This window comes from Panicum virgatum, chromosome 5N (assembly GCF_016808335.1).
Source record: "Panicum virgatum strain AP13 chromosome 5N, P.virgatum_v5, whole genome shotgun sequence".
Lineage (NCBI taxonomy): Eukaryota > Viridiplantae > Streptophyta > Magnoliopsida > Poales > Poaceae > Panicum > Panicum virgatum.
In genome coordinates, this window is record NC_053149.1 from 53,439,266 (window position 1) to 53,505,190 (window position 65,925).

General features: G+C 48.3%; 2 protein-coding genes across 2 annotated transcripts; one reads left to right on the forward strand and one right to left on the reverse strand.

Moving 5' to 3' along the window:
- The first annotated feature begins 23,345 nt into the window (after positions 1-23,345).
- On the forward strand, positions 23,346-28,336 carry LOC120675401 (vesicle transport v-SNARE 13-like). Its single transcript, XM_039956618.1, has 5 exons — positions 23,346-23,709; positions 23,812-23,870; positions 24,136-24,324; positions 25,710-25,880; positions 27,897-28,336. The coding sequence occupies exons 1-5, from the start codon at positions 23,616-23,618 to the stop codon at positions 28,047-28,049; spliced, it is 666 nt and encodes a 221-aa protein (XP_039812552.1). The 5' UTR covers positions 23,346-23,615; the 3' UTR covers positions 28,050-28,336.
- Positions 28,337-35,080: 6,744 nt separating this feature from the next.
- On the reverse strand, positions 35,081-37,462 carry LOC120675349 (transcription factor LATE FLOWERING-like). The gene is made up of 3 exons (XM_039956549.1): positions 37,242-37,462; positions 36,902-37,144; positions 35,081-36,429 (listed from the first exon to the last, which is right to left on the reverse strand). The coding sequence occupies exon 3, from the start codon at positions 36,350-36,352 to the stop codon at positions 35,162-35,164; it is 1,191 nt and encodes a 396-aa protein (XP_039812483.1). The 5' UTR covers positions 36,353-36,429; positions 36,902-37,144; positions 37,242-37,462; the 3' UTR covers positions 35,081-35,161.
- Positions 37,463-65,925: the final 28,463 nt, after the last annotated feature.

Consider the following 65,925-nt stretch of genomic DNA (forward strand, 5'->3'; position numbering starts at 1 on the left):
CTGAAAGGAACACACCTATATGAGTCTGACTACTGGTCATGGTCTATGAGAACTGGGTATTCTCTAGAAACTCATGAAGGGTCTGGAGTATGACTTATAAGCTCCAAACCGCGTGGATGCTTTTGCAGCCTAGTACCAGTGTAGGGCTCTGGTCAAACTTGTTTGCACAAGACTGTCAATTCATGGATAGTCCATTGTACAGTTGTGAATAAGTGTAGCCTTTGTCCTAGATGGAAGTTCAACTTAACAGTCTCTGTCAAATACTGGTATATCAATGAGGGAATGAGGGCATTTCTAGTGTGGCTTGAATTTCTTGGTGGGGATTGTTGGAATTATGGGCTTGGCCCATTTATTCTAATCAATACAATAAAATAATTTAAAGCCCACTATTAAATGCTAGGGAATCAATTGCTTAATTCCGTACCGGGATTTGAGGAGGATCTCAACCGACTTAAAGGGTGGACTTCGTGTACACCACTTGTGAAGCCGGTAAGAGGAGGTCGGTGAACCACACGCGTGCGCGCGCTCGCTGGCCTCGCCGAGCCGGGGCGTGGCCGTGGCCGTGGCTGTGTTTGAGGCGAGGCGAGGCGCGGCACGGCGCAGCCGGCCGGACGGGCGGTGCGGTGCGCGTGCGAGTGCACGGCCGGACGTGACGTGACGTGCAGGTGTGGTGCGGTGCGGTGTGACGTGATGTGCTGAGATGAGAAGAACATTTTGCTGTTAAGAACATTAAAACAGAGAATAAACGTTGACAGTAATGACTGGAGAATCACATCAGTAACTGCCGCTCATCAAAGCTCTTTACGACGTCCAGGTTCGTTGAACCTGAGGCACCTCCACGCCTATATAAACCACCCATTCCTCCTCTCATCTACACACACTTCATCACTTGATCTAGGTACTCCTGCTTAGGAGACCTCTCCCTTCTCCCTCTGCTGCTTTCTGTCGTTCCCATCGCTAGTGCTGCGCGCACAGCTCTAGCGAGAGCAGGCCTCCGGAACCTCTGCTCGCTGAAGGTCCTGCACGGGACATGGGCAATCAGGTTTTTAGGGAGCGTCTTGACGCGACTGCTCGCTCCCTGATCGACTACTTCGTCTACTTCCCGGTGTGAACGAATGACTACTTCGTCTGCTTCCTGGTGACCGTTCGTGGGACTGCACTGCGAACCTCTTCCTGCATCGACATCGTTCGGCTACTTCAGGCAAGGCCAGTTGAATAGCATGTCTATTCCAGCTGGTAACGGCGCAACCGGTGCCTCCGGCACTGGTCCCGCCTTGGGGTACACTCTAAACCTATTCTGGTTTAACTTTTTGTTCATGCTTATTAGTAAGAATAACATGAACACATGCACATATCTTATTCACACATTATCACTCATTTATGCCATGAAATTGCTAGTAATATTTGGAATTAAAATATACCGAAAATTGCCTAGTTATCTAACAACGTCGGCTTCCTATTCCTTGCTTGTTGGCGTCTCATCCATCAATTGAGCACCACTACACCAGGAGAAGGACGAGCAACTTGATCCTTTATTACCTATGCGCTGGCCCGAACAATGGAGTGTGGCCCGAGCAACCGATTTTGTAGGCTCGATTTTGATAAGATTCTCGATTCAATGAGTTATTTTAACATTTGGATTTTCTAAAATCGAATCTTCAAAATCAACCTGAAGTTGAAACAAATAGACAAGTTTGTTAAGAAAAACAAGCAAGTGATATCATTGTTTGCAGCTAGCTGTTATGGTTTACTAGTCCATTAAACCATGGAAACATAGTTAGAAATTTCTTTGTTGGAATTGGACAAACCGAAACCGAGGAGAATAGGCGAAGTGGGGGCCAAAGGTAAATGTAATGACCTTAAAGTGAGAGGAGGAGCAAGCCGAATGAGCAAGAGAGCAAATTGCTGAAACACCTCTCTTTCAAGCCCTAGAGCTTATTTATAGGAAGGAGGAGGCGGTTGTTTAGTGGGGTTGAGTATTACAAAAAAGGTCCCCGAAATTTATAAAGGAGTCCCCTAGAACTTACAAACAAATCTCTAAATGCTGCAAACTAAGTCTCTAGACCTCACAAACAAGTCTTAGGGCAACTCCAACCGAACTGTCAAATTTGAGTCCCTATTGTTCTATATGAGGATCTCTCATCTAGATTTCAGCCCCCTACTTTGCTTTGTACTCCAACCGAACTCTCATATATCTTCCTACATCTTATCTTCTTCTTTCTTTATTGTATCATGTAACTAACAATCTAAGCATTATTTATGCACGTTACTACCGATAATGATTTTCTTAATAACTATGTTTTGTAGTAATAATTATTGAGCGGATGTATTTGTAACCATTAATTATTTATAACCATTAATTTTTGATCGATTAATAGACTAAATCGTTGACAGACCAAATCGGTAAATGGTGACAATTAACCGACTAAATCGGTCAATTAACAGACTAAATAGGTTAATTGACAGACTAAATCGGTCAATGCACTTCCGCCATCAAATTCACCAATCATCATGCCAAACCAATTCAATTCCTCGCACCACCAGCATTGCAGCAACCTCAACTATCCATTTGAGCCCCTCCCAAATTTAATCCATCACCGGAGCTATGAAATCGGGCTACCGGACCATGGCACCCAGCAAGCGGCAGTGGGGGTGAGCAGGCAGCCGGCGAGCAAGCGGCGGCAGCCACGTGCATGTGTGGTGGTACGTGGACCTGCAGGCGACCACGCTGGGGTGCAACGGCCGTCGGCGGAGCTGTGGGCTGCCAGCCGCAGCGGTGTGTGCGAGTTGCCGGCTCAGGGTAGCGACAAGCTGGCTAGCCGGAAATGTCCATGGACGCGCGGGAGCAGCAGCTGTTGGCGCCGTAGGCCGGATGAGGTGTCCCGACAGAGCCCCCACAAGTGAGAGTCGAGAAGGGAGAAAAGAGGATTTCTCATCTGTTGGGTGCCGGATACGAGCTCGGCTGGAGAACGTTTTTCACTGATGAACTCTCAAAATCAATATGAGAGATCAGATGAGGCATCGGTTAGAATTGCCCTCAGACCTTTTATTTCGGGCATTTTTTGTACAGAAAGGAGATCCTTAGCCTTAGGAAGCCTAAGGATGTCTTTGGTTGGGCTGTGACTTTTGAGAAAGCAACTGTGGGCTGTAGCTTTCTAGAAAGTAGCTTCAGAAAAGTAGCTGTGATGGAGTCAAAAGCTCCTTTGGTTCAGCAGCTGTGACTTCTCAAAAGCTATCTCACAGACAAGTGGACCCGTTGGTCAGCCTCTTCTATCTTCTCCAATGTGTGCAGGGGAGGATCTCGCAGCCACGCACGGGACGGGCTCCGCCGCCTCCTTCTCCCTATCCTCCATCGTCTGCCCACGCAGTGGCGCGCCTCCGTTCGGCGCCAATCGAGCAGAAGCCCCGTGCTCCGGCAGCTCCAAGGCCCGATTGGCGGCGAGGGTAGCTTCTGGGCATTGAGACGAAGCTCCTCAAGCCCCCTTCAGGTGTGGGGAGGCGCCGCCCTGGCCGGCCGGCGTGGCCATGGCGGGCCGCCGCCGCCGCCAGTGGTGTTCCACACCGGGGGAGCGCTGGAAATTGGAGATTCTGGGTGCAGGGGCGAGCGGGTTAGGAGGAGCAGGGGTGCGCGCGCCTGGGCCAGCCGCCAATCCCCGACGAGTAGAGGATGGCGGTCATGTCGTCCTGCCCCACCTGCGGGGCCGCTGGCGCGCTGGGATCGTGCAGCAGCAGTGCGCGGAAGGGCGCAAACTCGGGGCACCACCACGGGCGACGCGAAAGGTCTCAGGCACGAGGACCGGGCTGGTGTCCCTCGCCCTGGCAGCGATCTCGGTGGGGGCGCTGCCCGGGTTCATGGTGGTGGCGACGCCGCCTGTGGCGAGGATGGAGAGGAACGCGACGGGGAAGGCGACGGAGGGGCACCGAAGCGAAGAGGAGAGAGCGATGGAAAGGAAAGGACGCGAACTATTATCTACATAACCAATGGCAGGTGGGTAATTTTTTTTGACCCAAAAGCCAGTGAAAACAGGGTGTTCAGATGCTTTCTATTTTGAACTAGATGAAAGCTGCTTTTGGCTATGGCTTTGGGTGACAGCCAACCCTTTTGGTTGGGTTGTTGGCTTTTGGGGTTAAAAGCCACATCCAAAAGCCCAACCAAACACAGCCTAAGGCGCTCGCCCTAACATTTTTTTTGTGTGTGCACTTTTGTTTTCTTTAGAGGTGCTCGGAAGTGCTAGTCTGCATTGTTTTGTAGCTGTAGCCACTTGGGCTCTGTGCACAGCCAGCACAAACGATATATCCGAGGAGTGCTTGGCTTTCTCATTGGAAAAAGGTTGGATCAAGACAACAAATCAATATCAGGACTTCCATCACTACTTCCTCAATATAAACTTGAGCAATAAACTTAAGCATTCTATTTGGATGTGCAACTATGATTTAACAAATGTGTTTGGGTGCAGCCACCGTCGCATACGGAGCCTTTCCATAGATTTGGCCACAAACTGCACGAGACAGCAAAAGCCCTATGCAAATGGAGCAATTCATTAATCTCCGACGCCAAGCTCAAGCTACACATGGGCCAAGAAGTCATTCTGAGGCTCGACATCGCTCAAGAATCCAGAGAGTTAACAGACGCAGAGCACCACCTGCGATGCAAGCTCAAGAAGCGCATCCTCGGCTGGGCGATAATTGAGAAGGCTAGGAAACGACAAAGTTCGCGTGTCACCTACCTTAGGGAAGGCGACGCAAATACCAAAATTTTCCACCTTAAGGCGAACTCAAGAAGGCGAAAGAATTTCATCCAACGTCTGCGGAATGGTCAGGGGCGGGCATTTTCACACCAAGAGAAACAACATGTCGTTTATGACTACTTTTCCTCCATCATGGCGGACCCTCCAGCACGTACACGGGACTTCAACTGGGACGCCCTTGACTTGTCTGTGGTCAACCTCGCCGACCTAGATGGCCCTTTTTCCGAGCACGAGGTTCTAACGGCTATAAAACAACTCCCGCTCGACTAAGCTCTGGGGCCAGATGGGTTCACTGATTGTTTCTTCAAAGAATGCTGGAACATCATCAAACGGGACCTTTTAGCGGCTATCAATTACTTCTACATGGGACATTGTGCAAACCTAAACCTTCTAAACAAAGCAAACATCGTCCTAATCCCAAAAAAGGAGGAGGCAGATTGGACCTCGGACTTCAGGCCGATCAGTCTGTAGGGTCGAGATGGCGGACTAGACGGGGGTGAATAGTTCTTTTTTAAAACTAATTGCGCCGGCTAACCGAAACAAGGGCGGAATTAAATTAAACGGTCTAGCAAAGACTACACCCCTCTATCTAAAACTTACACCTTACAAAAGGATCCTAATTGAGCAACTAAGGTGAGGGCTAGGTAGAGCTCACCTACACAATTCTAGTTAGCAAGGTCATACAAGCCTATGCAACTAGTACTCTAGTTTTCAAAAGCAAGGCTACACAAGCCAAACTAAAGAGCTCAAAACTACTTAGCTACACAAACTAAGCAAGACAACTAATTAGCTACACAAGATAATTAGTTACACTAAGATCTTTACTTCTATGCTACACAAGCAAGAAGATGATTAGCAAGCTACACAAGCTAACTAATCACTAGAGCAACTAAACAAAGCACAAGATATGAGTAAGTAAATACAATGCTTGTGATTTGGAGAATGCAAACCACCGAGAAGAGTAGACAAAGTTGACACGATGATTTTTATCTCGAGGTTCACTTGATTGCCACCAAGCTAGTCCCCGTTGAGACAAGCTCCAAGGTTGCCGTCGATCCTCTTGCTAGTGGTGACTCTCAAGTCACACTCTCCCACGTGGAGTGCTCACATCGAGCTCTAGCACATGATCCGGCCGGACCACTTGTTGCTCTTCACATCTCGCTCAACTAGAGTTGCTCTTCGCGTCTCCCGCGGGGTGAGCACAATACACCTCACAATTACTTCTCCGGAGCACCGCACAATCTTCTTGCGGGCTTCACGATGGAGACACGCCACCAAGCCATCTAGGAGGTGGCAACCTCCAAGAGTAACAAGCACCACCATATAACATCCCAGTTTTCATCACGATTAAGGGGGGATGTTGAATGCAAACTCCTAGAGGGTTCTATAAAAATAAGGATAAACCATGGCATAATTTTGTTCACCATGACAAGGTTTTAATGTTCCACAAGAATCATAAGAAGACATGAAGCTTGGATATTTTCTTGTCATGGTATAATTTAGAATTTTCTAGAAATAGATATTTGTAGGGAACTTAGATATTTGTAGGGAACTTAGATATTTATAGGGAACTTCCTAGAGTGTGACATGTGTCACTCATCCAAGAGAGTATGGGTGCCTATATAAGGAGGGTGCCATCCCTTGCCATGCCATACTACTCCACTCCATCCTACACACATCCAAGGGCATGGTAGAAGTGAGCATAGGTAGAGTGTGCTAGGTGTGTGTTCCTTTGTTGCTCCAATAAGAAAAGCGTCTTTATAAGTGTTAGTCTCCCGGTTAAGCTTAGCACTTAGTGTATAAGTCGTGATCCATCGAAGGTTGGCTCTGCCACCCGGGATCACAAAAGGGTCTGGGCTTCATCTAAGGTTGGCTCTGCCACCCGGAAGCCAGCTTCATCTGTTGGTAGGCTCTGCCTCCCGGAAGGAAAAGGCGGCCCTGCCGTCAAAAGGACCGGTACTGTAAGTAACTAGAAGTTGACCGACTCTGAAGTGAGTTGGTGTAGATCCTCAACTTAGTAGGGCCACCTCAATTTCCAACAATCACTAAAATAAAACTTATGTTGCAATTAAACTAGTAACGTAAAATAATACTAACGTTATACGAGGTATTACATAACTACTAGGTAAACTATTTTATACTCTTGTCTTGCGTTAGTACATTCGTTCCCTCCAGTAACCAGCATACGCATGCTTGCACCTACGACAAAAATCATCTCGTCTCTTTCCATAAAAGCCTCTCGAGTCACCGTATCATGCCATAATTCCCAGACAATCATGACAGCGCCTACCTCCTTTGCCATAACTTTGTCATTCCCTGAAAGCCACAGAGTACCCACACCATTGACCTTGAAATTAGCCGTCATGGCAGCACCCACCTCGCTATAAATCGGGGTCGCGACGCACAGTACCGGCCGAGATTTTTCCGCCGAACCGCCTCACCCGCTCGCTCTCGCTCGCGCACGCGCGACACGCCGGCCTTACGATGGGACCGCGCACTGCAGCCGGAACCACGCCGTGCCACCCACCTCCGCATCCCTACCTCGTCCACGCTGCTGCAGCGTCCTCGCCGGCTTTGCCGCCTCGGCGCTCGTGCCTTCAGTGCTGCCACTATTCGCGTTGACGACGAGCTACCGCAGCCCACGCCGTCGCCATCCCTGCGCACCGCCGCCGCTGCTCTCCTCGCCTATAAAAGGAGCGAGGCCGTGACGAGCCCCGTCACCAGCCCAAGCACACCGAGCCGCTTCGCTCTGCTAGATGAACCACTCCTCCCGAGCCCAGCTCACTCACGAGACGAAGCTCCAACAGTTGGCCCTCTTCCTCGAGCTGTTCCGCGCCAAGGTGAGATGGCAGGCAGATCCCCCGACCATTAACTCCACAACACTAATAAAGGCCCAAAACACCCACCAGGCCGTGAGCACCTAATCCAAATCATTCTTCCAATCAATACTGTAAACTCAATATCTCCTTCATATCAACTCTTTTTCACGTAACTCTTTTTCCTTAACTATCCTCAAATCATATATTATCTATTCCTCCTATTTTCATCTCCATTTAAGCTTATTTTATTGCTTGCTTGTGTTTGTTTGCCGGTTGTGCCGTTTTCGCCCGTAGATCACGGAGTGACCGAGGAGGAGCCTAAAGACCCGTACCACGAGCAGGAAGCCGCCGCCGCCGCGTACGCAAGCGAAGACAAGTTTCATCGACCCATACGTGAGCGATTGCATTCATGTGAGGACGTTTAGCTGTAGCCTGGGTCTAGGATCGATTACATATACCAGTACTTGAGTGATTGAGTGTGCTCATGCATGCACCTGAGTAGTCATGCATATCCAGAGCTGAGACTAGGATACGAAGGGATCTGGCTGAGACCAGGGCAGCTAGGTGTGCTGGAGCCGGCGCTACCGTGGTGGTAGACTGGCAGGTGAGTGCTACCGTGGTGGTAGGCTCGAGTTAACATGTTGAGAGATGGTTGCTGCCCTGGTGAACCATAAGGACCGAGTTGTTTTGACATCTCACCTAGCTTACTTTAGTACGACCACAGGTTCCGATGTGGGCCGGACTTAGCCTAATCCCACTGGTTAGCCTGACGGTCGCAGGGATGGTTTACGGGTATGGACCATTGGGGTCAGGGCCCGAGGGTTTGTGCGGCCGGGCTAGGGCGTGACCACGGCTAGGTGTCGGCTATGTCGGTTGTCCGTTCGGGCAGTCGAGCGTGTGGGTACAGTGTACGACCTCTGCAGAGTGTATAATCCATTCGAATGGTCCGTGCCCACGGTATGGGCAGGCTACGGTGTGGTCCTGACAACTAGTAAGCTACCTATTGTGGGTTGTGTCGGGAAGAGTTGCATACCATTAGTTGCATTGCTAATGCATTGTGCTCAATATGCGTCGTGCATGTCATTTCCCCTCCCGTAGGGCGAGGTGGAGCTTGCTGAGTACTTTTGTACTCACCCCTGTTGATTTTTCTCTAGAGGATCCTGACTTTGTGCCAGAAGACTACGAGTAGATCGTGTCCGCACCCAAGCTGATCGAGTGGAGCCGTGATGGATGAAGAGCTAGTCCTGCATGTCGCTATGCTAGTTGTTATCCTATGGTTGTTCTGTGTAGCTTTGTGTTGTCACTTACTCCTCGTGTACGTGTTAAATAAAGCTCTGTATGACCCTGGACTCCACTTGATATAACATGTATTATATCGGAGACCTTATTCGGTAATTAATACTGGTTTAGCATTGATCTACGGGTTGGGGCGCTTCAGGTGGTATCAGAGCCATGCTTGGCTGTAGGACACAAACCGGTAGTGAACGATGACCGTAGGAGCCCTAGGATGGTCAATCCTTGAAAACCTATTACTCCTTAAAACTTTATCCTTATTATGCTATCCCTAGCTTTGTAAGTCAGATGGCGGATGACTGGACCACCACCTACTGCATCAACGAAGATGGATTTCCCAGGGTGCTTTATGCTACCACGGTGCGACTTGGTATTCCAGAACGACAGGAGTACGTGGGTCGTGAGTTCATGGAACATGGCACCGAAAGCTGTGAGGTCACCATCCATATTGGCGCCAATGATAAGTACTTAGAGATGCAACCCTGGAGCGTCACCGCCACTGGAGCCCGTATGCCTGACACCACTCAACTTGCAGCTCGCAAGGCACTGCGGTACCTGTGCCAGATGTTTGAATGGCACTTGGGTTCCACTCCCATTAAGTACTTTCCCCACTGGATCGAAACCGTCCTGCTTGGGTGGCGAGGATCCGCAACCTGGAAAGCCCCGCAGGGACAGAGAAGAACCCCACAGTTGTCGCTATGTCTGGCTATTTGCTTAGCCTCGACGATTTGTGCGACCAACTGCATCAGCGTGTGAGAGATTTAATCCTGCGTGCTGAGGGAGCGGAGTCCCGTTGGCGTAGGGCTAAACTGGCCGTAGCCCAGGCATAAGCCCGAGCAGCTGAAGCTAAAAGCCGCCTTGCCATGGCCGAAGAGAACCTTAGGGAGCAGGCAGATCGCCACAGTCAGCTCCTTAGGGGTGTCTACCTAGTGGACCGTGCCAAGCGCAAGGAACGCCATCCCAGGACTGCCGCGGAGCCGCCAATCCTTGAGGGATTCCGTTATGTTCCTCGTCCCAACCACGCAGGAGGATTTGTGAATCAGTGCCGCCCACGCCTCCCGCGTCTCCCCGAGATCCCGGAAATAGTGACCCCGAAGACCGTGTTGTAAGGTTCAGTAGTCGAGTCGTCCCGGCCGACCCTTAAAAGTCGAGCCATGTTATGGTAATCCGTCGTGTCATGTATCCCTGCTTGTTTGAATGAATGCTTGTGTGGTGCTTGAATGATTCGTGTGTGTTGTGTGCTATTATATATATACATATCTACCCCAGCACTATACTAGGGGAGTCACCTAATCTTGCCCTCCTTGACCGTAGATGTCTCGCCGTTCGAGCCGAGTCCAGGGACTCCATGCTCAGGAAGACGGTGACGAGGTCAACCCGAGAAACCAAGCCCCTCTGAATGTAGCCCCAGAAGCGCCAGAAAATGGACACCTACCGCTGCCACCTCCTCGTGTCCCAGCACCCATTGACTTGGCAGCCATGTTGCAACAGCAGAACCAACTCCTTCAAGTTCTTGTGACCACTCTCACAGCTCAAGCTCAAGGCAATCTTGGCAACAATAGACCTGCAATGCATCATAATGGCAATGGCAGCAGAATTGCAGATTTCAACCGCTTGCAGCCACCTAAGTTTGGAGGATCTGATAACCCTATTGAGGCAGATGATTGGCTGCGAGAGATTGAAATGAAGCTCGAAGTGGTCCATGCAGATGACAGAGACAAGGTTTTGCTCGCAGTACAGCAGTTAAGGGGACCAGCCCTTGCTTGGTGGCAGAGTTACTGGGAAATAAATGAAAACGCTAATGAGATGGTATGGGCTGACTTTGTCAAGATCTTCAGAGAACATCACATTCCCAGTAGTGTTATGAAGCTCAAGAGGGATGAGTTCAGAAAGCTTCGTCAAGGCGGTATGACTGTGACAGAGTATCTTCATAAGTTCACAGAGTTGTCTCGTTATGCACCAGAGGATATCAATGATGATGAGAAGAAGCAAGAAGCTTTTCTTGGTGGGCTTAACCCTGAAATCAGGACATTAGTTGAAGTCACCACCCACAATGATTTTAATGCTATGGTCAACAGGGCTATCACCACTGAGAGAAACAGGAAGGCAGAACTCAGTGAGCGCAAATGTCGGTTTGAAAGCAAGAAACCCCAGCAGTTGGAGAAGTTTCAGAGGACTCAGTATCCGGTTCACTCAGGCCCGAGGAGCCAGAGTGCCTTTTCATTCAAAGCGCACCCCGGTTCTTTCCAGAAGCCAGCCCAATCAGCTCCTGTTATGAAGACCCAGAATACCTTACGAATCCAACCGTCGAGTGGAAGTCAAGTGACCAATGTGAAGACCTGTTTCCACTGCCACGAAGCCGAACACTACAAGGCCAACTGTCCGTATCTCAATCAGCCTGCCCCTTCTATTTTCTCCAACTCTGTTCAAGGACCAAAGCAGCCGACTGGAGCCAACCGTGCAACACCAGCTAAGAGCCAGCAACAGTCCTTCGGCAAGGCAAAAGTGAATCATGTGAATGCTGAAGAAGCAGAGGATGCACCAGGAGTGATTCTCGGTGAGTTTCTGGTCCAATCAGCTCTAGCCTCAGTGATTTTTGATTCTGGAGCATCGCATTCCTTTATATCCTCCCACTTTGTGAAAAAGCATGATATACCTACTATAGCCCTTAAGAGGCCACTAATGTCCCGTTCCCCTGGAGGTCATATACTCTTCTACTTAGGCATCTTAGATATCCCTATAAACCTAAGTGGGGTAGTATTCCTTGCCGACCTAGTAGTCCTTACTTCCAAAGGGATAGATGTCATACTCAGTATGGACTGGCTCACCAAGCACCGTGGAAACATAGCCTGTGCTGAGAGAGCAGTGACAATCACCAACCGCCAAGGGTTAACAGTCACATGCCAAATCCAGCCTAGCCTGTCAGACTCCATGGTGAACCACATCCAAGTAGAATCCCCCGAAGATGTGCCAGTAGTTCGGGAATTCGCAGATGTGTTTCCAGATGAATTACCCGGTATGCCTCCGGAAAGAGATGTATAGTTCACTATTGACTTAGTCCCTGGAACCAAGCCTATAGCAAAGAATGCCTATCGGTTAGCAGCCCCAGAGCTTGCCGAGTTGAAGAAGCAGCTTGAAGAGCTTCAACAAAAGGGATTTATTAGACCTGCTGCTTCTCCGTGGGGAGCTCCAGTGCTCTTTGTGAAGAAGAAAGATGGAAGCATGAGACTTTGTGTGGACCACCGTGATCTGAATGTAGTCACCATCAAGAACAAGTACCCTCTGCCTCGAATTGATGACCTGTTTGATCAGCTGAAGGGAGCTAAGTTCTTCTCCAAGATAGATCTAAGGTCAGGTTATCATCAGCTCAGAGTGCGACAAGAGGAAATCTCCAAGACAGCCTTGAGGACCCGTTATGGCTAGTATGAGTTCACAGTGATGCCTTTTGGGCTGACTAATGCCCCTGCCTTTTTCATGACCCTCATGAATAAGGTATTTATGGAGGAGTTAGATCGGTTTGTCGTGGTATTCATAGATGACATACTGGTCTACTCTAAGAATCCTGAGGAGCATGGACAACATCTCAGAGTTGTGCTGGGAAAGCTCAGAAAACACCAGTTGTATGTCAAGTTTAGTAAGTGTGAATTCTGGTTGCAGAGAGTCATTTTTCTGGGTCATGTCTTAACAGCTGAAGGTATTGAAGTGGACCCGGAAAAGGTCAAGGCAGTATCAAAATGGAAGCAACCAACCTCAGCCTCAGAAATCAGGAGTTTCTTAGGATTAGCCGGCTATTACCGGAGATTCATCGAAGGTTTCTCTAAGATAGCCCGGCCTATGACTGAGTTGCTCCGGAAGGACACGAAGTTTGTCTGGTCTGAAGCTTGCGAGAGAAGTTTTCAAGAGTTGAAGAGGCGACTAACTTCTGCCCCGGTGCTAGTCTTGCCAGATAACCAGAAGAGCTTTATCGTTTATTGCGACGCATCCCGACAAGGATTGTGTTGTGTGCTTATGCAAGAAGGAAGAGTTGTAGCTTATGCCTCAAGACAGTTGAGAACACATGAGCAGAACTACCCCACCCATGACTTGGAATTAGCCGCAGTGGTGCATGCCCTCAAGATTTGGAGACATTATCTGATTGGGAATAAGTGTGAAATCTACACGGATCATAAGAGCCTGAAGTACATTTTCACACAGTCAGATCTCAACCTTAGATAGAGAAGATGGTTGGAGTTGATCAAAGACTATGATTTGGAAATTCATTACCACCCTGGAAAGGCTAATGTGGTGGCTGATGCGCTCAGTCGTAAAGCATATTGCCATCACTTAGTCACACAAGCCCCAGAGCTGAGTGAAGAAATGAGGAAGTTGAACCTAAGGGTTGTGCGCCTCTCTTGCAACTATAATCTTAGTGTCCATCCCGTCCTGGATGACCAGATAAAGGAAGCTCAGATGGAGGATAAAAGATTGGTATGGATTAAAGGCCGCAACAGTGAAGGAAAAGCCCCAGATTTCAGAGTAGATAAAGATGGAGTTTTGTGGTTCAAGAAGAGATTATGTGTGCCTAAGCAAGGTCATTTCCGCAGGACCATCTTGGATGAAGCCCATAACTCATCCTATTCCATTCACCCCGGCACTACAAAAATATACCTGGACCTTAAAGAGAAGTATTGGTGGAATGGTATGAAGGGGGATATCGCTCGATTCGTCGCTCATTGTGATGTGTGCAAAAGGGTCAAGGCAGAGCATCAGAAGCCCAGTGGATTACTCCAGCCGTTGCCGATCCCAGTATGGAAGTGGGATGAAGTTAGTATGGATTTTATCACCGGTCTACCAAGAACCCAGAGCGGTCATGACTCAGTTTGGGTGATTGTTGACCGACTCACTAAAGTGGCACACTTCATCCCAGTGCGTACCACTTATGGAGGTGATAGATTAGCCAAATTATATATTGAGCGTATTGTGAAGTTGCATGGAGTACCTTAGAGGATTGTGTCAGATAGAGGCACCCAGTTCACTTCGAGATTCTGGAGCAGGTTACATGAAGTACTTGGTACAAAGTTGGACTTCAGTTCAGCCTATCATCCTCAGACTGATGGCCAGACCGAAAGAGTTAATCAGATCCTTGAAGACATGCTAAGAGCCTGTGTTCTTACTTATGGTAAAAATTGGGAAGACAGTTTGCCATATACAGAGTTCTCTTACAACAACAGCTACCAGTCAAGCTTAAAGATGTCGCCGTTTGAAGCCCTCTAAGGGAGGAAGTGTCGCACACCTCTCATGTGGACCAAAGTCGGTGACCGCATTATTGAGGGCCCAGATTTTATTAAAGAAGCAGAAGACAAGATAGCAGAAATTAGAGAGAATCTAAAGGCAGCTCAATCCCGCCAGAAAAGTTTTGCCGATAAAAGAAGACGTACCCTCAGCTTCGAAGTTGGAGACTGTGTGTACCTTAAAGTTTCCCCAATTCGCGGCACACGCAGATTCCGGGTACGAGGAAAGTTGGCTCCACGTTACATTGGACCTTTCCCAATTATCAAGAAAGTGGGAGCGGTAGCCTATAAGCTTCAGTTGCCAGCAGAGATGTCAGATGTACATGATGTATTCCATGTGTCCCAACTCAGAAAGTGCCTGCGAGTACCAGAAGAACAAGTGGCCCCAGAGACAATCGACCTGCAGGATGATCTCAGATATACCAGTAAAAATTCTGGACACTGTGATGCGAAGAACCCGCAACTCAGAAGTCAGGATTTGCCGAGTTCAGTGGAGCAGGCATTCGAAAGCAGAAGCAACTTGGGAGAGAGAAGACGCGCTCCGAGCCGAGTTTCCCAGTCTCTTTAGTGGTGAAGCTGAATCTCGGGGACGAGATTCAACCTAAGTGGAGTAGGTTTGTAACATCCCAGTTTTCATCACGATTAAGGGGGAATGTTGAATGCAAACTCCTAGAGGGTTCTATAAAAATAAGGATAAACCATGGCATAATTTTGTTCACCATGACAAGGTTCTAGAATGTTCCACAAGAATCATAAGAAGACATAAAGCTTGGATATTTTCTTGTCATGGTAAAATTTAGAATTTTCTAGAAATAGATATTTGTAGGGAACTTAGATATTTGTAGGGAACTTAGATATTTGTAGGGAACTTCCTAGAGTGTGACATGTGTCACTCATCCAAGAGGGTATGGGTGCCTATATAAGGAGGGTGTCATCCCTTGCCATGCCATACTACTCCACTCCATCCTACACACATCCAAGGGCATGGTAGAAGTGAGCATAGGTATAGTGTGCTAGGTGTGTGTTCCTTTGTTGCTCCAATAAGGTAAGCGTCTTTATAAGTGTTAGTCTCCCTGTTAAGCTTAGCACTTAGTGTATAAGTCGTGATCCATCGAAGGTTGGCTCTGCCACCCGGGATCACAAAAGGGTCTGGGCTTCATCTAAGGTTGGCTCTGCCACCCGGAAGCCAGCTTCATCTGTTGGTAGGCTCTACCTCCCGGAAGGAAAAGGCGGCCCTGCCGTCAAAAGGACCCGGTACACTAAGTAACTAGAAGCTGACCGACTCTGAAGTGAGTTGGTGTAGATCCTCAACTTAGTAGGGCCACCTCAATTTCCAACAATCACTAAAATAAAACTTATGTTGCAATTAAACTAGTAACGTAAAATAATAATAACATTATACGAGGTATTACATAACTACTAGGTAAACTATTTTATACTCTTGTCTTGCGTTAGTACATTCGTTCCCTCCAGTAACCAGCATACGCATGCTTGCACCTACGACAAAAATCATCTCGTCTCTTTCCATAAAAGCCTCTCGAGTCACCGTACCATGCCATAATTCCCAGACAATCATGACAGCGCCTACCTCCTTTGCCATAACTTTGTCATTCCCTGAAAGCCACAGAGTATCCACACCATTTACCTTGAAATTAGCCGTCATGGCAGCACCCACCTCGCTATAAATCGGGGTCGCGACGCACAGTACCGGCCGAGATTTTTTCCACCGAACCGCCTCACCCGCTCGCTCTCGCTCGCGCACGCGTGACACGCCGGTCCCACGACGGGAACGCGCACTGCCGCCGGAACCACGCCGTGCCACCCACCTCCGCGTCCCCACCTCGCCCACGCCGCTGCAGCGTCCTCGCCGGCTTTGCCGCCTCGGCGCTCGCGTCTTCAGTGTTGCCACTATTCGTGTTGACGACGAGCTACTGCAGCCCACTCTGTCGCCGTCCCTGCGCGCCGCCGCTGCTGCTCTCCTCGCCTATAAAAGGAGCGAGGCCGTGACGAGCCCCGTCACCAGCCCAAGCACACCGAGCCGCTTCGCTCCGCTAGATGAACCACTCCTCCCGAGCCCAGCTCACTCACGTGACGAAGCTCCAACAGTTGGCCCTCTTCCTCGAGCTGTTCCGCGCCAAGGTGAGATGGCAGGCAGCTCCCCCGACCATTAACTCCACAACACTAATAAAGGCCCAAAACACCCACCAGGCCGTGAGCACTTAATCCAAATCATTCTACCAATCAATACTGTAAACTCAATATCTCCTTCATATCAACTCCTTTTCACGTAACTCTTTTTCCTTAACTCTCCTCAAATCATATACTATCTATTCCTCATATTTTTCATCTCCATTTAAGCTTATTTTATTGCTTGCTTGTGTTTGTTTGCCGGTTGTGCCGTTTTCGCCCGTAGATCACGGAGTGACCGAGGAGGAGCCTAAAGACCCATACCACGAGCAGGAAGCCGCCACCGCCGACGCGTACGCAAGCGAAGGCAAGTTTCATCGACCCATACGTGAGTGATTGCATCCATGTGAGGACGTTTAGCTGTAGCCTGGGTCTAGGATCGATTACATATACCAGTACTTGAGTGATTGAGTGTGCTCATGCATGCATCTGAGTAGTCATGCATATCCAGAGCTGAGACTAGGATACGAAGGGATCTGGCTGAGACCAGGGCAGCTGGGTGTGCTGGAGCCGGCGCTACCGTGGTGGTAGACTGGCAGGTGAGTGCTACCGTAGTGGTAGGCTCGAGTTGACATGTTGAGAGATGGTTGCTGCCCTGGTGAACCATAAGGACCGAGTTGTTTTGACATCTCACCAAGCTTACTTTAGTACGACCACAGGTTCCGGTATGGGCCAGACTTAGCCTAATCCCACTGGTTAGCCTGACGGTCGCAGGGATGGTTTACGGGTATGGACCATTGGGGTCAGGTCCCGAGGGTTTGTGCGGCCGGGCTGGGGCGTGACCACGGCTGGGTGTCGGCTATGTCGGTTGTCCGTTCGGGCAGTTGAGCGTGTGGGTACAGTGTACGACCTCTGTAGAGTGTATAATCCATTCGAATGGTCCGTGCCCACGGTATGGACAGGCTATGGTGTGGTCCTGACAACTAGTGAGCTACCTATTGTGGGTTGTGTCGGGAAGAGTTGCATACCATTAGTTGCATTGCTAATGCATTGTGCTCAATGTGCGTCGTGCATGTCATTTCCCCTCCCGTAGGGCAAGATGGAGCTTGCTGAGTACTTTTGTACTCACCCCTGTTGATTTTTCTCCAGAGGATCCTGACTTTGTGCCAGAAGACTACGAGTAGATCATGTCCGCACCCAAGCTGATCGAGTGGAGCTGTGATGGATGAAGAGCTAGTCCTGCATGTCGCTATGCTAGTTGTTTTGCTATGGTTGTTCTGTGTAGCTTTGTGTTGTCACTTTACTCCTCGTGTACGTGTTAAATAAAGCTCTGTATGACTCTGGACCCCACTTGATGTAACATGTATTATGCCGGAGACCTTATTCGGTAATTAATATATGGTTTAGCCTTGATCTTCGGGTCGGGGCGCTTCACACCGGCTTGCAACTCGATCACCTAGTGCCAAATTTTGCAATCTCTCAATGCAACGCACTAGAATCGCTAACTCGCAATCGGATCACACTCTTTGCGAACACAAATGAGTTAGAGGGCTCTCAAGCACTCTCACACAAGGACACCAAGTCCCCAAGGTGCTCAACCTCTCAAATGGCCAGCAACCACCTCTATTTATAGAGGGAAGCCCCAAACTAGCCGTTACACTCAAATCCCGTGAAAACAGAGTTTTTGTGGACAGTCCACCCCACAGGGCCCGGACGGTCCGCCATTTCAAATCCAACTGCTATATCCTCAATAAATGCTTCTCTGAGTCGACCGTTGTAGCCCGAACGGACGGTCCGCCTCACAAATGGCGGACGGTCTGCAGTTCATTTGGACACCCTAGACAGAAAGACCAAGTTTCTGTGTTCGTTTCAGTTTTCAAAGGCGGACCGTCCGCCCTCAAGGACCGGACGGTCCGCAGTTCATTTTGGACCACCATCCAGAGCCAAAATCAGTTCTATTCGAGCTCAAACGAGACAACGGCGGACCGTCTGCCCCCCAGAAGCAGACCGTCCGCAGGTCTATTTCCAGCAGAAATGAACCTCGGTAGAACGACCATAACTCTTAGCTCCGACATCCAAATTAGGTGATCTTGGACTCTATGGAAAGCGTATTCAGAGGACTACACAATCCAACTGAATATTTGATCCAAAACACAATGGATCAAAGCAGTATTCCACTCCAAGAGCCAACCTAATCTCCGGAGAACACCGAAAGACCTTTAATGCTTCCCGAAGTTGATCAACATCAACTCCAACACCAACACCTTCTCCTTTGCAAATATGCCAACAACACCAAGTGAACAACACCATGTGCATGTGTGTTAGCATTTTCACAATCATTTTCAAAGGATTTTCATTTGATCTCACCATGCCACTTTATCCTAGCAACATCGCAATGTTAGATCGCTCAAGTGGCACTAGATGACCGATATGCAAACAAGTTTTCCCCTCTTGATAGTACGGCCATCTATCCTAAATCCGGTCATGCACTTCTCTACACAACCTTTGATCAGTGAAATGAAATGCCCTAAAAGTCATACCTTTGCCTTGCGCATTCCATTTCATCTTCCCAAATGTTGATGCCACACAAGCACCAAACTCCATCAAGCCTTTTGATCATCATCATGAGTCAACACTTGGCTTGATCTTCCTTGAATGATATGATCCGCTCCACATCATCACATGACCTCTTTGGTCAATCGATCTCGACCTTGCTCTCTCTTCACCGTCGCCTCGGTCCATCGGTGCCAAGTCTTACCCAAGCTTCACCGCCTCGCGGTCCATCGCTTCAAAGTCTTGATTTGCCCTTCACCATTGCAACCGGTCCATCACGCCAAGCCTTGTATTGATCTTCTCCACTTTGGTCACATGACTCCATGTCATGTCTCATATGCAATGAGTTCCTTCATCACACTATATGAGCATAGCATCAGCACTTAGTCATTTCTCCTCCATGGCACATGTTGCTCACATTATTGTCTTTGTGTGGATTAATCACCTGTGTATCTCAACATAAATACTTATTAGTCCACCTAAGTTGTCACTCAATTACCAAAACCAAACAAGTGCCTTTCAATCTCCCCCTTTTTGGTAATTGATGACAACTCTACAAAGATATGAAAATTAAGTATATTTCAAGCTAGCACTTCACACACGTGTAAATAGCTAACTTGGTTTGAATTTTATGTTGCCTATCCATCATTAAGACCACTTGTAAAAGATTGGATAAGCACCATAAAAATCCGAGTTGGTAGTGATAACTCCCCCTTCATGTGTGCTCAAGAGATTTGGTTTTAAACCCACACACATGCATAAATATAAAATTTGTGGAATTGTTATCACTACTAAGTGATGCTAAGGTATATAGGATAAACTTTTGAAGCGTGATACCAATTAGAGTTGCATCCTTGAAGTTCATTCCTTAGCATCAATGAGTAACTAGACATGCATCAAAAACTCAAGATACTAGTGTCTTTGTGTGGACTAATCACCTGTGTATCTCAACATAAATACTTATTAGTCCACCTAAGTTGTCACTCAATTACCAAAACCAAACAAGGGCCTTTCACAGTCTCATACATGCCTTCGCGAAAATCGTCAGCAAGATTCCCGCCCTCCGTCTCGCGCCAAAAATGCAGGAACTCATATCGACGTGCCAAAGTGCCTTCGTTAAAGGAAGAAGTGTCCATGGTAACTTCCTCTATGTCATGAACATTGCACAAAGCTTCCACCATAATAGGACGCCATCGCTGGTTTTGAAGCTCAACATTTCCAAAGCCTTCTACTCAGTACGATGGGCAGCATAGAGGTTTCCCCCAGCGCTGGACAAATTGGATCGCTGCAATACTTTCCACCTCCACTTCAACAATTCTGATCAACGGAACGCCAACCGAACCAGTACAGCACGGGTGCGGGTTGCGATAGGGGGACCCTCTCTCCCCACTATTCTTCATCCTCGCTTTTGACCCGCTTCATCGACTCCTTATGAAGGCCACGGAGCTAAAATTACTACACAAGTTAAGAGGCAGAACCGCTCGCTTCAGGATATCCATGTACGCTGATGATGCGGTAATCTTCGTTATACCAGCCCGCAACGACATTACAAATCTGGCGTTTATCCTAAGGAATTTTGGCGAGGTCACTGGCCTTACGACAAACCTGCTGAAAACAAGCGTTGTGCCGATCAGTTGTGAGGCTGTGAACTTGGATGACACTTTGTCCGGTTTCCCCGTTCAGTGCACCAACTTCCCCATAAAATACCTGGGGCTTCCTCTCACGGTGCAAAGGTTACAGAAAGCGGATTTCCAACCTTTCCTGGATAAGGCAGCTTCTAAGCTTGCGGGCTGGCAAGGGCGGCATCTCACACAAGCTGGTCGGACCTGCTTGACAAAATCGGTACTTTCTTCGCTACCCGTATACCTCCTATCAGTCCTGAAAGCGCCCAAGGAAATCCTAGATGATCTCGACAAAGTGCGAAAAAAGTTTATATGGGCGGGCGACAATACACTCACAGGAGGAAAATGTAAAGTCAATTGGACAACGTGCGCCATGCCCAAAGAAAATGGTGGCTTGGGCGTTATGAACCTAGAAAGATTCGCCAGAGCTCTCAAGATGCGGTGGCTATGGCACGAATGGGTGTCACTTGGAAAAGTTTGGGTAGGAACAAAAACCCCGTGCGACAACACCGACAGCCTTCTCTTCGCTGCTTGTACGACAATCACTTTGGGAGATGGCAAGAGGACGACCTTCTGGCACTCAAGGTGGCTACAAGGCTGCAGGCCCAAAGACATAGCACCAAATCTCTTCAAAATCAGCCGGCCCAAGAATCGAACTGTCGCGGCAGCGCTGGAATGGAACACTTGGATATGAGACATACGCCGAGTGGGGGACCTTACGCTTAGTCATGTCCAAGAATTGCTCAAGCTATGGGATATGCTTTGGAACACCCAGCTAAATCCAAACCAAGAGGATCAAATCAAGTGGAAACTCACGTCGACTGGGATATACACAGCGGCCTCTGCTTATAGAGCACAATTCCTTGGCAATGTCAAAGTTAAAAAACCACAAGCAATCTGGAAGACTTGGGCACCTCCTAAATGTAAATTCTTCGCCTGGCTGATCACCCGAAACTGAGTGTGGACTTCGGACAGGCTACAGGGTAGGGTATGGCCGCACAACCCCTCCTGCCCTCTCTGTCGGAGCGCCCCAGAGACTGCACTCCACCTACTGGCAGACTGCCGATTCACCATAAGACTCTGGAGCCAAATCGCGTCCTGGATAGCACAACCCACCATTCACCCACAACAATGGAGGCCGAGTGAGGACACTATACAACGGTGGTCTCATCTCAAGTGAACATGTACCGCGGAAAGCGATCCGTTCCCTCTCCCTCTTGGTCATATGGGAGATCTGGTGTGAGCGAAATGCTAGAGTCTTCAGGAAGCAGGAGACATCAGTTCTCGGCCTACTCTCCAAAATAAAGAATGAGGCGGCGGTTTGGGCTCTGGCGGGAGCCAAGGATTTAAAGTCACTCATACATAGAGAGTACTCATTTTATAACAACTATCGGTTAGCCGGCTGTACTCTCCTTCTTTATCAATGAAATAGGCACAATCTCGTGTCCGTTCGTTCAAAAAAAATTTTGATTTATCAAATGTCTTTATACCATCCTATAAATTATACCAACCTATAAAAAGTTTTTAAAGCCAAGCTGGACTCATAGCCCCCACAAGTGCGATTTTTAAAATTGATGAACGACTTCCCATCAAGGCAAATCTTGGCCTCAAGCTTCACAACTGTTAACGTCATTTTAAGACATTAAGGTTGATACATAGTTGAAATTATGCTATGCCGTTTGGCTTAAACCGATTGCATAAATGGGGGCTAATTTGCGAGACGAATCTATTAAACCTAATTAGTCTATATTTTAATAATATTGTGCTACAGTAAACATATGCTACTGATGGATTATTAGGCTTAATAGATCGGTCTTGTGAATTAGTCTCCATTTATACAATTATTTTTATAGTTAGCTCATATTTAGTTCTATTAATCGGCATCCAAACATCATATATGATCCGGACTAAAAAATAGTTCATGGATGCAAACACCCTCTTAGAGCTATTTCTTCTCTGCAGGACCTCTGTACAATTATTCGCTATAATTTTAGCTTATAGAATCTTTGATCCTCGAATTATTGGTGCCATCATGTATACTCCTTCCGTTCCAAGTTTTAGGTAGTTAAAGTAGATCAAAAGAGTACTTGAGATTTGGCGGCTAACCGTAGCGCACGGATGCAAGTGAAAATTCTTTCCCAGTATGAAAGAGTGTTTTGCCATCCTGAATCCCTGATGAGATAAGAAAAGAAAAACCATTGCGATCCTGGTCCAAACAGCCTTTTTTTCATTATTATATTAAAAAAACAAAATTTCAAAAATATATACCGAATAGGGAAATTTTCAAAAATGGGTGCTTGTCGCCCCCCTAATGGGCGACAGGGTGCCTGTCGCCCATCCAGTTGGCGACAGTACCTAAATGTAAAAAAAAATACATTTAGGTCCTGGCGCCCAGGGCGCATTAAACAGTGAACTTGTAAAATCGATATAAAATCATAGAAAAATCGGAAAAATACAAACTCAACTGTTCTGAATTCTATGAAATAAGATCTACAACTTTTGTTATATAAAGTTTTTCATTTGATCTACAACTTTTATGAAAAACTTTATGTAACAAAAGTTGTAGATCTTCTTTCATAGAATTCAGAACAGTTGAGTTTGTATTTTTCTGATTTTTGTACGATTTTATATCGATTTTACAAATTCACTGTTTAATGCGTCCTGGGCGCCAGGACCTAAATGCAATTTATTTTTTAACATTTAGGTCCTGTCGCCATTTGGATGGGCGACAGGCACCCGCGGACAGGCACCTATTTTTGAAATTTTTTCTATTCAGCATATATTTTTGAAATTTTGTTTTTTTAATATAAAAATGAAAAACGTGCGTCCAAACACCGTGCCGGGCCCGCGATGCCGCAAGCCCGCAACTACCGTCGGCCGCTTGCTTAAGCCCGCGACAACCACTAATTTTACAGGCCCACCACGCAGTCTCTAGAACAAACAGCGTCAATGTGCTAATCCCTCTCGTATCCATCTCCCCCAATTCTCCTGACCCGATCAAACAAAGTCGAAGCCACCTCCCAATTTCCCCACGCCCAGCCACGCGGATCGCAGTCCCCGTCAAGTTCGCCCCTGGCGTCCGCTCGATCCGACGCCGCCGAGTCGCTCCTGGTGGATCGTGTCGCCGGAGGGATTCGGCCGCGGGTGGAGGAAGGAGATCGAGGCGAGCCGCGAGCAGCAGCCATGAGCGAGGTATTCGAGGGCTACGAGAGGCAGTACTGCGAGGCCTCGGCCTCCCTCTCCCGCAAGTGCACCGCCGCCTCCGCCCTCGATGGAGGTAAGCAAGCTTCCCCTGTTTAATCTGATTCCCCCTTCTTGATTCCGTTGGGGAGCCCCCGCTTTTGTTGATTGTTTTGCTGATTCGGTGGAGTCTCCGCAGAGAAGAAGAAGCAGAAGCTGTCCGAGATCCAGTCCGGCATGGAGGAAGCTGAATCGCTGGTAAATAGATGCCGCAACGCATTCTGTTCTGGGATCCCCCTGGCTAGATATACGATTATGGCGCCCTCAGTTCTGCTGTGGGGGAGCAGCTGAATTGGGGGTGGTAGAAAACTAGAAACATAAAAGTGGAAATCCGTGCCGTTTTGGGATTTTGAGGGAGTTATGTAGATTGTAGAAAAGGGCTGTAAGACATTTTATGTGCCTTTGTCTGGGTTTGGGTGGTTGGGGAGACAGTAGTTTAAGTTTTTGTTCTGTGCGTTCGCAGATTCGGAAGATGGACCTGGAGGCGAGGAGCCTGCAGCCGAGTGTGAAGGCTGGTTTGCTTGCGAAGTTGAGGGAGTATAAATCTGACCTCAACAATGTCAAGAGTGAGCTCAAGAGGATATCAGCGCCCAACGCCAGGCAGGCTACCCGGGAGGAGCTCCTTGAGGCTGGCATGGCTGACACTCTTGCGGTGAGCTCCTGGACTCCTATCAATAGCTTAACACTTGTACATGAGGGCGTTTATTATAGATTGCATTGGAGCAAATCTGTGATAGGTCCGCCGTCTGTGAGTTAGTAAGGATAATAATCTGCGTTCATGCTTTTAAGTTGTGATGTTGTATTTTGATACCAGGTGACTTGGTAGATGCTGAAAGGATCATTGAGAATTGTTGTTTCACCATATATATTGGTATCCCTGTAGGCTATATACATGATTGATGGTGACGTCTTGGACTTTAATTCGTTCTGGAAATGAGTTTGTGCATTGTTCATTTATACAGTCTGCAATTCAGCTGTATTTTGCTTGCAACATTGTGCGCTATTATATAGCAACGAGATATGTGAACTAGGAACATAAGTGCTTTTAGATTACAGCTTAATCTTGTTGTGAAATGGTAATTCAATTACTGGTTCTGTTAGGTCCTGTAGTTAGATCAGATACGTGTTGATAATCCAGCTAACTTACAACATTACATTTCGGGCTTTTCTTTCTTTAACATCCCCGTTATGGCTCTGGCAGGATTTTGCCAGCATGTTTATATATGTTCCCATCAGTATCTGACATTCAAGATTTAGTCAATGGCTTGTTGGCTTTCCTTATCTGTATATGTTCAGCTGGCATGATTACAACTTTTGTTTTATAGGAAATATCGTGCTACATGTTGGAACTTGGAAGGATATATAACATAGTGTTAAGTTTTCAGTCCTGATATGAATTTTTAGATTTTGATTCTTAATACTGTACCTTGTACAAAACCACTGATTGGCATCCAGATGGTTGAGCACGTTGACCTCTATACGCCCCTTCACTAACCGTGCATCCCTTAAGTTTGCTAATTCTGTAATCGCCTTCATATTAGTATTGGATGAATGAAAGAGGTGGAAATTATGATACAATCAAGAAATCCTTGGTCACATCCTATATATCTGTAATGTTATGTTGGTCACTAAATAAGACATAACTGTTGCAGTTCGAAAAAAGAGCTTTTACATGTAGATCTATTTTCTGTTATTATCACTAGAGCATACTTCTTTAGTCTGTTATTATCATACGGGCATGCTATTGACCAATTGCATTTTACTTGTCAATATCTATTCACACAGAAATGTTCCTCAAGTAATAAAGTAGTATAAATTCTTTCCTGCATGCTCAAGAAAAATACAACAGTATAATGTTTGAATTCATTAGTTGTTTTACAATGCTTTTTAGTACCTAGGGAAGTGATTCAATTACCTACATTAGCTATTCCTAGAGTTGACTATACATGGGAATGCTGCCTCTGCATTCATGTTGGATCTATCTTGGTTTAGGCTGAGGTGTATACTGATCAGAGGGGATTGTTGCATGTGTCTCAGGTTTCTACTGATCAGAGGGGAAGATTGATGATGACAACTGAAAGACTGAATCAGTCCACTGACAGAATCAAAGAGAGCCGAAGAACTATGTTGGAGACAGAAGAACTTGGTGTGTCAATTCTTCAGGACCTTCACCAACAACGACAGTCACTACTACACGCTCATACCACTGTATGTGTCCTTTCTCAACAGTTCTACCAATTTTGGTTGTTATTTTCTGACTTTACAGGTTGAACAGATGCAGTAATTGTTACTAACAAAACATGCATCACAGCAACTACTAGTTTGGTTCATTGGACAGATTTACTCTATCTTGGCTTTAGTGATCTGTGCTGTTGCTGTTGAGCTCTGTTACGCGGATACTCCTAGGAGGTGGCGTATCCGTATCCAATACGTATCGGATACGGATACGCCTCGGATATGTTTCTAGCCGTATCCTGAAAAAACGGATACGTATTTGCTTGGATACGCGTATCCGATACTTTTGGGCCAGATGGGATACAGCCCAAAGCAGTAATCAGCCCACCCAAATGATGTTTTGGTAGTAAGAGATGATACAAAATGATGAACTTGCTGCAATACAATTGTAGAACTAGATGAGCAGCAACTGAAGAACCCATTGTGGAATCAATTGTGCTTTTAGAGAATGCTAGTTATAGAGGTAATGTTATATGGACATGCAAGTATTGCACATTTGAGTATAGGGGAAGTTACTCAAGAGTAAAATCTCACTTGCTGAATATCTATGTGATATTTATATATAATTATTAATTATCCTAGCCGTATCCCCGTATCAGTGTTTTTTGGGAAAGTGCGTATCCGCGTATCCGATACGTATCGTATCCGATACCCGTACCAGTAGCCGTATGTGTGTGTGTGTGTGTGTGTGTGTGTGTGTGTGTGTGTGTGTGTGTGTGTGTGTGTGTGTGTGTGTGTGTGTGTGTGTTTCCTTTCCTTCTTTTGTTTGCAAAGATCTATGTGTTGTTGTGGACCCTTTTTCTCCCTATAATGTAATGACACACAGTTCTCCTGTGTCTTCGGTCTAGCCCATCAAATATTCTATCAGGTGTACCAGCTCTGAAATGAATCCCCAAACAATTAATCATTCATTTTTTTTACTGTCCAGAGTAGAATTCTTTTTCATCCATGTCCTAAGTAGTTCTATCTCATCACTCCATGTGGAATTGTGGATACATAATCTTGATTGCTACAGAATAGTAGAGAATAGAGATTAGATTGTACGTCAGGAATTTAGACTGTGTCTAGTACTTCTGTGCACATGTTATAGTTTAGACATGCACTTATTAATTTGTTCTGAATCATGGGATATCTCTACATTTTTATATGGATGGCAGAGGACTGGTGATTGAATTTAAAGGGGAAAGATCCTTAGTCTAAAAGGTGCAAGGACTGTGTACGCTTGATTTCTTATTTTATAGATCACGGTAGAAAATTTCATAACTTTGTTCTCTTCAATGTAAAGAGGAATTATGACATCCCTTTAGTAAAAAAAAATGCATGCAACGCACCAGTTCCTTGTTGAAATGAATATCAGAGCTGTTCAACTTCATGTTTTCCTGTTAATTAGGTGAGTGTAGCAGTGTGAGTGTGGGGTGTGATACAGGTCACAAACCCTGCATGTTGTCTCTTGAGTTTCTAAACCCCTTTTTTCTTTATGTTAAGTATTGATACGCAGTTCTCCTGCGTCTTCAAGTAAAGATACACTTTTGCAGTATGAATGAGTTCTGTGCATAATCTAAAATTGCAGTACAAAATTGTGTTAACTAAAAATACTTGCAGCATGATCCCCTCGGTTGGTATGTTAGAGCAATTCCAAGAGACTCTCGATATTCATCCTAATTGTTAGAAATAGAGATTTTGATGGAAAAATAGTCTCCAAGAGCTTATTTAAGTGGTTATCTAAATGTAGCCATCATCTATTCCGGATTTCTCGCTAGCTAAAGATAGATAGCGAAAATGGCTCTCTAGAGTGTAAACAAGATATAGAAAAGTTTTTAGAGAGTGAAGATGTATAGAGCGATTTGTATGTACATGACTCTCCAAATAATGATTTAGAGAGTGAAATTTAGAAAGACTCTTGGAGATGCTTTTAGTCTGCATTTTTTATTGGTGATACAACTTCCCTGTTTGTGTTGATTAATGAGGTCGATGTCCTTCTGTTGACAGTTGCATGGTGTTGATGATAACATTGGCAAGAGCAAGAAGATCCTGGCAGCAATGTCGAAGAGGATGGACAGGAACAAGTGGATCATTGGGGGAATCATCACGGCTCTGGTTCTGGCCATCCTCATCATACTCTACTTCAAGCTTGCTCATTAAGCCTGCTTCCAGGTAGGTTGGCCCACATCTCTCTGTCCAGTAATTGTGTGTTACGAGTTGTCTGAATGCGTATTAAGTAACACGCTTTCTCGCCAAGCATCATTTGTTTACCCCCAAACCTCTAAAAACTCAAGTGGCTCATATTATGTACAGTGTCAGACACTCCAATTATGTAAACTGCCCAAAGGGTGAAAAGATTACTTCTGAGTCTCTCTGCCTGGGTCACGTTGTTCTGTTCTGTTAACTAGAGGATGTTAACTTTTGCGTGCATCTGTGCATCAGAATTCTGAGCTGGTGTCTTTGTCTACCTTCCAATTATTATGATTAGGCAGCTCTGTGGCTAGTCTGTTATTGGTGTCGTGTTGGGGTTTGGGCAGATGCTTCCCGAATGATTGGGACATTGGGTGGTAGAATAGGTGGGGCTTCGCAGGCTCGCAGCTGCCTTGCTGGTGTGCATGCGCAGGTCAGGTCTATATCAGTGCTGCAGTAACTGCAGTTGCAGGGCTAGGTTGGCAAGTTGGATGTAGCGATGAGGCCGCCGTATGGTGTCGGTGTGTGCTTGATCTGCATCCGGTTTGGATAGGGGAAATGGGCATTGGGGGCGATGCTCTGGTATCAGGATTTGATTGTGATGCATGATGAATTGTTTGATATACGACGATAATGGTATCAGCCGGGTGGCTAGGGGGTGGGAGCGGAGTAGCGGACGGTACTGAGGGCGACATCACAGCCTTCACAGGGAAACAAGTGGTACGCTTGGGGAGATTGATATACTAGGAAGGGAGCGAGTGGGATCGATGTTCACTGTTGTGGTACTGTATCTTGCACAAAATACCTGGTTGAAACGGGGCTATAGGAAGGCACTGTTGAGCGTTGACCATCATCGGACGCAATGACAGAGGGCGGCGGTTTCCCTTATACTGTAACGACAGGTTGGATGGAGGACGCTGAAACCGGAAAAGGACGGGACAAGCCGTGGTCTATGGTCTATCCCTATCCCTTGAGCCGTGTAGCAGGATTGCAGGAGGCAGTGTTCCCCTCTAGTACATATTCTATCGTTTAACCGATTAATTATCGTGCGAAAAACGGCGGTTCAATCAGGCTAAATGACCATCTGAACTGAGTTATGACTGCACAGGCACCCACCACTTGCAGGAATGGATCGATAGGCTCGCCTTTCACGAAGTACGCAGAATTTAATCTGCAACGACCGTGATGCGACGCAAGCGCACCGAACAGAAGTTTCGCGACACCGGGCCGCCGGCCTCTTGGAAGAAACGGTTCCCGAACGCGCCCGTCGCGTCACGGACAGTTCCTGATCGAATCAGCCGTGACGCGCGCGGGCCGCCGGCCGGCCGGGCGAGCCCAAACTGAAACGGCCAACCGAATCCGGGTAGCCAACATGCGAAGTTCAAAGTCCAGACTGCTTAAGTTGGGCTACCTCCCAGAGTTCCCAGATGGTCATGCGTGGTTAATAGTAGAGTCAAATATTTGGCTATAAATCAAATGATAAGAGTTAAGTCATACAATAGATGTCTCATATTTATCACTAATTTTTTTTATTATATGTGATGTCATGTCTTATTTTCTCTTTTCTACTTTTCCTCACATGTATTTTTATTTGGGCCTATAAATACATATGCTTCCGTGTCAAGCTTGGTGTTAGAACAATAGCCAAGCTCTCTTCTCTTTCCTCCGTTCTCTTCTCTACATCAACAAAAATACTGACTAATTTGACTTTATGTCTATTGTTGTACCTGTTCTTAAGCGACCCGAATGGTAAACAGTAGGAAAGTACGTGCCGCATGCATGCAGGTTATGATAACCTGACGACGCCGGCTGCCTGCCTGCTCCCACCAGTACGTCCTTGAATTCTCGTGGCTTTGTTTGGTTGTGTTATAATTGTAGCGTGTTAGGAACAGTAATAACTTTGACCACTAATTACAGTGTCAAACAAAATCAGTTTACAAAACCAACTTTAAAACTCCGCGTTAGTGATCCTGAAGAATCTAATGAGGCCTTTGACTGCGCGATTAGAGGATGGTACTGTAGCATTAATGTAGCTAATTATCGCTTAATTACCGTCATTCGATTTGTTGCGAAAAGCTACCCCCATCTCTAAATTTTTTTGCAAATTGACTTCATTTAGTACACCATGCATGCGAGATTTTCTTCTCGAAAAATATGCACGCTAGGATTCTTGCAAAACCAAGGCCGTGTCAACCCCTGCGCCTGTGCAGCCATATCGCGGATCAATCACGACAACAATACGGTCAAGTTGGGCTTAGCTCTAAAGTTGTGTTTAAATCACTTTGTATTTTGTATTTTTAGAAGAAAATCTTCAATATTTGAAGTATTAAATGTAGACTAATCACAAAATTAATTACAGATCTCGTCTGTAAACTACGAGACGAATCTAATGAGCCTAATTAATCCATCATTAGAGCATGTTTACTGTAGCATTAATGTAGCAATTTAGTGCCTAATCACATCCTAATTAGGCTCATTAGATTCATCTCGCGATTTATAGTCCATTTATATAATGCGATTTATTTTTTGACTACATTTAGTACACCATGCAAGCGATTTACAAAAACTTTGTATTTTTTGTTTTGGGATCTAAAAAGGCCTAAGTTCTAATAACTATACACATAGGATACTATACATAGCATCCATCCAAACTGCTGAAAATTATGAATCCCCTCTCCCTCCGTCTCTCTCCTTGTGTTTTTCTCGTGCATGCGTACGTCTTTCGCCGTACTAGAATATACAATTCCCGGCCATTTTTCGGACGCATCTCGTCAAACGGCCCTGTAACAGATAAGTACTACTTGTAAGGCCAGTCTCAGTAACAATTTCACATGGATTTTATGGCATTAAATGAGTGGACACCTCATCAAAAATGAGGACGAAAGATCTTTGCAAGGAGAGAGGAGGAAACCGTTTCGTGGGGACGAAACGAGTCCCGCGCCGTTTCCAAGTCGAAACGCGCAGTGAGAGCTGCGAGCGTTTCATGGCGTTACATCTTGGAAGGTCGACGCAATGTAGTGGACACTTAATTATTATTATTCAGTTATTTTGAAGGCTGCAATGTAGTGGAAACTTAAGTATTCTTTTCAGTTATTTTGGTGCGAAACTGCTCCATTCTTTATTATGTGAACGTGAACTGCTGGTTTCAGATTGAAGCTCCTTTCAGCATCATCTTTATTTATCATGTTCTATTAGACTAAATACATAGTTTAGAAACAATTGCAAAAAAGGCTATAGAGTTCTCATGGTACATTTGATCACAACACAATGTACATATTAAATACTGCATCCTGCCTATGAAACTGTGTAGCGAAACTGTGCACTGAGAGTGGTAGTTTTATGGCAGTTTCATCTCACAGAAAAGCTAATGTGGCGGTCTAGGTTACAGTGCCATGAAACTCCCACTGAGACTGACCTAACTGGTCTGTTGCTGCGATCCAATCATGACCACGCATGCAACGTTTTATTCCCTTCCCACATAAGCGGTCAACACGTCTCGTCACCCGCCTCGCCCGCGCCGGATCGAGATCGCCGTCGCGATGACGCACGCGCGGCGGCTACCGCCTGCTCCGGCTTGCCCCCGGCGACAGGCCGGGCCACCGGGCCGCGCCGACGAGAGGGTGATGAGGGCCCCAAGACGACCTCGACCGATCGCGCGCGACGGAATTGTCTCGTCCGCGTGTTTGACGATTGAGCTAGATAATATATCATCTGTCATCTGACTATACGAGAGCATCCTGGAATCGGAAGGGGAGGGGACGAGAGGATTCTCTCTCTCTCTCTCTCTCTCTCTCTCTCTCTCTCTCTCTCTCTCTCTCTCTCTCTCTCTCTTGGAAAACCACCCAGGAGCCCAGGAAATTGGAGCGTGGATGGTTGGATCGATCTGTTCCGTTCCGTCGCCTGCTTCCCTTCGTATCCGAGGTTGGCGGCGCGTGATCCTGCCCTGGACATTTTAAGCCCTTTGGTTCGGATTTATCTGAATTGACAACATGTACGATCGTACCTCCGCAGGTCAGAGTTTTTTTCCTATCATGTTCGATCGTACATGTTCTTCAGAAAATTAAACTAGGAGTTCTTTTAAAAAAAACTAGGGCCGAATTGACCGGTCAAACCAGGGCTCGTACAGTAGAAATTGCAGAAAAAGGGAAGGGTGTTGGCAGGGTGCACTTTTTCTCCGCCTAGTACCACACGTACTAGCTCTAGTAAAAAAGGAAACAGAGAAAGGCTAGCTGTTCGTGTTCCCATCCCATGCCATGCATGTAAAAACGCACGCTCCACGTCCTAGATTTACCGCGCCGTCTATGTGCCCACCGATCGAGCTGGAGCGCCGCCGTGCGTGCGTGCGTGCGTGCAGGTGACAAGCTGCCAGCCCTCCTAACAGGCTACTAGCACGGAGCAGGGCTAGTGTTGTTTGTGCCGTTGTGCGCGCATGTGGGGAGCAACGCGCTGCAGGGGGGGCGCACGCGCCTTTTGAGCCGGGCGGGCCGGTGTTCTTCTCCAGGCGCACGCCTCCGCGGCCTCGACACGAGCTGAGGGGCGCGCGCAGACGGAGGAGGAGGAGACCGGCGGGGCAGCGGCGGCCGTCGTTGCCAGAGCGAGACAGCGCTGGCACACATGCATGGGGGTCAGCCCCAAAGGGAATGTCTTTTGGCATCGGGCAGCCCAACCAGGGGTTAAAGGCGCCTCGCCTCGCCCTGCCCGGCGGTCCCGCCGGTCCGGTCGATGCCATTCCTCCAATCCTCCTCTAGTCCTCCTACCCAAGCTCTAGGGTAGGGCCGGCTGGCCCAAAAGCGCATGCATGATGCAAGCTGCACTGTGTACCCTCTCTCTAGCTGCACTGTGTGTCTGTAGTAGTCTCTCTATGTAGAAGTATATTCGGCTCTTGTTGTTTAGATGCATGAAGTTTTGGCTGTAAAACACTGTAGTATTTTCATTTGTATTTGGCAATTATTTCTCCGTCATAGGTTAACTAGACTCAAAAGATTCGTCTTGTAAATTATAGATAAACTGTAAAATTAGTTATTTTATTTAGTTACATTTAGTACTTCATGTATGCGTTTAGAGATTTGATGTGACGAAAAATCTTGTAAATTTTTGAAATTTTAAAGACATCTAAGACACCACGGCACACACCGAAGGCTCCGATCCTTTGACACGAACGAGCCAGGAAAGTAGAGGGCTAGAGGGAGGGGTCCATCCTCCATGGGAGAGGGGCTGTTGTGAGGTAGGGAAAGGACGTGCCCAAACTCCCATACGTGCCCGGCTTTGGGCTCTTAATCATATGCGCCATGATTCCACTCCGCAAGGCCACCGCTCGCACCCACATGAGAGCCCATCGGGCGCGCATTTCGTCTAGGGTTCCCCCCCCCCCCCTCTGCTGCCACTATAGCTTTCGCAACGCATCGACCGATTTGACAGCAGCAGCAAGCTAAGCGAGAGCCGCAGCGTCGATCGATGCATGCACGAGGCCGGGGCTCGCCGGGGCGAAAGGTTTCGTCAGCAAAAGGCCCTTTCCGTGTTAACTTACTAACAAAAACAATCCCGCCCCCTCCTTGCTTTTGATCTCATCATCTCAAAAGGCCTGGCCCAGCCTCGGTAGGTGATCGATATAGAGAGAAAGAGATACTCGAGGATAAAAAGACGAGATATGAATTCAGACGCAGGCATAGCTTGGATAGATTTAGCATCTCGATCGATCTCGTCGTCTTTGCTGGTCGATCGGCCAGAAAGCTCCAGCCTAGGGCCCGCCTATGGCTTTGCGTTATCTCCGTCCCTCTCCCCAGCCGGCCTCCTCCCTTTTCTCCGCTTTCCTTCTTGGAAAAGATTTTTCGTTGGGCTAGCTAGCTGCTTGGGTACGAATGGGGAGAGGGAAAGTGGCTAATCATGCACCAAAGTAGCAGCAGGAAACGTATAGTATGTGCAATTTGGTCGATAGCAAAGATCACCAGCCTCTCATGATGTGTCCAACGATCGAATCAGCTGCCGTTTTCAGTCGTATAGCTTAGGCACCACACACACTCCGTCTGGGCCGGGCAATGGGCATGCCATTGCGCATAAACCGGTCAACGAAATAGTTATTATCATTGTTCCTTTTTTTTTACTTGAGGCATGATTGATGATTTTGACCTTTCCACTGTATTTGGAGATGCTAGTTACTCCATCCGTCTTAAATTATTAGTCGTTTTGGATTTTCTAGATTCATAGAATTTACTATGCACCTATGTAGATACATAACAAAATCTATGAATCTAAATTTAGAAAAAATAAAATGACTAATAATTTGAAACGAAAGAAGTACTTTGACAAGCTAAGTCTAATGATACGACTTATTATGTTTTTAAAAAAAAACGCTATCGTTCCGACCATTCATAAAGTAGTCGAACTTCACAAAATTTAACACAGTAATTTGATTCTAGGATGTCCAGTAAAAAGAACGGAGTTAGGGCAATGTTCTAGAATACATTTGGATCGGCAGTTGCTTCTAGAAAGCACTTTGACTGTTAATTTAAATAAAGGCAGTTACAAAACCAACTCCAAAACCCCTGCACTAGGAACCTTGAAGAATCTAACGAGGTCTTTGCTCGCGTGATTAGAGGATGTTACTATAGCATCACTGTAGTCAATCATCAATTAATTACCATCATTAGATTCGTTGCGAAAAGCTACACCCATCCGTGAAGAAATTTTGCAAATATACTCCATTTAGTACTCCATGCATACAAAATTCCATCGTAGAAATTCCTAGAATAGGAATAACCAAACAGGGCCTATATATGTCTACAGCTTCAGATGTACATGTCATCATCATCCTCTCGTGGTCTCGCAGTCTTTCACTGAAGTTACATCGATCACTTAACAATAATGCAGGGGATCAATCTTTAATTTCACATAAAGTATATCTATAACTAAAATCTAAAACTAAGTACTCATAATGATCACTAAGAGTACGTTGATCGTAATCTACAAACTAACAACAATAACTTACGGCCAGACAAACAGTACGATGAAACAGCAACATGCATGCGTACGTGTTATATACGTGTATAATCCACCAGGCACAGTCATACAAGAACAGTTACCGGCTACAACAATTTGCTGCAAGTATTCGTCGATCCGTTAGGATTTACATACCCAGCTGGAGAAATGTTGCTGCTCCTTCTCGCCAATCCAAGGAAGCCCGGGGTGCTGCTGCTGCTGCCGAAATAGTTGTAGTTCTGTGACGACCTGCTTGGCGCGCTGCTTGTGCTCGTGCTCGTGCTGCTGGTGCCTAGGGTTTCCAGCGCCTGGACCTGGGACTTGAGGAACTTGAGGTAGCTGGCCGCCTCGTCCAGCATGGACGCCGTGTCCATCTTGCTGCCGCCGGGGACCAGCTTCTGCAGCACGCGGAGTCGCTCGCTCACGCGCTCCCGCCGCAGCCGCGCCGCCACCGTCTGCGGGTCGCTCGAGATGCGCACGTTCTTGCGCCGGGGCTTCTCCGCGGACGCCGCCGCGGCGATCTCGGGGCCGAGGTTGACGGGCCGCATGGCGGCCGCGCGGTAGATCATCTCCTTCACCTGCGCCATCGCCTCCATGTCCGGCTCGTACCCGGCGGCGGCGGGGTCGCGCGCGCTGTGCTGGGCGCCCTGCTGGCCGAAGCTGATGCTCGTCGCCGCACGCCGCTTCGCGCCGCCGGGGCGCGGGAGCAGCGCTGGTGCCGGCGCGGTTGTCGCGTTGCCGACCGGGTACTCGTCGGCCACCTTCCTCTTGGCGTGGAGCTCCTGCTGGTGGTGGGGGGACGACGCGTGGGTGAACGGCGGCCGCGGCGCCGTGGTGGGCGACATGATGGACGTCGGCGACACCACCTCGGCGTCGAGCCCGCTGCTGTAGTTGTTCGACTCCCCGGAGGAGATGTTACCCCCGGTGGTGCCGCTGTAGCTGGAGAGCATGGGGCCGTTCGACACGGCCCCGGTGTCGCCGAGCTCCCTGGTGAACGCGAGCGCCGCGTCGAGGAGGCCGGCATCGAACGAGTCCCCCGTCCCCGCGCCCAAGAACGCGAGGGGGTCACTGTCCATACTCGCGGCGCCTTCGAAGGCGCCGCAATTCGAGCTCACCTGGCACGACGCTCCGGTGTCGCCACCGCCGCCGCCGGCGAGGACGACCTCGTCGCACTGGAGCTGTCCAAAGCAGGCGCCGACGAAGGGCTCGTCCATCTCAAACCGGCCGCATCCAACCTGGCTCGAGAAGTAGTCATCGACATGGTGGCCAGCGCTGGCCCAGCCGAAGGTAGCGTCCATCGCCGCCGCCGCCGGTCGATCCGAAGGGAGCTGAAACGACTGGCGCAGGGATTCTGGGACGACGCTATAACTGTGCACTGCACGAAAGAGGATTGCTTCAAGCGTTAGAGGAATCCATGGCCATACGTAAGAAAAGAATACAACGACCCATCTACGTCGAAGAGGGAATCCAAATCGGGTTGCCGAATGAACATCAAGAAACAGTCACACGGGTATGGCATTGATGGGCGGACAAGGACGGGAAGGAGATGTCTCGAACCTCATAATTACACTGTCTGTATTCTTCTTCTCTCTTCACATGCTTACAAAAGCAAGATCTACTACAGCTCAAGGGTATGAGAGATCTTCTTCTCTTCTTGTTTTTTACAGAACGATTTCTACCGCTAGTTAATAAGATTCGCCAGCCGCGGGAGGTAACTAATATAATTAAAAATAAACCGAGATGATTGAATTGATTGGATTATTTGGATGCATGAAATCACGTATGCTAATGATGGGGAAGTGATTAACAGGGATATACAGGATCTGTTTTAATTTGTTCATTCATACCTTCTCTATCAATCACGACTGCTGCTGATCGATGATTGATGGCAAAACGGTGGGGGACAACAACACGTACACGCGGCTTCGCTTCGCCGACGAGCGCACCTCCACGCGGCTTCCAAGTTCCAACAGCTAGCCGCCCTTGTAAGCACACCGTCAGGAACGGCGCTGAGCCGCCGCCGCCGGCCGGCCGGCAGCTCGGATGAACGACCAGCGAGGCGAAGACGGCGAGAGAAGCTAAGAGAGGATCTGTGCCCAACGCCGGCGACTTATTAGTATGCTGCTGTACTAGTAGCTAGCTATAGCTAGTAGTACTCTAGCTAGCGAGCGAGGTGAGCGGTAGTACCTGCAGCGGTGTAGGCGGTAGCGGATGGAGTGGAGTAGGCGGGAGTGATTGACCAATCACTCAGCAATCAGAGCAGCGGCCTGGGCTTCGCGGAAGGGCTCTCGCCGTTTGAGTTAGCTTAGGCGAGCACAGGCAGTGGGGAGGAGGAGAGGAGAGCTGAGGGAGGAGGGAGACAGCACAGATCATATGTGTGGGATGGTCCTCCTGTTTATGGCTGCAACATACGGGCTTCTTTTATAGATGGTAGCTATGCCTATTTCCTCCTCGCCTTGCCTACTTATTAACTGTCCCTCTCTCACTTTATCTCTTTTTCTCAAAAAAAAAACTTCCTTGAGAAAAAAGATGGTGGTACTAGTATGTGTTCGATCAGTAGGGGAAAGATGACGCTGCTGATGAGTGGGCGGCACATGAACATGCATCCATCTACAGTTGACGCGCTCTCATAAATACATGCCCAAAAACCTCCAATCCTTTTGTATATATCTATCTATTTGCGCAAGCGTTACGTGTTACATGAGTATGCCGTCCCGTGCTAGATTCAGTTACAACAAACGATGTTCCCATTTGCTCGGGTCAAGCATGCATCAGTCTAATCACACGCATAAACTAGATTAACAGTGCAGTATATATGATACTATTTTCCAGACAATACTGGCAGCAGCGTATCAGTGTGTGTGCACTCGAAGTAGCTAGCCAGCTAGTAGAATACCGCCAGGTTTTTCACGTAAAAAGGTTTCCACAACTTTCCTTGGCCCTGGCTCCGATCTGGGGGCTCTGCAAGCTTTGTTCGCCTTTGTCACCGCAGCAGGGCTGAGGAATCAGAAGAGGGAAAAAGATTGACGGCTGCCCGCTGCACGCCCTCTCCAGCCCTGCCCGTTTCAGGGCCGGGCGGGGCGCAGTAACTTTCTGGACGCTCTCGCCTTTTTTTGCCAATTTTTGAGAGGAGCAACGCAAGGGGGGCAGCGCCCAGGCCGCCAGCAGCCTCCCCCTCCTGATGCATCACATGGAAGTTTGTAGCTTTATTCCTGGACGTGCACGCATGATTCAATCCCTCGCCCAGCCCGCTGCGTATGACCATGCGGCCGGGCATGCATAGACCTGCGATGATATATTCACTGCGCGCGGTAGAAGGCGGCCGCTAGGCAACAAGGTTTTACTGAAATGGTGAACTGACCAACAGGCACGCAGTCGGTGAGGCCTTTCTTCAGAGCGCAGAGAGCGCAGAGCAAGAGGACGAGGAAGCTGCAGCAGGTTCGTGGTGATTTGATATGATGAAGTGGATGCGAATTGAGTTGGGGTAAGGTAAAATCGGACAAAAAAAGTGAACTGTAATGATAGCATTGATGCAAAGCAAGGAGAGCAAAAGAAGACCATGCCAAGCTTACAGAAACGGAGACAGATTTCAATGATTTATTGGTGAGCATATTGATCATTTTTTTTCTTTGATTCAGACGAGATTGGAGACCGCGTCAAATCTTCAGAGTGTATGATAGGGTGGTGGAGATCTGGACCACATTGATGATGATAGGAAACCAATTTTACAAAGGCTAGCTAGGCTTTATTATAAATTGGAGAGATTGTTTGCATGTGTTTTTTTTTCCCACCAAATGGAGACGTTTGCTACTAGTTTGGATCGCAGTACCACTGGTTAGTTTTCTTTTTCTTTTGGGGGAACCCACTAGTGGGCTAGCTACGTGTGAGTTGTAACGATGATGCAAGATGCTGGTATATAGCCCTCAGCCCACAGTATAGCATAGAGGGACAAACTGGTGGTAGCCTGGTTTGTAGATTTTGTGCACATGGCGCTTAGGCTCTAATATCATGGCAAACTTACTCCAACATATATATATATATATATATATATATATATATATATATATATATATATAGTACTATGCACAATAATCATCAAAGAAAAAGTACACTCGGTCGAGTAAAAAAGAAGTGCTGACAGGATCTGCATCTTGTTTTCTAGGGAGTTGTCTGCGGTGATAAGATGGGGGCGAACATGTAGATGTATATATAACTCGGGGGAATGTCCTAAGAAAGTAACATTGTGTAAGGACAAGTAATAACTCCACTTGCTCCAAGAATATAATATAGTATTGTATTTGTAATGGAGCTCTAGTGTACGTACTGTCTCATTTTATTGGGAGGCACATGACTAGCTTTGTCTTGGCATGGTTAACGCCATCCTTTGCGCTTTAGTTAGTTTGCTAGCTATTCTGCAGGTTTTGGATATCAGTACGATTTATCTTTTTGAGGGAACTTATAATTGTGATTAGACATAGAAGGCAATAAAGTGCATATATATATATATATATATATATATATATATATATATATATATATATATATAGAGAGAGAGAGAGAGAGAGAGAGAGAGAGAGAGAGAGAGAAGCCCTATATATAGTGATTACCTCATTCATTCAGCTCTCATATGCAAAAAAAAATGACAATACTATATGTGAGGGGGTACGTAATCATCCAAGACAGAGAGGTATTTCAATTCAGTGATTAGACATTTCATAGTACCGCGCCATCAAACTTTGTTGCACATTTAATCACCGATATAATATGCAATCAGGTCCTTGATAATAGTATTATAAAATCACCATCCAGGGTACACATTACACACACACACACACACACACACACACACACACACACACACACACACACACACACACACAACCTCCCAGTGAGTGATGACTGATGAGCAGTGCCGCCCTCACATGGACTGCTCCAAAACCTGAACACGCCATCTTAACAATTCCGACGAGCAAATGCGTCGTCGTCGTTTACCAGACGCGCGCGGATCGGATTATTGGATCAGTTCTCCAGGGAATCGAAATCGAAGGGAAATTATTAAAGGGGTCATTTTCCGAAGGCAAATGAATTCGGTGGCCGGAGAGCAGCGAGAGTCGTTGGTTAAATAGTATTCTCCCCCCTGAATAATAAAGCCGACGTGAGCAAATCGCACTCGCGGTAACTAACTGCATTGTAGGTCCAACCACCTGCGTCCTCTCTCTGCAATTTCGTTTTGTTTTCTGAAAGTTGCGTTGTTGCTTTGGCACCTCCGTCTTGGTCGAGGAGAGGATTCGTTGCGTCACTGCTTGCATACTCTACCACGGCTCTGCACAAAGAGGATAGGACGCTCTCGATCGGCCCTTCTCATCTAGCAGAGATGAGACCAGCAGCTGATGCTAGCTCTAGCTAGCTAGAAAACAAGGCACCAATTCAGCTCGATCGGCGGGGGAAGAACGGCCAGGGCGCGGGCACGTCGGCCGCGCTCGAGCAACCCGGTTTCGAGATTTCGTCAGCGGCATCGGTTGCGGAGGAATCCACAGTTTCGAGGAGGGGCGTACGTGAGGACGTTGAACCGCACGGCACACCGGCCGGGATGACGACGACGGCGACGGCCGTGGGCAGCTGGTAAAAGTAGCTAGCTTCCCTTACATGCTCATCTCGCCGCCGGGCATATGTATGTATGTATGTATGTATGTATGTATGTATGTATGTATGTATGTATGTATGTATGTATGTATGTATGTATGTATGTATGTATGTATGTATGTATGTATGTATGTATGTATGTAGAATTTAGTGATTTAATTAGATATACGTACTATTCATTTTTGTGAAACAATTAGCTATGTGTGGTACATAAGTTTAGCATTAAGATTAATGTGCTCAGTTGAAAGCTACGTCATATTTTATATTCCTTGGATTAATTTCTCTGATCGTACAAACGACAGTGCAATAAGTTGCCGAAAACAACCATCCATATATATGTCGGCAGCAGGCTCTGGAGTTACGGCGTGTGTTGACATTGTATGTATCTCGATCTGCTAGGAACTGGAGGTCAAATCCGTTTGTTGCTAAGATTCAAACAAAATTTGACTTCTTTCTCTTTCTGAAGAAACAAAATTTGACTTTGATATATGTGAGCTCAAGAAAAATCCAATCTAAGCAATCCTATTGACGTGTTCTGTTTTCTTGGAAACTTTATCTGCTGCGCACCGTCAAGGAATCTATTACGGTATATATATTATATGATTGGCTAGATCCCAGAAATTTGTATTAGTTGTAGCATTATTTTTTTTCGAATTTATTGTAAATAAACTACATGGATGCTATATATACCCCCAATGTTAGTTAAGAGTATTGTTTAATTTACTAGTATTTCACTTAGATACGTACTCGGGTATAGGAAATGAATACCGTAAGTTTTGAATTTGGACCATCAACCACAAACATATCCACAGATCGGATAGCTTAAAGGAAGATTCAGATGAACCATTGGTTTGGTGCATATATGTTAGGATCTTTGGGACCTCTAGGAGTAGATCGGCGGGATTTTCTATACTGTGAGACATACCTTGTCACTCTTATTTCCGTCTATGACTCCGGCGCCATCTCGTTCGTCGATGAAGACTGGGCACGGGCAGCGGCGGGCGGTGTAGAAGTGGCAGTGCAGTCTCGTCGGCGGTCTCGGCGTGACGCAGGGGCGACGGGCTCGCGGTGGCATTGGTGGCGGCTTCCCGTCGCTTCAGCGCCTCCCTCTCAATCGGACTAGGGTTAGGACGGTGGGACACTATGGCGACGACGAACCTCTTGTACTGTGCCGCAGTCCCCACCTCCTCTATATATGGCACTGCGCGACAGGGGGCCACCAGCCGTCTATTGGGCTGGGCGTCCCCGATCAGGACACGAATCAAGGGCCCAGTTCGCCGTTGGGCCAACTGGTGGAGATCAATACTAACAATATATAGCTACTTAAATATCTCCGTACTAAATTTCCTGTCTCATGGGATTGACCCAATTTTGTCAGATACTCGAGGTGTTTTTTTTTATACTTGATACTCCAGTTATAGGCATCATGATCTCTCACATGGGCTTGCCGTTCGTACTTGCCGGTACTAGATTTCTGTGTCTCGTGATGATGTTTTGAGGCATCTTGCAATGATTGGAGCCGAGCAAGGATCTTCGTTAGTTATGCCTTGATTTGTTCTTCATTTTCCTGTTTTGTACGTATATGTATAGGGTACGGTGGTTGAACACATGTGTATCAGATTCAGGAGTGAAGTGTGTATACTCTGTATGCCTGTGTATAAGAACAAGATTTGGCTGAATTATTAGATCATTTATTTGGAGTCTGCTAACAATCGGAAATGTCTTTGCCTGATTATATCAGCCCCAAAAATATTTGCTGAACACGGATTATGGACTTTATTACTATTTTAATACACTTATATATTAAACACACTTATGCATATATGTTCCCCGGCCGCAAATAATCCACTTCATGCGAGTTAAATATTACTGTTAATTATTTCAATATTGCAGGAGCAGAAGTTGCCTGCAATATATTTGTAGTGTTATTACTATTCTACCTGATTAATACTTGTTCCTGTTCATCCTAAATCATCATTTTGTCGGGTTCCTGGTTCAGTATATACTGGAGTTTATACCTACCGGTGACCGGTCTGATATTAAGCTGCATTAAAAAACGTTATGTATATCCATTGCCACAACATTTTTCAGTGGTTATTCATAGACTATCTGTTTGTCGTTGTATGCTTGTTCTGTAAATTTATTTGATAGGATTCTGTACTATACAATGTTGTGGAAGATGTTGACCAAACTTTTGTAGTTTGGCAGATAAAAGTTGCGTCTCGAAATTAAGATAGTGAGTGCGATGGGTGTAAATTTAATTATGCTCTATCTTATTAGCCCGACATTGATGCAAAGGAGTATGATGATGTTGCATTGTTGCATAAATGTTAATTATAAGTTTAATGCAGATTTGATTATTACAAGTTTTTTTCCTTTTTTCTGAAAAAAGAAAAAATTGTAATAATATAGGCTAGCTTATTTCGACATGCACCCCAATTGCGGAACATGATTATCCTTAAGGATATAGGCTCTGCAAAACTATACAATTAAAACGCTAGGTTAGTTGGATAGAAAAGTCCGCAAACGAATCAAATTGTACTCGAACTGTGGTTCTTCAACTTCAATCGCCACATAACACGTCAAACCTGTTCGGCTTGCTGGTGGCTGATGCTAATTCGTTGCGAGAGAAAAGTACTACTATCTAGCTGATGGCTGGTGGCTGGTGCAGTCGTGCAGATTTGGTGTGAGAGAAAAGCGTTGGGATTGATTTATATTTGTTCTAAAAGAGTTGTGCTGAGTACAGTGAAAAGAAAATGTTAGCAATTTTGGGGGAAAATAGAAAAAATGCTAAAGAAAATGAATGCATACAAATAAAATCATGGATAATGATCTTTCCATGGGAGAAGCGCTCATTGAGATCCTTCCAAACAGCCTCGGCTCATTCGTTGTGGATGATACTCTCACACAGGTACCGGGGGTTACAGTATGGTGAGAATCAGTTCGTTTCTGTAATGAAGAGAAATATATAGTGTTAGTTTTAATTATTCATGAACAGGATCTTAGCTTAGTCTAATCATGATCACTAATTACTTAATGCGGAATTAATTAGATTAATACTGACCAGAACCTTTGAATCCATGAACGCCACTGTAGTTGTAGTAGTAGGGCTGATGTAGATGAAGTAGAGTTTAATCTTCACCAATTAGAGAGATTTGGATCTCTTGTTGATGAAGATCTTGATGTCGATGATGACCAGCAACTCCCGCCGGTGCCTGCCACGAAGTAGATGAGGAAGTCGCGCTTCCCGTCCCTCCAGTGCCCTAATTGATTGGTGTTTTGCTAATCGCGAGATTAGCTGATTAGGGTTAGAGAGGGTTCCCCTCTACCTCATATTTATATACAGCACTGTGGGACCGGGGCCGACTTATAGATGGAAACATTAGGTGTACCTGCCAATCACGGTACATGACTTATTTGGTATGTTATCTCTAATTTGTGGAAATTATTTGCCATGCAGATCTAGGTTGTTATCCTGAGATCACAAAATTTCCAACATTCTCCCACTTGATCGAACGGTTAACAACTTAGGTTCGCTTTAAACTTATGTTCACACTCAGTACAATAGTAAGACCGGACCAATGCGTCGTCAGTAGTATTTAATTCACTACCGGGATTCCATTACCCACAGTTTACTGCAATACCTCGATAGAACGCTTATTACTTATTTGGGAATGATCATGTATCCAGAATCAGGTCCAAGACTGTTCACAAATCCCATACTTAATTTCGCAAAAAATTAAATGGGATGAGTGACAAGTCTTGAATAATATTTGCTAGCATAAACTCAACTTATTTTTTTAACTTTAATAAGTTGATTCTGGGACATTTCTTTCACAACATAATATTTAATCATCAGTAGTCTAGACATCATCAATAATTATGTTGTTACTCGAATGAGTACCGCAATCATAGCAGTATCAATTTGCTGTCCATAAACTTAACATCGGAATATAATTCTAAAGCTTGATAACTTAAAACATGCCTTATGCAATCTCAACTTTTCATTATGCCAAGTTTGCTTAGAGCTCTCAATATTATTGCTCTTTTCTGCAAGAATGAAGGACATAATCTAATGTGCACTTTTACATCCATACACTCTTATAGAACTCTTAGCTAAATAATTTATAATAAACAAGCATGCTATGGTGTCTTGTACATTATCCAATGGACCTCTTTTGTATAATATTAAACACATAAGGATTTCCGGCTTACAAATGCAAAGTCAATCACTTAGAGACTCATGCATAAGCTTCAAAAGATTGAAGCACAAGGAACGTCTTCCTTAACTTTATCTCAACTTTATTCTTAGGGTATTAGACATAATTTGCTAATAGAACAGCATATCTTAATATTTATTCTTATTGTATCACTTTAGACAACTTACATCTCAAGTGATGATCCTAACACTTTCTTGGTCCAATCTTAGTGTACATTGATGCCCAAAAACATAAGAGGCTTTCACCAAGATTACTTTAAATTTAATTTAATGATGATAGGAAATCTCACAATATTAGTAGCATATTCTAATCACCACTTTACTTAGTAGAGCATCATCCACTTAAGTATTAGGATAGTAACTTTTCCACCTTAATCTCAGTACATACCTTTATCCATGAACATTTAATCATGGTAAGCTATAAGCTCAGTATTTTTAATTTTCTTTCGGAATCATGATCATGGCAAGATACTAATTTGATTCCATCACAAATTTATACTAAAGCTCATAGACTCAATTTATGGCCTCCTTTATAGTGACCTTCAAAACGAATGAGGTCATTCTTTTATGCCAACATCAACCGTTATTATATATCACATATTCATGTTGGGATTAATCAACTTATGAGAATCCTCAACAAAATATATGGTAGCTTAAGATGGAGGTTTACTTAACTAATGACATGAGTTAAATATTATGAGATTCTGCTACTTGAATCATCGATGCGGGGTAACTAAGCCCACATCTCTCCAAATCATCTCTTCCTCCTTTGTGAGCTCCCACTGACTCCCACTAATCTCTGCATTCTTTTAAGAACACAACAGTTGAAACAACTGATCTTTGCATTCCTTTAGAAACACAATAGTTGAGACAATTATAGTGGTAGAAATGATACCCTCAGACTTATTAGGATATCCATAAATGGTAGCTCATCATGACATAAGTTCTTTATCTTTAGTATACCATTGATCAATTTCCTTTACTAATCAAGCTCACACCAGCGATGGCTAGAAATGAACAAGAGCAGCAAAGTTTATGGTCAAATATTTACCAAACAGCGATGGCTAGAAAATGATAAATATAAGCCATACTTCAAAAGTCTCGAGCTTCATTGAACTAGTCAAATAGCGATGGCTAAAATGAACTAGAGCAACAAAACTTTGTGAACATGTATCCATTAATCAGCGATGGCCAGAATAATGAATAAAGTCACACTTAACTTTATTTGAGACAATTGGCTTTATGGAGTAATTCTCCTGTCACAAAGGTTTTTTTTAGCATTCTCCATCATATTCACCCTTTATATGAGCCAATTTTCTAATTCAGCCTTTTGAATATCAATCTTTATGGGCAAATAAAATATGGTGATAACTCTTTATAGTCTTACATCTAATGACTGGAGTATCTCTTATTCTTATGAGACATTACAACTGGAGTATCTCTTATACTTGATGAGACATTCCAATTCTCCCCTTCGAAATGTGATTTAACTAATAATATCACAATTTCGACAAGGTCTCATAAACAACTTATTGAAGCATTACACAATATGCAAGAAATAAATAAAATAATTCCTTGACAAGATAGCAAAATCAACAATGATGATATACTTATTATCTCAAAACTTAAAAATTGTTCAGAATCACTTATTACTGAAAACAAATATGGCTAAATATATAAAACTAATGCGAAGCATTTAACATCTTCATCATCATCATCATCATTAAACTTTGCTCCCCTTGAACTCCCTGATCTTATGGGTCAGACTTAATGACCTACTGGGAATGCATCTCAATCAATCCACCAAAATTTAGGGGAAACTTTAACTTAAAAGAGCTTATGAGACAACTTTATTATCCTTCCATTGCACTTGATGAAGTGACTCACATAAGTTATATCTTACTGGAGTATCCACATTTTGAGCATGCTTATTATAATTCTCTAGTAGAGAAGCCATAAGATATGGCACCAGCGGATCATCAGAGATGAACCTGCCAAGTGCTTTAAACTCCGCAGCCATATTGTACATGCTCTTAATGTGTATACTTAGTCCATTGCGTCCATCATAACGTGAGGTAGACAACTTATTTATGAGGAAGTTGGAATAATTAATTTTATAACATTCCTTAATGGAGTTCATAAACTCCTTAACATTTAGTTCCCTATCATCCTTCCTATAAGGAAATGATCCCCTTATGGCATCTGAGATCGAATGTTTTATAACTAATTTTGCAAATTCGTTGGATTTTTACCATTTCTCCAACTTAATTGCTCATTATGATTCTCAGTACTTATAGAAGGATTGACAGGTTTATACTCATAAAGTGTGTAATCAAAGTCCAGAACTCTGAGAACTGCACACACCTCATTATTCCACTTAGGAAAGTTGGTGCCATTAAAGGGCTCAATGGTACTTAGTAAGTCCTTATAATCCACTGAAAAATCATAAAATTGAAGTCTCAATAATCTTATACAACAAGATACACATAAAGGCACAAGATTAACCCTACGATGGTTTTATTAAAATCATGCCATAAGTTTCAATTTGCATCACCGATGGGGAAAACAAACGAAACTTATCATTAACTCATAATTAAAACAACGATGGTCAGAATTAATTACAAGTGTACTCTAATCAAACTTCTCGATGGTTCCATTTGATTAGAGAGCATCTTAATTGTATATGGTGGAAAATATATAATTTTTTAGCTTAAACAATGAGAACTAATGCAATATTCATCAATAAAAGCATAATGGAAACATTAAGGCAAATACACTTATTCTGGAATTTTAAACTTAAATTTAAACAGTGAAAATGACACATAAATCATAAAGAGATTAAATTTCACTGTAGATATAAGCCTTATAAAATCTTAAACTTGCATTATATAATCAGTGCATAAAACCTTATTAAACTTAATTGCACTGAAAATTTAAACTTTATTGCACTTACAAAAGATAAGGCTCATTAATCTTTAGATTCTTTCTCATTTAACAAGCACATCTAACATTATGAATTAATTGTGCTGAAAAACAAGACTCATCAATAGCCCAAAATAAACTCATTATTAATGATAATTCTCATTATCAGTGATAATTTCCCATAGTTACTCTTTAAATTAATCTTATAATATCAAAACTATGGAAAATATCACTATTCATACTTTGAGAAATATTTATCATAGATAAAATCAAGCAATAAACTTATTTGTGAAATTATAAACAATAGACATCTCAAATATGAAATAAATACTTATGGGTATTAGATAAACATAAGGCTGATGATTATAAGTGCAATAGTAATTAATTAAAGCCTTTAATCTTAAACAGTGAGGAAATAAAACTTAAATCATTAAAATAGTAAATACAAAGGCTTTAAAACATAAATTGGGCTCAAAACTAATTAAACAGAACAAAAACTCAATTCAGCCCGTGAAACGCTCCCCTTGCGCACGGCCCATTTGCGCGCATTGGCCCAATTCGGCCCAACCCGCGAAAATCCTAACGCGGAACGATTTGGACCGTTCATCAAGATCCGGTGGCCAGGAACTAATCTGGTGCCGTATATAAACGTGGAGGCGGTCTGAAAACCCTACAATCCAGCCTCACTTCTCTTTTCCTCTCCACGGGCAGCTCATGCCCAGCCGCCGCTCCTCACTGGCCCTGACGCGCCGCCGCCGTTAGAGCTCCGCATGTGCGGGCGCCGCTGCACGTGCTCCCTGATGCGCGCGAGTAGCGCCTGAACGAGCTCGTCAGGCTCCGCGCGAGCCGCGCGCCGTAGCGCTGATGCGGGCCCGCCAGGGAGCCGGCCGCCGCTGGCCACTGGCTGCCGAGCGCCTCATACGCGGGCCCGTGCCACGAGCGCCACCGCCCCGCCTCGGTGCGCCGGCCCCATGCAGCGGGTGCTGCGAGGGCCTGCGGCGCCAGCGCCGCCTCCTCATGGCGTGTGCGCGGCTCGGGCAAGGCAGCAGGCCTCGGCCGCCGGTCTTGGCCGTGCTCCGTGCAGGGCCCCTCGCCGGTGGGTGCGTGCGTACTCATCGCATGCACGACCGTCGAGGGCTCCTCGCGGTGCAAACTGGTCAGACCAGTGCACTCCTGATGCGCACGACTGGTGAGTTTTAGGTAAGAACTCATCCATTAGGGTTAGGGTTCATGAGATTTGGGGATTTCTTGATTCGATCTGAAAGTTTGTCATTCCCCTTCTTCTAATTGCTGACTGATGCATCTTACCTCTTGGATTTGGGCTTTAATTTGCGGAATAAACATTAACCAGTGGGCTAATTTGGGGAAAAACAGTAAGCAATCTTAAAACCTAACCTTAATTACTTAACTTAATCATCAATTAACATGAAAGTGCATCGGCCTAAACATGAATTAACATAAACATAATTGTTTAGATCTAATCCGAGGTACTTAGCCTAATCAGATTAAGATTTGCATTACTCAGAATCTAATCTGAATAGGATAAGGCTAATGACTTCATAAACATTGACCTTAATTTAATTCGCCCATAAAACCTTACGTGCAGGGACTTAATCTTAGTTTAATCAAGTCGATTACTTTGCACATTATAATAGTGCGGATGCGGAAGCTTAGTCGCACGTATATGCACAAGGTAGAATATTAATCAGCATACACATCACGCTGGACATCACTAATTGCACATAACATATCAAATATGTGTTTATTTCACGCAAACAGAATAGTAGATCCAATCTACTAATTGCATTGCACTGATTTGCATATAGCACTTAAATGATTAGATCCATATCAGAATTAATTACCCATGATTAAGCACCGAACAGATCTAAATTGACATTAATCAGAGGCTAAGAACTTGATGGCTCTGGATTAGGATCATGACAGATCTAAGAAAGGCTCTTGATACCGATTGTTAGTTTTAATTATCCATGAACATGATCTTAGCTTAGTCTAATCATGATCACTAATTACTTAATGCGGAATTAATTAGATTAATACTGACCAGAACCTTTGAATCCATGAACGCCACTGTAGTTGTAGTAGTAGGGCTGATGTAGATGAAGTAGAGTTTAATCTTCACCAATTAGAGAGATTTGGATCTCTTGTTGATGAAGATCTTGATGTCGATGATGACCAGCAACTCCCGCCGGTGCCTGCCACGAAGTAGATGAGGAAGTCACGCTTCCAGTCCCTCCAGTGCCCTAATTGATTGGTGTTTTGCTAATTGCGAGATTAGCTGATTAGGGTTAGAGAGGGTTCCCCTCTACCTCATATTTATATACAGCACTGTGGGACCGGGGCCGACTTATAGATGGAAACGTTAGGTGTACCTGCCAATCACGGTACATGACTTATTTGGTATGTTATCTCTAATTTGTGGAAATTATTTGCCATGCAAATCTAGGTTGTTATCCTGAGATCACAAAATTTCCAACATATAGGACTAAACCAAAGTTGAGCTGAAGCCACTCTTTCCCGTGGAGGGAGTTGATGCCGCAGTAGACGACAACATGTTGGCATCCTGATTAGGTCAGACCCTCCACAGTCCAAACCGCGGCCGCGGCACGGGTGGAGATCTGGCCGATCCTCGTTTTTAATTCCCCGCGACGGTGATCACCGCAGCCGCGGATGAAGACAACGCCCGGCGGCTGTGTCCAGTGCTCACCAACAGGGCAGCAGCTAGCCATCACGCGCGCGAGCACACAACTAACCCACATGCTGATCCGCCATCCCGCTCGCTCGATCTCGGTTGATCATCATTCCCGTCCCGATCGTGGGCACTGCACGGCCGATCACGGAGCTTACAGCGCAACAGCGAGAAATGAAAACCTGCAGTCGATGGAGCACGGGCGCGGATATGGATCGACCTCGATCGATCCGGCGGTCTGCCGTGCCGGTGCTGAGCTCGACTGGCCGGTGCACCCGGCGGCGGCGGCGGCGGCTCGACATGGACGTGCGGCAATGACCGATTGGCGAGCGAGGCCCGAGGCTGCTGGCAGCTCGATCGGACGACGACGGCGACCGGTCGAAGACCCGCCGGCGGCGTACTGACGTACGTGCGTACTGCGCCGCGCCACTGCAGTCTGCAGCCTCATCAGCCCAACCGCCCCGCCCGCGACAGCCCAGGCACGTTCAGTGCACCCGGCCCGGGCGCTCGCGTCCTGACACGCGTCGCGCGATCTGCGTTCGATAGGGGAGGATCGGGATCCGAACAGTGACACCAGATCGCCCGATCGATCCAGGGCACGCGCGCGCGGCCGGGTGCGATGAACAATGCGGACGCTCCAACGCCATGATCAGCTCACCTAAGCCGTCAAGCTGGTTGTACTTGTACCTGGGTCGCGAGCAGATCAATTTTTAGAGTTCCAGTCACGAGCGGTAGCAGATTTGGTTATACTAATGGCGGCAAGTACGCGAGCGATGCCGTAATCCGGGCTCCCCAATTCCTCCCCTCCACATCTCTGGCGCCCAAACGAATTTCGCCCAACAATCCGTCGCCTATCGGGGAGGGAGAGGGAGGGGGGAGTGGTTGTTAGGTGGGATCATCGACCGATCGGCAGCTCGTCACTTGCTGCTGCGCTGCCACCCAAGTCTTGTGCTCTTGCAACAGGGAATTGTTTGGGGGAGGGAAGGTTGGGGAAGCGAAGATATTCTCGGTTGACCGGCCGGGCCGGTCCGAAGAAGTGAAGATTGCATGCGTGTATCGCGCGCGTCAGGAACTCGGGATTAAATCGGGTTTGTTAATTGGTTCGTGGTTGCGGTTTCAGATTATTACGGTTTGATCAAGAGTGCCGGAACCACTTGTCGCCCAGCCAGCAGGTGGCTGTGTGTTCGATCCGAGGATGCAGCATGGGAGGGGGCAGACTTTTATAGTCTTGCTCTTCGCACCCTCCTTACGTTGAAAATATATATACTGCAATTTGTTCTTCCTCCGAGAGGGTTTGGCCAAACAAAGCTAGAGAAGTACAATCATCTGCGCCGGTTTCTCCAAACCCGGATTGGAAAATGGGGTGTCTCTCGTGGTGGTTCCGTGCGCCAAGCGTCCAGATCTCCGCCGTTTATGCTCGTTGATCCTGCGATCGCAACCCGTAATTATTGTTTTAAGAAACAACCCGTAATTACTAGCACCCTGCTGTCGATTCGATCGGGCAGGTGTCCCGCGCGTGTCACCATGCCGGGATAGGCTTCCTGGCTCGGAGGGCGGAGGCCAGCTGCACGCTCTCGCTGTCGCGCATGGTCCCGCCCGGGCTAGCTCCGGCTGCACGCTAGAAACAAGCTGGCTTAATGCTACCTCTAGCTGCTAGTAGTCGTAACTGATGGATTGGAATATCGGCGAGATCGACAAAATCTTTTCAGGATCGCCGCTGATCCATCCTCCGACTGTTACCACCGGACTGACAGTACTGATGCGGGGGAGCGGCAACAGTAATCCACCGAGGCGCATTGATGTCGCGGTGGACCACACGGCGGGCGGACCAGGAGGCGTTGCGAGCCAAGCACGCTCTGCCGCGACACATGCCGCCATGCCACTCGGCGTCGGTGCGCGCACGAACGCGCCGAGCGAGCGTGGCGCAGCGCAGCGCAGGCATCATCTGGCGACGGGCAGCAGAACCCCCGCCCGGGGTCTCGCCGAGATCCCCGGCCGGGCCGGCAGATCTCATCTCATCCGGCCCGACACATCTCTCCCTGCTCCTGTAGCGCGCCGGCAGGCCGGCTGGGAGCTAGGCTGGGAGAGGCGGACGCATCGGCGGCCGGGGCAGGCGCACACGGGCACGGCACAGCCACTCTGCCGCCTGCCCCCATTTACTCGGCATGGACGACGCGCGCCCCCGCTGCCCGGCCGGCCCCCCGGGGCCTCGACCTCGGCCCCGTGCCGATCGCGTGCCGGTGCCGTGTCCGCGCGCCGGCGGGCGGCGGGAGATGGGCGCACGCCGTGCGGGCGCGTCACGTCCCTTTCCTCCCCCCGCGCGCGCGCGCCCGGACCACCGGCCGGCCGCCGGCTGGCCGCAGGTCAGACCCCACAATTATGCCCCCCGACCCGTCAGTTCAACGTACGGGCGAGCCTGCCGCGCCCGGCCTCCTAGCCTCCAGAACGGGGCCCTGTGCATGCACGCGCCGCTGTCCCGGCTTATCTCGCTGGCTGGGCTCCAGGCCGCGCCGCCGTCGCTCTCGCATGCAGGGGACGCCGCCGGCCGTCGCCGTCGCCGGAGCGGGAACCCGGCTGCCGGCGGGGGGGCTTCTGCGCCACAGGTTTTGCCTATCGGGTGGCGCGCGGGTGCGTTCGGAGAAGGGGCGCTGCCTGGCTCCTTTTTTTGTCCCGATAGCGATGGATCGGCGCGTCGGCATCGGGGCGTGTCCGTGGCCGGGACGCGCGCGAATTGATGCACCAACCTCCCGCTAAGCCCGGCGATCCATGGGTCTCTCTCCACTGATAGGTGCGGAGCGCGCGTACACAGTGCCAAGCCTCGGAATGTAGCTGGGCAGCCAGCTCGGGTCGTTTCTTCCTGCCATTGCGGCCATCCATGCACTGTGCGCTGACACTTGCCTGTCCAAGATCACACTTCTTTTTCTAGCATCTTCTTTTGTAGGTGGGGAAATTAAACTGGCAATGGACTGTGATGCATGCAGTTCGATGGCTTGCCACTGGCTATCGGGATAGCTAGCTTGATGGCGCCACATGCATGCTTGCACGGTTCAGAGCAGCCTAGCTAGCTACCGTGGCTGCTGGCCTGGTGTCGTCCTACCTAGTTAACCAGCGGAATGAATCTCCCGGTGGTCAACGGCAGGTGTGTAGTACGAAGTGCTGTGACAGCTAGCGTAACTCTGGTCAACCGGCTCTGTTGCCTTTGCATGCCCCTGTGTACGGGCGCAACGTAGCCATCAAGGGAAAAGGAGGCCCGAAGCATCCGCTCCGTTCTTCATCCGTGCCATGTGCCGCGGACTTGCTCGTGTGAGCAAACGAGACAAGACGCGTGGTGCCGACCTCGCGATGAACGCCCCCGTGGACTGCTTTTCCATCTACGAGACTAGGTACAAAGAGGAGCAGGATCACTGCACTTGGAGCGCAGGTTCAACAGGGACTTGCGCCGCCGCATGCAGCCTGCCGAATCCTGCAGCGCCATAGGCTTTTTGAGCCTTTGACCTAAACCTAACCAACATTCATCTGATGGGTTCAGGGTCGTGAATCCCTGCTTGGGAAAAAAATCTCTGATGATAGACGACTTGGTCGGGTATGGTTAGGGCATGGCCAGTGGCGGAGCCAGAAATTCATGACTGGGTATGCCATATGTAAAAAAAATCAAAATCAAATACGAAATATAATAGACAAAAAGTTATAATAATAATAATAACAAATTCACAATAGTGATCCAAGTATAAGTTGTAAATATGAATAATTAAATAATAATATAAAATAGTGGTCCGAGTAGGGCCATCGGTCGAAGAAGGGTCGCAGAAGGTGCGCCGCTTGCTGGCATCTTGGGCGCCACTGCAAGGCCGACAGTGCCCAGTGCCCCAACGGGCCGGTGGTCAGCACCTTCCGTCCTTCGCAACTCGCGTTAGGAGGAGAGGACATGAGTCATGAGTGATAGCTGATGGGGGTAAGGACCCGAGGTCACGAGGCTGTCAGGTTGCCGGAGTGGGGGGAGGAGCCCCTGAGCGGGGAGCCACCGTCTCACTGAACGCTAAATGGATGGGATACGGAGGTCAGGCCATCAGGGGCGGACGCGACACACAGAGCAAGACTCTCTATATCTTTCTTCGTAGCTAGGAATAGAGATTTTGATGGAAAAAATATCCTCCAATAGCTTCTCTAAGTGGTTATCCAAATGTAGCCATCCTCCATTCCGCTTTTCTCGCTAGTCAAAGATAGATAATGGAAATAACTTTCTAGAGTATACACAAGATATAGAAAAACTTTTAGAGAGTGAAAACATATAGAATACGATTTTTGTGCAGAAGACTATCCAAATAATAATTTAGAGAGTGTAATTTAGAAAGACTCTTAGAGATACTTTAAATCTGTGTATACTTATTAGTATTTTCTCCCAAATCTTGGGTATGCCAAGGAATATAGGGGCATACCCCTAGCTCCGCCCATGGGCATGGCTAATAATAGAGTAAGTGCTTGATTTATAGCTAAGAAATAAGAGTCAAGCTATACAATAATTAGATTTTTATTTGGCTCTAAATATTTTATTATTATTATATAGTTTTATTCTTTTTTCTCTTCTCACCAAGATCTCTATTGGGACCCACTATTGTCTATGCATCCGTGCTCAACTTGGTGTTTAATTTGGAGCCAAGCTCTTCTCTCTCCTCACTTCTCTCCTTCACATCATCAAAATTGCTGACTAGTTTGGCTATAAACCCATTATTGTACCTGCTCTTAGCACGTAGCATCCCGGAACAGCTAGCGTTCAGAGACGCCTTTGCCAGTTCGCTTGATGTGTGTTGCGCCGAAGCGTCGTCGTTGGCTTCGATCTCGAGTTGATCGCGCGCAGCAAGCTCTGACCAGAACCGGCCGGCAGGAGTACATCCCGTCAATGATCGATAGCCCCTGTACCACGCAATCAATTAACGGCCTACAGTTCCAAGGTGGTCCAGGTGGCGACCTTGCCACAACTGATAACGGCGGCATCAAAGACCAGCAGGATAGCTAGCTAGCCACGCTAGCTGGCGAGACCACCTCGCCCTCACATTAGAGCATCTCCAGCCGGCTCTGGAAAATAAAGCCCTTACATTCGATTTTAGAAGTCCATTTGAAAAAATAAGGACCCAAAATGAGCCTCAATTCCAGCCGGGCCTACAAATGAGGCCCCTGTTCGTGTGGGACCTGCCAGTCACACCCGAGCCGCGCGCTTGACCGCGCCACGGCCGGCCGCCGCCGCGCCCCCGCCCAGCGCCGGCGCCCTCCACGCCCGCCCTCCGCCGTCTAGCGCTGCGGTCAAGCCTGGCCGGAGCCCGCGCCGGACGGAGCCTGCCCTAGGCCGGAGCTCCTCGCCGACCGTGCGCGCTCGCCCTTCTCCGTAGCCCACCACGCCAGGCCGTCCTCCGCGGTTGCGGCCGCGCCCCTCCTCTGCCTCAGGTGAAAACGGTTCATTTTCTTGCATTTCTACAAATCGATTGCCCTGTACATGATGATGCTAGCAGCAGTTGTTGTCTGACAGATGAATGTGTTCCTGCAGCATTTCTGCTGCAAAATTTCTATTCTGTCCTAAAGCATTTCTGTTCTGTTCTAACTTGACATTCAGAGAATGTATTCCGCATGATTTTCTCCAAGTAGATTCAGACCTGAATTGAAACCATTTCTGTTGTATACTGAAACCATTCAGCATTCAGTTATTTTGCTGTTGTATATTGGAAACTAGATTAACTGAAACCATTCAGCATTTCTGTTGTGTTCAGTCTTCTTTTCTGATCAGTTGGAACCATACACCAAGTGAGCAGAAATGGTAACCATACACTTAAATGGTAACCATACCAGGCACTTAAATTGATTCTAGCTTAGTTCTCCCTCCTGTACAGATGAAGGGTATAAGGCTATTCTACAGTCAGAGATTCAGAATTACACATCCACATATGTCCAGTCCAATATATTTGAACCACTGACTCCACTGGACGCCCTTTCTTCGTTCCAATGTGCATCCTGATTTCACTACCTGTACAGAACCAGGGTCAGCAAGCCCTTGATGTTCATGACAGCGAGTTCTAGGTCTTATCATGTTACAAGAAAAGTGGGCTGAGATCTCACTACCTGTACAGAAGAAGAGTATAAAGACCCCGCTGTCGGAAAATTAGAAAATGGAACATTGACACTCATTGGAGTCATTAAATTTTTTGCACTAGAATTCTAGTTCACTGTACAGCAAAAATATCAAGTATAGGAGTCATGTTCTTTTTTCCCTCTAAATTTATGAAAAAGTCTTCATCAGCGGTGGGATGAAGACGACGAATCTGATGACGATGACCTCCTAATTCTTGCTGGTCTTATTGAGGGCTCAAAGAGGAACAAGCGGAAGAAGAACTTTCGTGGATCTTTGCCTGGTCGTCACAGCGTGCGGAGGGGCATCTTGGGGGGTCATGAAGGTATATTCCGGGACTACTTTGCGGACCCGTGCATATACAACGACAAGCATTTCAGGAGGTTCCGGGACTACTTCTAAATGACTTCCTCAAGATACACGAAGAAATTAAGGACATGTCGTCACATGAGCGACTTCGTGATGATCTGGTAGACCATCAATGGGCAAGATATAGTGCTAGGTAGTTTCTATGGGGAAGATAAAGTGCTTGTAGTTCTCATGTAATTTAAAACTTAATGTGTGAGTTGTCAGCTGCACAATCTGAAAATGTTGGGTGGTGGGTGCTAGATGTAAATGAAGTGTTTTAATTTTTCTGATTAATGAGAATCTTTTTATTATCTACATATTATGTCTTTTTATGAGTCTGTTCCTGAAGATTATTTATTTTTTGTCTATATGATGTTCCTGAATGCAGGTCCATTTCAGTTTTAATTTTTCTGATTAATTTCTGAATGCATATGCATATGAGCCTGAATGTAGTCTGTCAAGGTACTATCTTCATTTACAGCTGTGTCGCCCAGTCAAAATCAGATTGTGAGGCATTTCATAGATGTCCTGACAGGGGAGTAAACCCGGGATCCCTGACAGGCCCGACTCGTGTGAAGGGAGGCCCGGTAAACCTACTGGGCCAAGAACGGGACGGCCCGCTAACCGTCGCGGGGAGCAGCCTTCGCTACTAAGCCAACATGTCCGAGAGACCGACCTCCCGGGACACGTGCCCCCCCCCCCCCCCGACCTAGCGCCACGGGTCAGAGCCATGCCGATGACCTGGGACGTGCGCTCCAAGAACGCCGCGCCTTCTGACAGACGTGCCGGCCAAGATAGGCCTCGTGAAGGCTCCGGGACGCCAGGTCCCCTTATCTTGCGGCAAGGGCTTAGGCAGCTGAACTCCCTAACAAGGGGATAGAACGCTCGCGCGGGCCCCGCGACACAACGGGAGGGGGCGCCCATAGACGCTGCCTCCCCCCCCCCCGCTGTAATGATGGTTGCCTCTGCGCACCGTCTCATTACGCCAGCGAGCGTGACCGGACGCCCCCGGCCAGACCTCGGTAAGACACCCCTCACTGGGCGCGCCGTCCGGTGACAGGAGCTACGTAAGACGGCCCCTCGGGCAAGGGACGTAGGCTCCGGCGGACTAGACCGGAGGCGACCTCCGAACGACCACCCGAGTGATCGCGCCGCCCCGACTGGGCCAGGATGTGACAACACCGGGGGGACGCGTTGCCCAAGAAGATCGCCAGGATCATCTCTTGCCCAGAATATCGCCAAGATCAAGCCTGCCCACTCCCGACCGACTGAGTGGGCCCCAACGACTGACAAGGACGAATCGCGCCCCGACGGTGCCAAGACATAGCGCTAGACATAGCCCTCCCCCCCCCCCCACGTAGGAAAGGGTTGGACTCCCAGAGATCCAGCACCGCTTGACCAGCTTGTAAGCTCCCCTCTAAACTTTAAGCACCTGGGCTCGAGAGCAATAGAGCAAGAACACCACTCCCCATACTGGTCGTAGGGCATTTCAGGCCCGAACCAGTCTAAATCCTCGAGTCTTTGCGTGCTAGACCATATCCGATCAAGCGCACAACAAACGAGCCATCGAGTAGTTTTGTAGTCGCTCGTTTCCTGCAGCGATAGTTTTAGCGCCGTCCGTGGGGGGCGCTTCGTGTGTTCACTGCTTCGGTGATCAGATGGTTTCGATCACCCCATTCACCGCTCCGGCGGCGAGCCGCGGCGAGACGATCCGTTTCGGCTCCCTAGAGTTTCCCACGATCCCCCGCGACGGGTTGTGGGCGCCGCCACCGTCCCGCCTTCCCAGACCTTCCAGTTCGGAAGCCTGGAGTTCGTCACCGACCAGCTCGGTGCACTGCACCTCCACGAGGAGGAAGCTGCCCCGGCGGCCGCAGAGGAGCCCGCTCCTCCTCCCAAGCCGTCGCAATTTGAGGCGTCGACGATCAGTTCACTGGCGCATCAAGAAGCGCAGGCCATCACAGCCAACCCGTGCGGTGCTCCGCCGCATTGCGCTCATGAGGGCCTCCAAACCCGCCGTCGAAGACGTCAACTTGGTCCTCTTCTCTCTGGCCAACGTCTCTTGACAGCTCGTGGGCGGACCTCCGCTCCTGACTCCCCGCTCGTTCTCAGAGCGACTCCCGTTCGGCCTATGCAACGCCGCGAGCGTCTACGCTCGGGAGGTGCGCAAGGCCACCCAGGGGTCCCAGTCCACACCACAGTTTGTGGGCATGACGGAGAGCTACCCCGACTCCGTCCACGACCTCCTGTGTTTCGAGCATCCCCAGAGTGATTCCTCCAGCACGGGGGACAACCGCTTGGAGGGGACGTCCGCGCCACCGCGCATGTGCGCCATGGCCGATGGCGACCCGCCGCCGGAAGTGGTGCCGTCCGAGCAGACGCACACCCCAACGGACCACCGCGAGCGCGCGCTCGCCGACGCGCAGGCCCACGGCCAAGATCTCCGCCATCGCCAGCAGACGCCTCCGCCCGTGGAACAGCCCCCGCGGGCCCCCTCCAGGTCAAAAGAGATAAATCCCGCGGGTTCCGCACGTCAGTGCGCACGCAGGGTCAACTACGACACCGTCAACGATGCCCGTATGCAACTCCCGCAAGAGTTCCGTGTAGGCCAGAACATTGCAGCAGCCGCGATCCTCCTGCAGACGCTGCTAGAGCCGGAGGACCCGGCCCAAAGGGGCCTTCACCGCCAGGTGAGGAACTTGGTGGAACTCGTCGCCGTCCAGCAGGCGGAGAGCTCCTCGCTATACCGCCGGCAGGCCGCTGCCTCGTGTCCCGCTGGCGGCGCGAGCCACGGGGAGCGGGAGCCATCCGAAGTGCAGCACACCCCACCTGTGTGGCAGGCCAACGCGGGTGGCGCGCCACCCCCAGCGGCAGCATCCGCTCCTCTCCAGCCGAGGCAACCGATTCACGACCGTGTCGGCCCCAACTACGACGTGCGCAGCGTGATCCGAGGCCGGCAGCAGGCAAGGCACCACGCCGACGTCGACCACGAGGCCGCGCGAGCAGAAGATGCGCGGGCATACGCACCCAACCCGGAGCGCTCGCCGCTCCGGTGTGGGGGACGCCCCTGCGACCCTAACATGGATCGAGACCGGAGTCCGAGCTCGGACCCCACCGGACCGAACGCCTTCTCCAGAGCAATCCGTGGGGCGCCTTTCCCCCAACGCTTCCGACCTCCGGCGAACGTCGTGAAGTATACCGGGGATACGAACCCCGGCATATGGCTGGAGGACTATCGGCTTGCATGCCGGGCCGGAGGAGCAAGCGATGACCGCTTCATCATCCAGTACCTCCCTATATGCTTGGGAGAACGTCCACGCCTAGTTGGATTTCTTGCCCGCCGACTCCATCGGCAGTTGGGCAGATCTCCGAAAAGTGTTCATCGGCAACTTTCAAGGCACGTACGTACGTCCTGGCAACTCTTGGGACCTCAAGAACTGCAAGCAGGAGCCCGGCGAGTCACTGCGTGACTACATCCGTTGCTTCTCCAAGTAGTGCAACTCACTAACAGGCATCGTCGACGCCGACGTCATCGGCGCGTTCCTCAGCAGGACGCACTGCAAGACCCTGGTCCACAAACTGGGGTGCCAGAAGCCGCGCACCACGCACAAGCTCATGGAGATCGCCACCAACCACGCCTCCGGTGAGGAGGTGGTCGGGGCCGTCTTCGAGCGCGACCAGCACGCGGCGAAGGCAAAGCGACATGACCATGACAGGCCTTCCCTAAGCCGCGACGACAGGAAGAACAAGAAGAACCGCCGACCTCCCGCCGCTGGCGAGGTCGCGGCAGCCGAACGCCAGGATAAGCGCCCGCCGAGAAACGACCACTTCAACCAGCTCCTGGAGAAGCCATGCACCAACTATGGCTATCCGGTGAACCACAAGTTCAAAGATTGTGATATGAGGAAGCGCCTCCTCCGCAGGACAGCCAAGACCGACGGCGACGGCCGCGACAAGCGGGCCGATGCCAACCAGGACAAAGGGAAGCCGGCGGAAGGAGAGTTCCCGGACGTGGATCGGTGCTTGGTGATCATCGGCGGCCTAGAGGACGAGTGCTCCAGGCGACTGCAGAAGGTTCGGCTTTGCGAGGTATGTGCTGCCGCAAGTTCAATTCCTAGAAAGTTGAAGTGGACGTCCATGCCCATCATTTTCGATCAGGACGACCATCCGGTCAGCATTCCTCGGCCTGGGAGCTATCCTCTCGTCGTCGACCCCGTCGTTAGCAACATGCGCCTGTCCAAGGTGTTCAAGGACGGAGGTAGCAGCCTCAACATCCTCTACATGGACACCCTGGAAGCCATGGGAATCCCGCGAGCCTGCTTGTGCTTGCGGGAATCCCTCTTCCCCTTCTACGGCATCATGCCAGGCATGAAGGCATACCCGATCTGTAACATCGACTTGCCGGTCACGTTTGGCAGCAAGGCCAACTTCCGCACCGTGACCCTCACGTTCGAGGTGGTGGACTGGAAGGGGGCATACCACGCCATTCTCGGGCGCCCCGCCAATGCCAAGTTCATGGCGGTGCCCAATTACACCTACCTCAAGCTCATGCTGCAGGGCCCAAACAGGGTCATCACTGTGAGCGGCTCCTTCAAGCAGGCCTACGTCAGCAGCCGCGAGTACTTTGACCTCGCCACCATTACGGCGAACTCGGCCAACTTCGCGCCACCACTCCCGAGTGCCGTCCTGACCCTGACAAGCCTAGCCTGGCACCGGCCTTCATCTCAACTGATGAGACCAGGCAGGTCTCGGTCGATGACGCCGATCCAACCAAGATGGTGCGGGTCAGCTCCCAGCTGTCGGCAAAATAGGAACACGCGCTCGTCGACTTCCTCCGCGCCAACAAGGACACTTTTACCTAAAAACCGTCTGATATGCCGGGCATCCCAAGGGAGGTCGCCGAGCACGAGCTCCGCATTTTGCCGGGATCCAAGCCCGTCTAGCAATGACTGCACCGCTTCGACGACGAGAGGCGCATGGCCATAGGAGAGGAGGTAGCTAAGCTATTAGCTGCTAGCTTCATAAAGAAAGTCTACCACTCTGACTAGCTCTCTAACCCAGTCCTTGTAAAAAACAAAACTGATCAATGGAGGATGTGTGTTGATTACACCAGCCTGAACAAGGCTTGCCCCAAAGACCCTTTTCCCTTGCCTAGAATAGATTAGATAATTGACTCCACCTCTGGATGCGAAATCTTGTCCTTTCTAGATGCTTACTCGGGCTACCACCAGATAGCGATGAAGGAATCCGACCAGCTCGCGATATCCTTCATCATGCCATTCGGCTCGTACTGTTACGTGTCAATGCCGTTCGGTCTCAAGAATGCAGGGGCAACATACCAGCGATGCATGCAAACCTGTTTTTCCGACTAGATCAACCCGCCGATCGACCCCAACTGGCCAGGTCCGCCTCGGGCGACGATCGTGGTCTACGTTGACAACATCGTCGTCAAGACGCCGCGCGCGGATGACCTAGTCGCCACCCTGAGCACCACATTCGCAAATCTCAAGAGGTTCAACATCAAACTGAACCCCGAGAAATGCACGTTCGGTGTGCCTAAGGGCAAACTACTCGGATACATGGTGTCCGAGCGTGGCATCGAAGCCAACCGCGACAAAATCGCGGCCATCACCAACATGGGACCCATCCGCGGCGTTAAGGACGTCCAGAGGCTAACCGGGTGCCTGGCAGCGCTCAGCCGGTTTATCGCCTGGCTGGGAGAGCGAGGCTTGCCGCTATACAAACTCCTCAAGAAATCCGACACCTTTGTCTGGACGGAGGAGGCACAGGCGGCCCTCGACTGCCTATAGGCTCTCTTATCCTCTCCGCGGGTGCTCGTGGCACCGGATCCCTGCGAACCCCTTTTGCTTTACTTGGCAGCCACTAACCATGTGGTCAGCGCCGCCCTGGTGGTCGAAAGGGAAGAACAGGGACACACCCTTAAGGTCCAACGTCCCGTGTATTTCGTCAGCGAGGTACTGACCGACACCAAGTCGTGGTACCCACAGACACAAAAGTTCCTATACCCCGTCGTCATGACGGCCAAGAAGTTGGAACACTACTTCACTGAGCACGAGGTGTCGTTCGTCACCTCGTTCCCACTCGGAGAAGTCGTTCGCAATCGCGACGCCGTAGGGCGGATCTCCAAATGGGCAGTCGAGCTAATGGGCTACGACGTCAAGTTCGTTCCACGCACGGCGATAAAGTCTCAGGCTCTGGCCGACTTCATCACCGAGTGGACAGAAATCCAAGCCCCGACCCCAGAAATTTCTCACGAGTACTGGACACTCTACTTCGACGGGTCGGTCATGGTCTCCCCAGAAGGAGGCAAGTTTCAGTACGCAGTCCACCTCCATTTTCCTGGATCCAACAATGTAGCAGAGTATGAGGCACTCATCAGCGGTCTCCACATAGCCATCGATATAGGGGCAACCCGCCTGTATGTCTACGGCGACTCCAAGCTCGTAGTCGACCAGGTCATGAAGAACTCTTACTGCGAGAGCCCTCTCATGGACGTATACTACCAGGAAGTCCGTAAGCTAGAAGGAAGATTCTGGGGTCTGGAGCTCCACCACATCCCACGGAAACAAAACCCCCACACGGACGCCCTCGCAAAAATGGCCGCCGAGCGCTAGCCGGCACCTAGCGGTGTTTTCATCAACGACCTGAACGTGCCGTCAGCACGAGAGAAGCAGCCGGCCGCAGACAAGACAAAACAGGGGAAACAGAGCATGCAGAGAAAAGCAGAGCACACTCCCTCCGACCCAGCCCACGACCAGGTACCCGGGGGCCCAACCTATCTCGCTACAGGGCAATCCAACACGAGCCAGGCAGACACCGCAGATTGGAGAGCTGACCTACTGGCTTATCTTCTTCACGAAGTCCTCCCCGAGGACCGCAACGCAGCCCACCGGGTAGCCCGATGAGCAAAAAGCTTCGCTGTAATCGACGGCGAGCTCTACAAACGCAGCCCCTCAGAAACTGGCATTCTCATGAAGTGCATCCCCATTGCCCAGGGCAAGGAGCTCCTTCTCGAGATACACACCAAAATCTGCGGACACCACGCTGCACCACGCTCCCTGGTCGGAAAAGCTTTCCGACAAGGATTTTACTAGCCAACAGCACTGCGCAACATGGAAGAAATCGTCCGCGCGTGCAAAGACTGCCAGTTTTATGCCAAACAAACCCACTTGCCAGCCCAAGCCCTTCAGACCATTCCCATAACATGGTCATTCGCCATATGGGGTCTAGACATGGTCGGGCCACTCAAGAAGGCACCAGGAGGGTTCACCCACCTACTTGTCACAATCGACAAGTTCACAAAATGGATAGAGGCAAAACCGATAGCCACGATCGACTCCAAGGAGGCCGTCAAATTCTTCTTGGACATCGTCTACAGATTCGGCGTGCCCAACTCCATCATCACCGACAACGGGACCAATTTCACAGGTCACTACTTCCAAGAGTTTGCAGAAGGATACGGGATCCGGATCGACTGGGCATCGGTCGGACACCCGCGCACAAACGGGCAAGTAGAAAGAGCTAACGGTCTAATCCTCCAAGGGCTCAAACCGCGCATCTTTGACATGCTCAAAAAGTTCACGGGTCGTTGGGTGGAAGAATTGCCGGCAGTGCTCTGGAGCTTGCGAACCACACCTAACCGGTCCATAGGACTAACACCTTTCTTCCTAACATATGGCTCCGAGGCCGTGCTGCCTTCCGATCTGGACTACGGTGCGCCAAGAGTCAAAGCTTTTGACCCAAAAACGGCAGCCGAAGCCCAGAGGGACGCCATGGAAGTTTTGGAGGAAGCAAGGCTAGCTACGCTACACCGATCGGCTCACTACCAACAAACTTTACGCAGGTATCACGAGAGGCACATACGGGAGAGGATGCTGCAGGTCGGAGATCTGGTCCTGCGATGGGTCATGTCGACAAAAGACAAGCACAAGCTCTCACCCCCATGGGAAGGACCCTACAGCATCGTAGAGGTGATACGACCAGGCACCTACAAGCTAAAAGTCTCCGATGGTAACATTCTGACCAACTCTTGGAACATATAACAGTTACGGCATTTCTTCCCGTAAAAAACAATAGTGGCTTAGTCCAAGTGCCCCGACCCAGCCACTCCCAGCTCGGCGCACTCCGGGGCCCGACACCTGTCGATTTTTTCTCCCCGCACAGCATAGTGCATTCACCCGGCTTTCTGACCTGGCAACTCTCGACCCGGAATCACTCGGGGGCCGCACACCTGCATTTCTGGCATACTCACAGCACACACAAGTTCACTGGCTTCTAGCACCCCGACCCATCCACATTTGGCTCGGAGCGCTCGAGGGCCAGAACATGGTCTTCGACCATCCTACTTCCTGTTGTTTCTCACCTCTACAGCCCCTTGCACTGAGCACTCTCAGGCCAAGGCGCTCGGGGGCCCCACTGGGACAAACCATGCAGCACGCACGCACCAGTCTTCTCCTATCACACAACACACAGAAACTCCCGTAACCGAATCGGAAAGCAAACGCCAAGACGTTTTCAAAAGAATAAACCCGAGCGAAATGGAAGACGGGGCAAAAATGAGAAGCAAACACAAATTTGAACATAGTCAGGGGCGCCACGCACACGGTGAACGACCCAGATGTTCACCCAAGCCGCACGAATGGCTTGGGGCACAGCACTTACATACAATTTCTCCGTCGCCGTCTCGCCGGACTCCTACGGCCCGTCCAGCTCCGGGTCGCCGCGTCGCAGGAGGTCGTCGACGTCCATCTCTGCCACGACGACCCGCCCGAACCCGGCGAAGTCCAGCATGGTCCGCCGATGAGCCGCCGCATTGGAGGTCTCTGGGAAGCCAGGGTCGGTTCCCCCGAGGTGCACCCCAGTGCGCAGCCTGACGGAGGCCAATGTGGCGGCAACACCA

Bases quoted from the DNA above. Each gene is read 5' to 3' on its own strand.
- LOC120675349 (XM_039956549.1), bottom strand. From the start codon at position 36,352: ATGGACGCTACCTTCGGCTGGGCCAGCGCTGGCCACCATGTCGATGAC.
- LOC120675401 (XM_039956618.1), top strand. From the start codon at position 23,616: ATGAGCGAGGTATTCGAGGGCTACGAGAGGCAGTACTGCGAGGCCTCG. The intron at 23,871-24,135 runs GTAAATAGATGC...GTGCGTTCGCAG, and splicing joins TGGAGGAAGCTGAATCGCTG to ATTCGGAAGATGGACCTGGA. The intron at 24,325-25,709 runs GTGAGCTCCTGG...CATGTGTCTCAG, and splicing joins GCATGGCTGACACTCTTGCG to GTTTCTACTGATCAGAGGGG.